Genomic DNA, 53,246 nt, shown 5'->3' on the forward strand with positions numbered 1-53,246 from the left:
ATCTTTTTTCATTTTTTACTTTTATTTTGAAACATCTACAATTTTATTAATATTTAATTTTGAACTTTCTTTAAAACATCACAAAAATTTTACTATTACAATCAAAGTTTAATGCAAACATCTCTTAAATTAAGTTTGACAGGCTATTGCACCATAAATTATTAATTACAATAAAGGTAACTAATTATTAGTAATTTATTTTGAACAATGATAAACTATTACGATCAAGAACCAAAGAATTCTAAAACTAGTCCAATTATTCCATTTCTCACCACCAAAGGGTTCCTCCAAAACTGTGCATAGTTCTACAACAACAATAGCCCTTTTCAAAAAGGTGAAAAGGAACAGTGTTGTACGCCTTTTTTCCTCCATGAGGAAGAGACAAGAGGAGCTTGTGCACTCGTAAACCAAGAAAGAGGAAAAACCCTCTCGCACTCTCTCGCAAATATCCCGGAATTGCTCTATTGTTACGCGTTTTTTATTTTTCAATTGAAGCGGAGACAAGAAAAGGGTGAAGAAAAAAAATGGTGGACTTTGCAAGGGTGCAGAAGGAGCTGCAAGAGTGCAACAGGGACTTTGAGGTGTCTGGGATAAGGGTCGTCCCTAATGGTGAAGCTAATCTTGCCCACTTGCTCGGTACAATCCCTGGTCCTCTTGGTACTCCTTATGAAGGCGGGACCTTCAAGATCGACATCACTTTACCTGGTAACCCTTTCTCTCTCTCTCTCTCTCTCTCTCTATATATATATATATATATATATATATATTAAGAGTTTGTTTTTGGTTTAGTGTAATTGTGGGTTTTGTTGGAGAGGAATGCTTGAAAGTGATTCTAGTTCTTGTTTAAACTTCGAGATTTGGAGTTCTTGTCTTTTCGGGTTTTAGGGCATTATTAGTGTGAACTGCATGTTTTCTTTTGTCTGATTGCTGATAAGATTATTGTTGGTTTTCTTCTTGGGTTCAGTAATTATATATGGAGTGTTTTCATTCCTGTAATGGTTATATTCTCGTAATAGGGCAGGTTAAGGTTTTTGTATTTTGGGGGTTAAAGCTAAAAGTTGTGTGGGTTCATGGAAATGCAAATTGGGGTTAGTTTGAGGAGATTAATATGATTTATTGGTTGTTTAACGTGTGTACGATGATTAATCTTTGATGTAAATCTTGTGTTATTGGTTGTGTGAGTTTCTTTTCATCATTAAATGTTATCTTTGTTCTTTTTTGCTTTGACATTACTCTGTCTAATGATTGAAATGTTCTACTGTCCTATTGCCTGTTGAGTTTTTAATGTTGTAATCAGGTTTTAGGAGTCATCCTCTGGGTTTCTTAATGGCAATTTAATTTATAGGCTTCTTGTATGACCAGTGATTCCCCATTTGTCTGTCAAGTTCCGATGGGTAATATGCTCAAGAGAATGCTAATAGTTGACGCAATTTAACCATTATTGACACTTTTATATGTGGAGTGATCTCGACACGTGAAGTTTAGTGCATGAGCAAATAGGAAGTGAAAACACTCATTTTGCCAAGTTACATTAAAATCAAATGTTTGAAACAAAAGAAAGAATATCAATGTTATAGGGACACCAACATTCGTGTAACTAAAAGTTCTCACCCTTATTCTGATTCCGCTCTACATCAAATCCAATGTCGTAGATCATTATGCTTTTCATTTTAGGCGATATCATATTTTTACCGTTCTAGGTTTTAGTTTTAGGTAAACTGATGTGCTAAACATCTTGGTCCTGGAGCATTGAAACTCTGTCTTCTTTTTGTTCCTGAATAAAACAAGCACCGAAGGCCCTCTGCTAACAACCCATCTACAAGCAAGAATTCTACAGTGTCTACTTCCCTCTGCTTGTTTTTGGTTCCTTACAGTTTCATTCCCCATCTTTTATCTCTTTGATTAGGCTGCTCAGCAAACCTTGAGCATTTATTAACTGGATGTGGTTGAGTGTTGTCATTGTGAGAAGCACAAATGTTTCCCTTTTCCTGCTAAAAGTCTTCAATTGCGGCACTATCTTTGCCATTTCCCTTTTGGCATTATAAGAATGGGAGACCAATTAATTAAACTTCTTGTGATTCTTAGCCAAATACTTTACTACAAGATTGAGTTTCCTGATTTTTTAAGTCGACTTGCTGAGCATGGAGAATGTTGGGTTGCCATTGTTATTGGTTTAGATAGTGAATGCTAGAATAGGACGGCGAATCGTGGCGGTGATTTGTAATTTCTAATTCAAATGTTAGGGTGAAGTTTTAGAATAGGCTTCTTAGCAACAAAATTTTTGTTCTTAATTTTTGCAGTCAAGGGATGGTTTCTTGTTGATCTGTAGCTAATTATTTTCAATTTGATTCTTTTTCCTTTTTGCAGATGGTTACCCTTTTGAGCCTCCCAAAATGCGGTTTGCAACTAAAGTATGGTATGGTGAAAAAGTCGCTATGTCCTTTTCCCTTTTTCTTGGTAGTGTGTAGGAGTAAGTAGTCTTCACTTATGTTTTGCTTGTTAAGGGAACAAATTCTCTGAATTTTGAGGGACCATTTGAAATTTCTGCATAATACAATATCTTTTCCTGGGGTTTTGATAAAGGATGTAACATATTTCGGTGGATTAGCATGGATGGAAGATGTTTATCATTCTTTTCATATTCCTTCTATTTTTACGTTTTGACAGTTGCAAATGTGTTTTTATTTTTGACTTCAAGATTGAACGGACAGAAAAAGGGGGTGCATTCCTGAGAAGCTAAATTCTTATCCTCCGTCAAATTAGACTTCTATTAGGCATTAGCAAACATGAACTGTAAACCTTCAAGTAGAACTGTGATCAGCAAATATGAAGTATAAGTTGGTCTACCACCTTGTGGCATAGAAATAAGAATGTAATAAATTAGTTTTCTAACATTCTCTTTTTCTTCATTGATCGATAATATTTGAAGGTTCTGATATTCTGCTTTGAGAATTTATTTACAATTTCACTTCTTCAACGTCTTCATTTCCATCAAAGGCATCCTAATATAAGCAGTCAAAGTGGTGCCATATGCCTGGATATCCTGAAAGACCAATGGAGCCCGGCTCTGACTTTGAAAACAGCGCTCCTCTCTGTTCAAGCATTACTATCTGCTCCCGAACCTGATGATCCCCAGGATGCTGTCGTAGCACAACAGGTCCTTTCACCAAGTGCCTATTCTTGCCATTTCCCTTGTAAACTTCTATTAATATTTCATTTTTGTTCTTGCTCGTCCAATGCACCTTTAAGATTTCAAGCAGGTCATATTCTATGTTGTTTAATTTTTCTTATCCAATCTTTCCCTCCATCTTTGAATGCTGATTAGTTTTTATGCATGCCCCCAGTATCTTAGGGACTACCAAACTTTTGTGGGCACCGCTCGTTACTGGACCGAAGCATTTGCCATGATATCATCTCTTGGCGTGGAGGAGAAGGTTAGCAAAATTCTCCTTTTTTATTTTTTTAAAGAACTGGCTTACGGTACTTAGCTTGTTTTCTTTTCCCCCCCTCACGCCCACCCACCCACACCCACACCCAATAACCGACAAAGTTGGGCAATAGGAAAAACTTGGACGTTCTGTCAAGCTTCATTTTTATACGTTATATGAGCATAATGATAGATGCAATGATTTAAATACATCTACAAATATGTATAAAAAATATACTCTAGTCAATATATATTTATATTTATAGCAACTTACTTTTTTGTACTATTTTGGGGTAATAAAGAGCAAAAGGGGATATGTTTGATTATTCGCCCTGTGGTTGTTTTCACGATCAACAGTGTCGATTTCTGTGATCCACTTGGACAGGTGCAAAAGCTTGTGGAGATGGGTTTTCCTGAAGCTCTAGTGAGGAGCACTCTGGAGAGCGTTGGCGGTGACGAAAACTTGGCTCTGGAGAAGCTTTGCTCTACTTAGCACTTACTACACTCACTGCTGCCGTTAACTGTTCTGCAATGGGGCAGCAGCAGCATATATGGTATACGAAATGACTATTTATGTCAAAAACACTTTATAAATAATATTTGTTAACCTTCTTTTTTCCATTTAACTCGTCCTTTCTTTTTTCTCCTCCTTTTCTGGTGAATCCTTTAATGTCATTGCATCAAGAAACCATGTTTTTGGAGGTCGAAAAATATAGTGCATGGTAGGTGTACAATTAGAAAGATTTTAAAACCTCGAATTTCGAAATTCTCAACTTTCTCTATTTGACCATAACAATTAATCGTAACAAAAAGTCATATTTCTTCTAGCGAATAAATAGTGATATTGAGAAAACATTTTGTATACTAAACAATGTAAAATATAAAATATATGACACAAATTTTAAATTGATAATCCAAACAGGTCGAACATGACATTTTCAAACATTGACGGAAAAGGGAAGAAGAGGATTAACATGATGAGGAAGAGCCTGTCCACCAAGCCAAGACGACTTCCTGAAAACCCTGGAGACCATGATTATTGATGATCATGTCAAGAAGGGTACAGGCAAGTCATTCTTGGCTGGTAAACAATTAGAATTAGGGCTCTCCTCCACATGTAAATTCCTCTCTTCCTCATGTATGTATACCACATTGCTGAATTTTTCGTGCAGTCTCTCATCTCTATTTATAGTCGAGATTTGGTGTAATCGCACGCTGCCTCTTTCATTCAAATTGACACTTTGCTCAAGTAGTCTTATCCAATAGTATTATTCTTGGTTTGTCTGTTGACAAATTAAAGTTGTGTATAAATGGTGCCTATTCGTATTTTTGCAAGAATACATTCCCTCAATATGCAACGTGGGGATGGAATGTCAACCTTGAACCCCGACGAGAATTATGTAGTGGGGTGCCAATTGGGCGTGGTTTATGATTCGCGTATGAAACCTATGAGAATTTTCTTGAAAATTATGTACTTTTTGGATAAATTATGAAGTGACATTTTAAGGAAGACTGCGAATTATAGTTTGACTTAAATTAATTACGAAATGGTTTCACATGTTTGCGTGATTTTATTTTTTGACCTAAGTGAATAACATTTGTCATCAATTTGGTGCTATTGAATTCCTAATTAAGAGGTTCTGCGGATAAGTTTATTTATTCGAAGTACTTCATACATTTTAGAAAATATTTCTCTAATTTATAAAATGTCAAATCTTTAGCTAACTTATTAATACGTCTGTATGAACTTTGCTAGCTAATTAATTGCACCCGAAGTAGAATGTATGGTAAAAATTCTTATCATGTTAAAAAAAATTAAACTATTATGATACGTTTAGATAAGTCCTTTCCAATTTTTGCTTCAACTGAATTATACAGAGGTTAGTGCTCCTCGTTTATGATTTTTAAATTGTGCAATGACTTAATTTTGAAAATTAATAAACGGGTAGGGGTCTATGCCAAATCCCCTTAGGCACAGACGACTTTTAAGGAAAAAAAATAAAAATTACATGATACAGTAACTAATTTTTTCAAATCTCTTTACTACTCACTTACGTACTCCGAATGAGATAACTTTGACCTAATAGTCCCCAACTTCCATATTCATCAAGTTAGTTGTTCTTTTGCAAAGGGAAAAGATGAAAAAGGACAAAAATAAGAGGCAAAAATCATCATGCAAAACACTTATTTAGGTTCAAATTTAAATACAATCCATTTATATGTAAAATTTAACTTTCTATTCTAATCACTAATTACTCGCATAGCCAGAATGAGATAGCTACGTTCAAAGTTTCTACTTCCGTGTTCATCAATTTAGTGATTGTTCGGGTGGGAAAAATTCAAAACCCAAAAAGAGCGAAAAGATCATAATATAAGATAATACGATAATAATTACGTATAAATTGTCATTGAACTTACAAAAAAATTGCACGTGTATGGTCAGAATTCGAAATAAATATATCAATTTTAATTTATAACAATACTATATAGTAACTAATTAATTAAAGTTGGTACTGTATACCCCCAATAATTTTAAGAAGATGACAACTTTAGAGGCACACAATTGTTGTCGCTATATTGAATTTGTGAAAATTATTTTTGTAACATATATACCATAAGAATATTTTCACTTAATACATAACATATATAATTTTTTCACTAGTGCTAGTTTTTTTTTTTCTTCTAAAATGCAGACACAAAATGGCTACTTGCATGAACATGGGACAGGACAACAATTATTTGCTGAAGTCACCTGGCAAATTTTATCCTTACAAAACTCCTCCTTTTCCTAGTGGGATAAAATCGAATCTTTGTTATCCTTATATGCATGGGAGGGTCAAAGGACTAATTAATATTAATTTGGTGATTGATGACATAATCACAGCATTAATTCAATATCATGTTGTTTCTTTTACTAATGACAACTTAACAGTGCATCAAGTGACACCTAATTACAAACTTTTATTAATAACTTAATCCGATCCGTCGCTTATAAAACAAAATTAAAATGAACTTGCCATGTTATTTTATTTTTATTATTCTGATAGCATAAATAAAGAGTAAACTAAAGTAACTGAAACATATATATTTGAAAATTACGCCAAATTCGATATTATTATATACAATATACCGATGTTTTTTTTATTAATTATAGAAATTATATTTAATTAATTATCCAAAGTACTGTGTCATATGGATTTTGTGGTAAGCTGGTAGCAAGTGGATGCAGAAAAAGCATATGATAAGTTAAAAAGACAATTTTTAAGAAAGAAACATTTGAATCATGCATTTGATCATATCTGATCCAAGCATAGCAATTTTATCATATATATTTGCAATTAATTAGACCTAAATATAGCTAACCTAGCCGCACGCGGATGGAAATGCTTTTTATAATGTAGAAAGCATGCATTAATCTACGAGAAAATTAAATCCATCGAGGATTAGAATTGATGGCATTAATTTACAAATTATGAATACATTAAAAGTCCGAGCTGAATAACCCATCGACATTGCAAGAAAAAATTATAATGAGCGACAAAATGTATTTATGTAGTGATAATATCAGAATTCAAACTAATTATATGCATTTAGCAACAAGTTTGTTTCATGATTTTTAAAACTATTGTAGTAATTAATATGAGTTGCGTCTAAGTCTTAATTAGAGATAAATATTTAGCAACAATTTTCAATTATAGCTAGTCTCAGCTCGGTTGTCACTGTAAATGTATTTTATTGAATAGTGATGAATTTATATGTAATTTTTATTGTTTCTTTTTAATAAAACAGTGTAGATCCACTTTAACAAAATACAAAATATTATTGCTTAATACATATTAACTATCATATTATTACTTGTTTTCATTTGTTGTTATTGTTATTGTTTTTTTTTTTTTTTTTCATAGTGCGATATGTGCTAACATGATATATTCGATCTTATCTCATCTATATTATTACATGTGTTATCTGGATCACTTATTTGGAGCTAATCACATATAGGTGACAATACATTTCTAAAGCATGCAAAAAAGTTATATATAAGTGGAGATAAATAGTAGCTAAAAGTCTATATCATAACAAAAGATTGAGCGATCATTCTTGCAATCTATTCATTGTATAAAATCACAACGTACGACTCTTAGAAATTAGGGAAATACCAAATCCTATGAGTGACGTCGTATTTTTAATTTAATTAGTTAGTTCATTTCGACATGTGTTTTTTTGCACCACGTACTTCTCGTCTACCATGCAAAATTTCATCTTTAAATCATTCTTTAATCTCTTCAACAAGAATATGTGTTATTTATTGATCCTGTTGTAAGTAATTATTTGCAGGGTAAATTATAACGACCTCCTCTAAGATTTGATATAATTGCAAATACCCTCTCATTGTTTGAAAAATTACAAATACCCCATTGTTTGATTAAAATTACGTAATTCTTGGATGGAGGTATAAAATTGCTAATTTTGCCCTTATTGTATTTTTTGAAGAAAATTAAAAACTTGTAAAAGAAATCTAACGGGATGGATGGAAATCTTTTTAAAAATTATAAAAAATTATCTACCTAGTCCATAAAAAAAATACAAAAATTTAAAAAAAATTATAATTTTTAATCCACAAGGGTATTTTGGTCATTTTGCCGTAAAAATGGATGAAAACACAATGGATCGGGCTAATTGTTAGACGGTCTTTAAAATCAAGGAGGGTATTGATATTTTTCAAACAATGAGGGAGTATTCATACTAATGCCATCCTACTAGGGAGGTTGTCGTAATTTACTCTTTCTTGTTGGATCTGTGTTTTCCACATCTCGCATATTCCCATGTACCGTGTAATAAGTAACAAGTTTTCATTTTTTGTTCTTTAATTTCTTCAAATTATTTCCTTATGTGACAAGTAATAACTTATATAAATGTAAATAGTACGTAATTAATTAAAGTTTATCATAACAAATGATTAAGCTGATTCTTGCAATCATTCATTGTATATATACATAAACACTCACTTTTCAAAAGTTAGTAAAAATTTAATAATTTTTTTTAAAAGTAATGTCCTTATTTCAATTTTTTTTGGACCCGTGTTTTCTACATACGTACTCTCTTTTGTATCATGCAAGAAGTAATATATTTTCATTTTTCTTTCTCTAATTTCTCCTAAACGAAGAAATGCATTTATCATAATTAATTTACTTTGAGCAATAATTCAATTCAAAGCCCACAAAAAAAGAAAAAAATAGTATATACACATGAAGAGCAGCATCCAATTATTTCATTTGTAAATTGCAGAAAATACATAAACTAATGGGATAAGTCTCCCTGAAGTGCGTACAAGCAAATTAACAAATGACTAACAAGAAAAATACACAAAGCATCATCATACATAATTAATTTATTACACATAAATGCCTAAATTCAGGAATTAAATCAATTAAGCAAGTGGATGCCATAGAGAAATCAATAATGCTTTTAAAAAGCTTCAATTTCCTTAGGCAAATTCTGATGGGAAGATGCTTCAACTGAGACACTAACACTCATGGGCTGCTGGGAAACCACTGGAATTTTCTCCGAACTCCGACAGGCACTGAGCTTGATAATGTCAATAATTTGCTGAGTTAGTTCAGGAATTTTCTGCTCATCCAAAATGATAATTTGCTTTTGTAGTATTTCAGGAAGCTTTTCTTCTTTCGTTTTCTCCGCGTTTCTGTACATTAGGTAGAGCACCATTTGAAGCACGCCGAAGCTGAACCCCAATACATTTGGAATCTGCACACAAAATAATAGACGTGGAAATTAGAAAGATGAAGAGGGTAGGGAAATTAAGACAATAAACTGAACACCGAAACATGCAAATTAATCACAAAACGCAGAGGTTTGTACTTCTTTTTCAAAATATTAAAGTGTATTTATTACAAAACTATCAGGTTTGTTTAATGATTACTTTTCAGATATTGTGTTATACTTAAAATTATCAGTTGCGCTCCATTATTCACTACTATTTCTCTCATAGTACAATTAACATGCAATAGTGGAGTTCTAGTTGGGAGCACCAATTGTTGCTTTTACTAAAAATATAAATAATAAGAGTAAGAATTATTATTATTATTATGATTGTTATTAAATATATACTCTCAATAAATATGTCGTATGTATGCATTTTCTTGGGGCGGGAGAAGTAAATTAAGTCGTAAATGAACTTACCGCAATGTTAAAGTCTTTGAGCAATAGGCCATAGAAAAACCACATAACTGCGCTAAGTGTAAGGAATAATGAAAGAAGAAACGGCATATGTTGGACGCTCTTAGTTCGTATAACTTGTCTCTGCAAAAAAAATTTAAATAAAAAAGAAATGTATAGTCAATGAAATTTTCCTCTTGGACAAAAGAAATTAACTTAAAAATTTATTGCAACCAAAGTACGAGCCAATATATATATATATATATATATATATATATAGAGAGAGAGAGAGAGAGAGAGAGAGAGAGAGAGAGAGAGGAGAGAGAAGGGCAAGAAAAAGTACGTAGTAGGATCTTTTTATTTTATTTGCATGGATACATATTTATATATATATTTATGCTTACCACAATGCATAAAGGCGCAATGAACACACACAACGAAAATATTAGACAAATCCATCCGACAACTTTGGCTCGTTGAGAAGCTTTCACTAGGAATTGAGTCACACTCGCGAATCCCACCCCACAAACAATAAGCAGAACAAGAAGCTTCATTGTTTGTACCTGCATGCGCAATAATAAAAAGTAAAATTTCTTGTAAATTATTTTTCACAAGAATAAAGAAATATTATATATATATATATATATATATATATATTATTTTGTTGTATTTATTTGCGTACATATTTACGTACCCTTGATTTCTTGGATGCATAGACAATGAAGAAGATAATGTATATGGTCTCGAATAAAATTTTTCATTAAATATATGTATATAATATATACATATTCATATATATATATATATATATATTGTACGAACTCATGAATTAACGTTATAAACTCAAAGAAAATGAAATGATATTTCTTACATCGGAGCAAGATACACCATGAACGAGACAATATTACCTGCAAAAGTAAGACAAAACATTGATACTAAAAAAAAAGTGCATTTATAATTACGTCAACTACGCATGATTAATAATGAAACAGATTTCGACATTTCATATTAAAGTAATCACATAACCTATATATCTTCAACGAGTCAATTCAAATCATCAATAACGTCACTAACAATGATTTTGTCGTGCCAAGTGTATAATAACTTTCAAAATCAATGATTTGAAGCATAAACATGGTGTATTATAGTCAATTTCCTTGTACTCCAATGACATATCAACGTCACTCATTCTCTAACAAAAACAAAAGTAGCTAGTATATGATTCGCATTAGGGTTCATAGAAGACAATTAAAACATGGGATTTCATAAGAGTAGAGTGTAAGAAAAAGAAAACAAACAAAGTAGCTAATTAATGTAATAAACATGAAGTTTAATTGTTTTTACCAAGAAGTCCAAATGCAAAAGCCCAGTGTGCAGAGAAACCTGCCATAGCTCTCTAGCAAAAGAATTGACACTTTGCAAACTTAGACCTCTAAAAGGAAATACTGCAATCTTATGGCCAAGAATGAAGGGTTGGGCACCCATTTATATAGAAAGCAAAGGAAAGACCACTTGTGCCTTAGCCAAAAATCTGATTAACAAAAAAGGTGGGATGATCAATCCAGCTCTCCTAAAGCAAAAGCACCTTTTGTTCTTGTGATATTATATTTTGCAATATGGGGGGCACATTTGTCATTTCACCATGCATGCAATAGTTTCTGCAAACAGTTATTTCAAGATTTTTTCCCCTTCTTTTCTCCATTCGGGTTTTTTACTCATTGTGTCGTCAGTTTGAATCTTCTATTGTAATTTAGTTTTTGTTTTATATAATTGCATAAACCATGGTGCTGATGAAGAATTGTTTTTCTTATTGAAGCAGAAAACTTACGGTTTGACGACATTGACTAACAGAATAATTTAGAAATACGAAAACAAAATCCCAAAAGTATATGTCGGACGTATTGCCCTAATCAACCATCAATGACAATTATTACCTCCTAGTATTTCGTACGTCAATCAGAATTTTTATTGTAAACCAGTGATGAAGTTAAAATAATTGACGAGAATGACTAATTACAAAATAATCTAATAATTAATACGAAAAAAAAAAAAACTGCATAGAATGTATTGTGCACTAATTAATCAACCATCAACAAGCGCAGTTTATGGACAAAAATGTAATATAGCTGTAGCTAGTAACATATCACGGAAAAGATTGTAAATACACGAAAAATTCTAGGTCGAATCCGACTTGCTAAAATTTAAATCAATCATATGACAAGTGCAATACACTTGTCATGTAATAGGCGTACAGTTCAGAAAAAAGTGAACAATCACATAACAAGTGTGATACACTTGCTTTGTAATTGATTTGATTCGACCAAACTTGATCCAGGTAAAATTTTTTCGTAAATACACAATCTCATTCTTGACTTTGGAAAAAGAGGAGATCATAATCTTTACCAACTTATTATATATATATATATATATATATATATATATGTTGAACTGGTTTGAAATAAATTATTTGCTTAATTCCGCACTATCAAATTATCCATTATTTACGACGTTTATCATGCATATAATGAACTTGTCAACAATATTAAGATATATTGAAAAAATGAAAATTAGAATATATAGAAGTGGTGATGAGAGTAATGTGCATGGGATGGAATAGATGGGGGTATGATTCTTGCCACTTGGCATCAATTATAGAGAGAGGTGGAGCAGAAGGGGTGATGAAAAATTGAGGATATGATTTAGTAGGCTTATCTTGTCTTGGTGGTTTATGTCATGTTTGGATCAGTTTTCTTTCTGCACAAAAGCCTGCTTGATTGATTTTCAATCATCCCTTTCTCTTTTCCAAATTTTTGTGGATCTTTTTTTTTCATTCCCTCATCAAAATTATTGCTTGCTTGTGAATTTTTTGTTATTTTTAAAACTAAAATATTATATATAGCAAAGAAAAATGATAATATTTAATTAAATTGCATGTGTCTCCTTTCAATATATCTCCTTTTCCCTCCGCGTTGTGGGATTTTGAAAAGTTGATCAATTATGCCGAACTCCATTCTAAATGCGCCCTTAAATTTGCGTGGTGGCTCTTAAAAGATGCCTACTCCTTATTTTTTATGAGTCTATTATATATTTGTGTATGTTCTTGAAAATATAAATGATAATGCAAAATTTATAAATTTATATTAAGTGACGATAACTGTTAGATCACTAGGAAAATACCAATTTCTTTAGTAAATTATCACTTTTTTCTTTGCAGAATTTTTTGGAATTTTTCGTTCTCCGTTTTATATATATGGAATAATATATAAATAAATAAATATGAGATGATGATAAAGAAAAGGGATACGTTGTGTCTCCTTTTCAATTTCTCTTTTCCCCCCTTTTGTGGGTTGAGTGATCGTGTCCAATTGTGCCTAACTCCATTCAAAATGCCATCTTAAATTTGTGTGGTGGCTGCGAAGATCTAGCTAGGATGCGTGTTGTATTAATCATCAGTCCATTTACATATATATATTTTGTTGCAAAATATTAAATAATAATGCAAAATTAAGCTTTTTCCTTATAAAATATGAGATAGCAAAAGACAAAAATTATAATTTTAATTCTGTAATTTAGGGAGGTATGATAACTTTGATCTTATCCGAATTGATTTACATGACTAAAATTACAATATCAAATGCAAGTTAATTACATGCAATCTTCCTGTTAAAATTGGCTGGAAATGGACTAAACACTACAACAAATTGATTATTCCATAAATCATAAATCATTTCAAATTAAAAATCGCAATAAATCGATAGTATGTACTATGATCAGAGAAAATCGATACGAAAACTTAAGTTCGAACTACGATTAATCTACATTCGCTATGGTTTTACCTATGACCAAAATTGCCATGGTGAAAAGCCATATTTCTTATAGTAAAAATTGCCAAAATTTTAATGTTACAAGACTAAATTTCAAAAATTAATTGGCGCAAAACAAAAAATGTCAACCCCTGAAGTTGCAGGATTAAAATTGCATTTTCCTCTAACAGTAGGCGTACAATTGAATGAGGCATAAAATACAATGGTAAATAGAGAATTCTCTAGGCTTAAATTGGGTCGGAATACTAATTTGAATTTAAATTTCTTCGACCGAAAATTTTGAAATAAATAAAAAAGAAGAAGAAGAAGAATGAAAGCACTTTCCGTTCATTTATTTGATAATACATGACCGTAATATCCGGAACTAAAAGTGAAACACAAACAAAAGACATAGTACTACGCATCAACTTAATCAAATTAGTTAATTGTCAAATAATTTGGGTTGAAGAGGATCTTGTTCAGCAAGTTGTAACAAAAAGTAGTATTAATTAGTTGTAATACATCGCCGTATTCGCTAATCATTTTTATTATATAATAATAAATTTATTTTTTTTAACAATAATAATTTTTACAAACTCATAACAAATAACACGAAACATAAACCAAGAAAACGAAATTAATATGTAAAATATCCTTTTTATTTTCAATGATGGAAATTTTGATTTTAGAGATGGAAATATCCGTCTATTAATTTTTATTTGATTTTCAATAGCAACATGCATCAGATGTTTGCTAATAGTAAATATAGGACAGGTGGGATAATTTTCTCCACATATCATAAGTAAAAGTTTTGGAGAAAAAAAAAAAGGTCGTGATATTTTTGAGCTAATGTCCGATTTTTTGTACAGAACTCATCGCTCGATCCACCAATAATTTATGGTGCCTAACTTGTTTAAGTTGTGTCTCATAAGTAAATTGACACAATATCTAATGTTCTTGCATACTACCAAATTAAAAGTATCAATGTCACAATTATTACCAAACTAATGTATGGCAAAAAGTACGTAGTAGTAATTATTTAAAAAGAAACAAAAGAAAGTTGTGATCATGATTAGTTAATAATTAAATAATTAACCAATCATGTGTAATAAATGTACATAAAAATCAAAACATGTATCATAGTATGTATCTATTTATGTTTAGTAAACTTGGCTATCTACAATGATTGTATGTATTTTCTGAAATAATTTCCTTGAAAAAAATTGAAAATTCCAAGTTACCTTTTTTAATATCAAAGGATGAACTGATGGAAAAAAGTCCAAAAATAATATTGATTACTACGATACAGCTCTAGGGCTTGATTCTTTATCCAATAATCTTTTTTCAATATTTTTCCAAAATATTTTTTTCATGATGCGCCGTAAGCAGCATAAAAAAGAACTAATTTAATTTAATAATATAAATGCTTCTTTTTTAAAATGTTAAGGTGCTCTTTAATTCTTTTTTATTCTTTTTTTTTTAAAATATATATATATATATATATACACACATATTAATTATTATTGTGATGATATGTTGGAATTATAACAGTTGAAGAATAATTGTGAAATGATTGACAAGTGCAATCATATTTGTCATCCATTTAGTATGCATGAGCACATCATCAATCATGTCGTCTCAAAATGATCCCCAATCACAATATTGCAAAAGTGCTGTTAATTAATCATGTGTGATATAATCAGAATACTTGTTTCAATTGAATTTGAGAAAACATGACGTAATTTCTCACTAATTGCAAGTGGAATTTCACTGTATACCGACTCTCCACGGCCAAGAATTTTTTTTTTTTTAAAATTAATAAAAATAATCATTCAGTATATAGTAAGTGAAAAGACCAATAATGAGAGAATTAATATTCAAGATTTGGAAAAATATATATAAAAAAGAAGAGGCTGAGAACATATTATAAGAAATGGACATCAGAAATTATTTTATTTAATTCTTTATGATAGTGATCTATCTATTTTTCTCGCTTTTTTCCAGATAATTATAGTTGCTTTTTCGTCCACTTACGCCGAAACTCCTACAACCTACTTCCCTATTTCGTTTAGAATTCTAATCCTTTCTCAAAGATATTTAATTCTTTGGTTAGAGTTTGAACGAGAAATATTAAAATAAATAAAAAAATATTATATAAAATTTTAAATTTGTTTATGTATATTTTTGTATTCATAAAGTGATAAATGTATTATATATATATGTGGTGATCAACATCATTACATTTTTTCCTTTATAAGTACAAAATTATTGCATGAAAATATTAAATAAGGGGTAAAATTAAAAATTTGTACAATTTTTTTTGCTAATGTCGGTTTTTGTCCAAATCCTAAAAGAAAACAATTACCTGTAAACAGTGAATTTTCAAAGGGGATGTAAATATAATTTTAAAACTCCTTCTGTGCAAAGTATAATTTCATATTTTTAAAGGGGGTCTAAATTTAATTAACCCTTAAATTCTATTAAACTGCAAAATGACTAACGCTACAGTAAAAGATATGAGTAATAAAAAACTATTAAATGGTGTTAATGAGGTTTAGTTTAATTGGCGAAACTGAGGCTTTATAACTTTAGAAGGTCATGAGTTCGAGCTTTGCTAGGTGCGTGGGATATTATCTGCTATATAGTAGGAGTTGTTGTCTAATATATAATTATTATAATACTCTTAAATTTTTTAGATTTTGATGTCGGCAGAAATAATTGTATTTGTAATCGATTTATTTTAATTAATAATAATTCATCGCTCTTACCTCAAAAAAAAAAAAAAAAACTGCTAAGTGGTAAATTTAAAATTATCACTTACAAAGTACATTAACTGATAGTAACTTTGATTTTCTTGCAATATAATTGAAATTAATGATAAGATTATGTACAAAGTTATCACTATAGACAAGGAGTGATATATTTGTATGTTGACAATATATGTACCTATAATGACAAGAACTGTCACTATACATACTATCTAATGGTTTTTAATTAGTGAAAACTTTCTGTATAATTTTTTCTGTCTATAATTCTTGCTAGTGATAAAAAAAAAATAAAAAAATCTTGCTAATGACAACTTTGACAAAATATTTGTCATTAATAAAATTATAAAATTTATTATCATGAGAAAATAAAAACTTATGTCTTAATGCATATAATTAACGACATGAATATTAAAATTCTCAAATTTTCCACCATCAATTGTCTCGTTTTTTTTTCAGTTTTACTCGCCAAAAAAAAAAAAGAAAAAGAAAAAGAAAAAAGGGAAATGCTCCCATAACTCAATTTAAAAAAAAAAAAAGTTGATTATATTAAACATAGTACAAAAATTACAATAATTAAGAAAACAACTACATTGGGGAAATGAAAGGTGATGAGAAGCATCAAATCCCCATTTCAAGAAAAAGTGAACCTTTTTTAATACTAAAATACAGTGGGATTAAGGCCCCATTTCAACAAACTGAGACCTTAATTACTTATTAATTAAAAAAGGATCGATTTTAAATACAAAAATTAAAGTAAAATTAACTATTTAAAAGATGATATAATTAGTTGGGATTATCCACCACTCTTGCATTGGGCTCACCAGCATTTTCCTCTGCAATGGTAATAATCTCAATGTTCTGATCTTCTTGAGTGGGGACTGGGTGGATCTCAGGGGTAATTAATGTTTTGGACTTGGGAGTATCTGGTAATTTCACACCTTCATCAGCCTTGCAGTTCTTGTATGCCACATATAGTATTATTTGAAGTAGTCCAAATATGAATCCCACTATGTTGGGAACCTATACAATTATTTAATCAAAAAAAAAATGTGAGCAAGTGTGTGTGTATACATATATATAGAAGATAGGGGAATAATTAAATATTAATTTTTTTTGTTTTGATAAACTATGAAAAAAAGAGAATATCAGTGATAAAAAATTAAATAATAATATTAATGTAGTCATTAATTATATACATTTAGTAATATTATTTTTTTTATAATTTAAAAATGACGATTATTGTGTAGAATAAAATTGTTATTAACAATACTTAATAACAAAAAATTACGTGTTTTCAAAGACTTCTACTTTGAAGAAGTGCTAATTATAGGAAAAGTTAAAAGTTGCAGTTGAATTAAAAACTTAGCATCTTTATGAAAAATACGTAGATAGGTTTTTTGGAAAAATTACTTTATAAAAGAACTTATAAATTGATAAAATACTCCTTTTAATTCTAAGTTTTCTAAGGATATTATTCTACTCAATATTTGCACTTGTCATTTAGCCAATGTAATTCTTTTAACAAATACTAAATATATTTTAGTAGTATATTTTATATTTAATCATCTACAAATAACTGTCATTTATAATATCAGAACATATCAAAACGTACTAATGTAGCTAGCTAGTAACTCAAGATTTAATAAAATAACTTTTCCATTAAACAATTATTGAATTTGCATGACTCCCAAAAAAAAAAAAAAACCTTGATTTCCCTTTAATTAATCACATCAACTTAGTTCCTGTTTTTTTCTCTATAGTATTGGAACAATATATATCAAATAACTAATATATTTAGACGTACAAATCTCAAAAATAATAGAAGAAGGGCAATTTGTCGGCTCGACCGATGTTGTAATGATCATGAAATATTAAACCAAGTCAAGAAGGCTAAAATTAATAATATTAACCTTTAATTTTCAATGTTGTATTATGTTAATCAATTAGTAGTTTAGTGTTAGCTAAATATATATTTTCTTCTTTTATGCAATAAAATGGAAGTGATCATATTCTTAATTAATTAACAAAACATGTATTATTGTTGAAGTTGAAGAGAGAAATCAATTACCGCAATGTAAAAGTCCTTGAGCATCAAACCATAGAAAAACCACATCACAGCATTCAGTAAGAGAGCACATGACAATGAGATTGGCATATACTCCACGCTTTTTGTCCGAATTACTCGTCTCTGCATCCCACAAACATATACATCAAAATTCCCAAATATTTTATGTGCCAAACATAGTATTAATCTCAACTCATGCACTCAACTTAGAGTTTACATTGATAAAAAGTGAGGTTTTGTTATGATTAAAGCTAAAAAATCGGTACCAACATTAATTAACCAAAACCAGGTGAGACCAAAGCATTAAGTAAAAGATCAATCTACTCACTATGGTTTTTAAGTTGTATTAATGTAGGGAGTAATTTATATTTTATAGTGGCATGCTACTTAAATACTGCATATTTAATGATACAGATGTATATAAATATAGTCGTAATTAATTACCATGATGCTTAGAGGCGCGATGTACACACTTGCTGACAATGTTACAGATATCCATCCAAGAACCTGAACTCGTTCCGGTCCTTTTACTAAGAAATGGGTGAAAATAACGATAAGTCCGAACCCAACAAAGTTGAGAAGCGAAAGCAGCTTCAGAGCGCCCATCTGAATTCAAAGTTCAACAAAAATCAATTCAGAAATATATATATATATATATATATATATATAACCCCAAAATAATAAAAGAAATATTAACTGATAACGGACTTTATTTTATTTTTGGAAATTAATTAATTACGTACCCTAGGTTTTTTGGGTGCATAAGCAATGTAAATGGCAATGTAAATGGACTCTATGAAACACCCGGCGGAGTTGATTGTGATGAGAAGGGTTTCGTTTGATTTAAGTGTTGCGTAGTATATCCACAACATCGAGCTAAGTAATGCAACCACGTATGGAACTGATTGAAATCCTTCCGTTGATTTCTTCTTGAAAATTCTGTAAAATGTTGGCCTGAGATATAAATGAATTAAAAAGTAAATTTTAGCATTAGCCGCACATATAAATCACTTAATGTCATAGTAAAATGGATGCATGGCAAGCATATATATATATATGTAGAAAAAGAACTTACATTGGAGCAAGATATACCGCAAAAGAAACAAGATTACCTGCAGAATTATTTCAAAAATTAATCATAATAATGTCATAAATGCTCTAAAAAACAAAAATATATTAGTGATGTCAAAACATTTACGATTAATTAGTTATAAAAACATCTTACTTAAATAAAAAGCAAATATAAAGATCGATGTCTTCATTATTGGGGTTGCATACATAGCCTCCCATTAATATGGAAGTTTTATGTAGCTGTGGAATTAAGTGCTCCAAAGAAAAAAATAACAATAATAATGAGGGCATTATTTGTAACATTAATCACCTAAAATTCCGAACGTAAATACCAAAGGATTCTGAATGTTAAAAAGTGCCATATTGTCTTCTCTCTCTCTCTTCCTTTCTCTCTCTAGGGTTTGAAAATTGCAAATGAGAAACCAGGGTTCTGAAGAAGATCCCTAGTTTTCTTGAACCCTAGATTTTGAACTATGAATACTGGGAAGTTGGGGAAATGGCTATATATAGAAGATTTTGGTCCAAGTTATAGTGCATGAGTTGTCAGTAATGGTTCTACTTTCCCTATTTAAATAAATAAATTTAAGTTAGCAGCTGCCTACCAAAATTTAGTGGTAATTATAATAATTAATCTTGCATTGCAAATTCTTTAAAGTTGGTAACTAAAATAAAGACAAGAATTAAAATCCAATTGTGTCATGCCACTTACTAATATTAGCACACTAGCAAACATATATAAGTTAGCATATTAATTTCTACATCTATTAATTAAATACAAGTGTAAATTACAGTGACACGCCGTAACGTTATGTCTAATTATACAAATACTATATGCTATTTATTTGAGATTATAATTGTAATTTATATCGACAACTCATCACGGAACATTATACAAATACTATATGCTATTTATTTGAGATTATAATTGTAATTTATATCGACAACTCATCACGGAACATACAAACATCTCTTCAAGGGTTGTACTTGTTATTTAATTAATGAATGAGGGGAACGATCGAGGTGTGGGTGTAATTAGATCTAACATATATAAAGAGTCTATAATTTACCCAAAATGCTATCCTTGATACAGATCTCTGCCTATTTATTGAAATACGTATAAATACCAATTCGAGTTCATTTTAAAATGAGAAAATGAAAAAAGAAAAATACCAAAATGGATCATTTATTTATATGGTTGAAAAATAAAGCAAATTACTTGATACTTGATTCAAGATATGAATATATAAAAGCCCGTTTCTACTCAACTCATTAAACTTAATTAACAAATCAAATTTTGAACAAAGTTAGCTTGACTCGATAATCAATTAATATAAAAATAATCAAATTAATAAATCTAAAAGTATCAAACTATATGAGCTATTTAAATTCAATTACAATTTGGTTTGAGCACAATTAATTCGATCGATAATGAACAAAATCAAATTCAAAGAACTCAATAATAATTCAAACTATGTTTGAACAATGATTTTATTAGTTGGATTCTATTTATTTACAGTGCTATATATTTATTTACCAAAAAATTAAGATTGAGTTCAATTCATACCTAAGTTTGTCGGCTAATTAAATCATATCTTATATTAATAATTCCCATTCAAGCAATTATATTGATGAATGGAGATAGCACCTGGCTGCTTTGAATGTTTTTGGGGTTTTAATTAATAAAGATGCATCCTAAAAAGCAACTGTTAATTCATATATAATTGTAGCTAAAATCCCTTTTCACATCTTCCTGGCCCATGTGTCATCACAATCTACTGCCAAATCATGAACCTCATTCTTCAGTCTTTCACTTTTCTTCGATTATACGTACCCTTAATTACGTTATTAATATCACTATAATCAAATTTTTACAGCTAAATTATGCCTCAATGCCAAATTTTATAATGGTTTAAATATATTTTTTATCCTGTAATTTTGATTTTTTTTGTGTCGAATTTTGGAAAAGTCACTGAATAAATTATATGCGGATCACGTGGTTAATTTAAATTGGAACTTTTGTTATGATTGGCTAACTTTTACTAGCATGAAAGAAAAATTAAAAAAATAATAATAACATGGGCACATGATTTATTTCGATAATTTTTGCAAAATTTAGCACCGAAATGGTCAAAATGGCGAAATATAACAAAGTTAAAGGACTTTTTTGCAACTTCTAGAAAGATAAAGACAAAAAATTCCAAAATCACGAGGGACACATGATTTATTCCGTCAATTTTTTTAAAATCCAGCACCAGAAGGGCCAAAATATCAAAAAGTTATAAGACTATATTACAACTCTAGAAAGATAAAGGATAAGAATACAAATATATCAAAATTACATGACCAAAAATATATTTGAGTCTTGATATTGCTATGTGGTTTTTATTTGTAATCAGAATCCATTGGAAAGTTGCTCAACTTGATCACTGTTACCCCTTTAACAGACTAAAAATTTAAGCTCAATTTCACTCATCAAACATTGTAATTAAGCCGACTACTTTCAACCCATAATAAATCTACATAAAATGACAAGTTTTACATCCTCAATTGATACAACATGTGATATCTGTGTCTTATTCTTGCGCAACATATTACTCGTTCTATATTCATATAAGTCTTATAATATCATAAAAATGAGTCTTGCTAGTTAAGGAGATAAAACCTCATGACTTATAAATCACTAAAATTTATAGTTTGTAATTAATATCTAAGCAAAATCATCAATAAAATTCAATTCAAGATATTTAAATAAAAAGGAAAATATAACCATTAAACTGCATGATATATATTAGCCTTACTAACCCTATTAATCATTGTACGGAAAAGTCCTGGAGAAGTGGTTCACATATATATAATAAAAAAATAAGATTAATTTATATTGGTAGCATTGTTGATGAGGTGAGATCAGCAAATTAATGGTATTGCACTCTACCTATCTAATGTCCCACCTTTTTGACCCGTACCTGTTCTTCTCAAACTCAAATATTGATACATATCTGCCTCTTTTACAGACAACTGGCACCACTATCTATATATATATAAATCCTTACAATATTCTAAGTTACAATTACCTCCTTCTATGCTTTTGGACCAGATCCAATCAAGTTCTACTTCTTCATGTTTACAAATTTCTCCACTATACTCGTGCACTCAAAATTAAAAATTACGTTCAACATAATTAATCGGGCTGGATAATGGCTATTAACGTCTGTTTTCGCATGCGAGGTTAAAATATTTATTATTTTGATTATAGATAAAAATTAAGAAAAATATTGATGAATTATAATCAAAATTTAAAGTTTTTACATTAATTTTATTTGATTGTAGTATATAATAATAATTTTTTACAGTCATTTATAATGTAGGGGATAATTTAATTTTTCTTAATGAAGATTAATTTGGGCATGGTTGGTCCTAATTCCTTTAGTAACTATTTTGGTTGCTAGTTTTGGGTAATTATTGAAAATTTCAAGGATGATAGAATTGTTAGAATGAAGTTAATATTTATGTATATATATGAAGTTTGTACTTTATTTTGTCAACTTCAAAAAATCATTTAAAAAATTAATAAAAATAAAAACTCATTAGCAAAAACATACTTTAATTGAAAGATCATGTCGGGTTTTTATAATTTGTTATCCGTCTAATTATCTCACCGAAAATAATTGATTTCAATTAAAAAAGATGATTTTTCAAATTATTGACCAAACTCTGTCGGAAATGAATAAAGTTGTGATTGCTTTACGTCTCATCTCAATTCAAGATAAAATGAGTTTGGGTGAGTTGAAACTATTGTAATTCGAATGTGTATTACCATGTAATTCAAATAAAATAAAATAATAATAATAGTAATAACATTTATATATTTGAAGAAGAAATATTTTATGAGATGAAATGAAATGGTCCTCGGACTTGATTTATTACTAATTTTGTAACTTGCTCACATTTTCAACTGATCAAATATCTGATTAACTTAGAAATATCATATTTTATTTTACTTTTACATGAAAATTAAGGTCTAAACAATCTCACTCCTAAAATCTCTTGATCAGTGATATGAGAACAACATTTAATACCCTGAAATAGCAGAAAAATCATGTTATATATCATCGTAAATGAAAATAGACCCTAAGGCATTTAGGTCGTACCGACCCGATTTGAACCGGACTCATTACGTTACATGATACAATCGTACAATCAAAATTGTATCAATGGTTCACATATAAATTCGATCATACCTATAGATACATATACTCTCTATACTTCAGGTATAACTAAGGCCTTCCCGATGTTGTTCTCACATGCTCTGTCCTACAAATTTACGTAAAAATAATTTGAGAATTATAAAACCTGATTGAAGACTATTAAAACCCTAAAAACTTCATTAAATTAATTTGAACTTCAAGCAATTATGAGACCTCAACGTTACCAGTGGAGCAGTGCGTTGTGGGCTGGTTATTTCACTTTCATAGTCTACTTTGGAGTGAATAATGTATGATATAGATGATGCAAACTGAAGCACGAATTAAAGATAAATAATATTTAATGTCGATGCAGCCTTTGGCGTTAAATATTAAAAGGGTTTCTGTCCGCATTTTTACAGTGAGAATCAATAGTAACTCAGCCATCTGTCGTCCCAAAAAGCTATGTTTAGATCATGTTCCTAAGAAGTTGGTAGAAAGTTTGAATTTTAGAGTAATTAATTACGACGATAAGATTTCTTTTCATAAGTGTATCTCTAATCATTAAATTACAATAATATATGGAGTAATTAAGCAAATAATTAAATTAAAGAGTTGCTGCTTTCGATCTGCCAATTCAATGACTTACGATAAAGTAAGATATTATAACAAATTAAATGTCGGGCAAAATTACATTTTGTGTCCTGTAACTTTAGGTTTTAGCATTTTTTATTTTGTAACTGACTTCATTTACACATTTAGTCTTTTTTTTGACAAATTTAGTCCTAAACATATCATATTTGGTCCCTATTTGACAAATTTAGCTATGTATTAACAATTTTAATCCCAACGACCCATAGTTATAAGACCAAAAATGATATCTATTACAATACGAAAAGGACCAAAATTATTAATACGGGATTACATTTGTCGAAAAAAAATACCAAATATGAGATGTTTAAGACTAGACTCGTCAAAAAAGAACTAAATATATAAATAAAATAAGTTACAGAATAAAAAATACCAACATTCTAAAATCACAGGACCAAAAATTTAATTTTACTTAAATTTCGTAATGGTGCATACATGGTGGATGTTATTTTCAAGATTAGTTTTTATTTTATTATAAACTAATTGTATTGAGTTTTAGATATTTTATAGTGGTCGTTTTGAATAAATCACTTGTTTTTATTTGTTTACGTGTTAGTGATGCACACCGCGACAAGCACAAACATGATCTGCATGGCACTGTGTCGATTCGAAATCAATTCACACTGAAAAAGAGATAAATATATTAATAATAAATGTTGAGTGAGTGAATAACAAAAGCAGATTATAAGTTGTAAAAAAATTTGTTTTATCACATTAATAATTTTTGCAAATTTAAATATTTAATTGTGATATGCAAGCAGATTATAACCTAATATGTACATAAAAAAAAAGATCGATATAGGTAGTGAAATACCAATTTTATGGACTTCTTATATAGTTTGATCCAATTATGAATTGGTCTCTTGATATGTTTTGTATTTCAAATTGAACTAATTTTCTATCTCATCTAATGAGAAAAAATAAAGAGTGTTTTTTTTTCAACATCCATTTTTTGAATTCCTGACAACTCTTTATTGGTTGTACACTTGATAGTTTTCGTATTCTGAAATATCAAATATTTTCTATACTTTCTAACTGAGAAAAGACATCAATCAATATATTTCTTCAGTGAGTGCCTTAATTTCACCCACTTCAAATTCTCGACTTTATATATATATTTTTATCAAACGATAAGGAGATAACTCAATCACTATTCATATTATCAACTAATTACGAGATGAGCTCAATCGAATTCTTATTTATAAATGTGGACAAATAACCAACATGACAAAAAAGTATTAAGTTGTCAATACCTATAGTTTCTGCAATAAAAAAATGGTATTGGTGGAATTATATATAGGTTCATGGGTTTTAGAACTGGACTTCAAACGGTTCAATTGGGAATCGGTCATGTATCCGACCTGATTCATACTTTCAAAATAGGTGTAATCAAAATGATGAAAATCGGTCAAAATCATTTTTTTTAAAAAATATTATCTAGTGAAGGTTTAATTTTTTTGGGATTAAATCTTTCTATATTTATAACCAAAAGGGTTTAAGTTTGATTTATATTTTTTTCAATGTGGGATAATTAGCTGTGCTTAAGCCTTTTCATTCTATATTTATAGTCTAAAGTGTCAAATTTTGCTTTATACTTTATTATTAAGCTCACTTAATTATAGTATGCTATTTATTTTTAAAACAATTAATTAATTATTTTTAGGATTTTTTATTTATTGATTTTACAAATTCCTTTTGGCAGATATTTTTTTTCTCATGTATTTTTTATTTCTCCAACATTAATATGTATTATCTTTGTTTATCGATATTTTTCTATAAATCAAAATATTTATATCAATTTATTATCTTAATATGTATTTTTAGGAACTTTGTACTCTACAAAAATTATCGATATAATTTATATAAATATTATATTTTAATTTATTTTTAAAAAATATACACATATATAAGATATGCCACACTTGCTAGTATCCTAGTAATTTGTGGCAATTACTATGTACATGCAAATTCTACAATAATAACTATATAAAATACTTATTAAACTTGTTATTCAATAAAGTATATATATAAAATAATAAGTTAATATTAAATTTATAAGAATATAAATTTATGCCCTAATTCAGCTAAATTTGTGATAGTCACCATTATTTCTTGTTCTTTTTCTTACAGCCAAATTGTAATTTAGAAAAAGGGAGGAAAAGAAAACAGTATTTACTAATAGATTCAACCCAATTTTGTAATTTTTACGCGAATTTATTATCGCAAATTGTATTTCATATTAATTTTGTCAGGTTAATTCAATTCTTCAAAACCAAATAATATAGCCCAAAAAAATATTTCATAATCAATTCCACTGAATTTTTCTATAGAGTATTTGTAGCAAATTCAAAGAATTAGACTAATTTCCTTCAAAACAAAAAATATCTTGTTTGACGTGGGTAGAGAAAGAATCATGGTAATATTCCCTTAAAGAAGCACTCTATTTACAACTCTCAACTTTCCTCTAGAACTCCTCCATGTCAAAATCTACCATCAAATGACTGTCCTCCCATCAACAAGAAAATGCACTAGCAGAAAGCAAATTGTTTTAAGCATTCTACTTGAAGACCAGATTGGTCCTTGAATTCACATTAATATTTAATGGTGAAATAATAAAATCGGATAGTTCTCAGTAAATATGGTAAGTGATTCAGCAAACCACAGATGAGTTCTGATCTTGTCACTGATGGACATGTATTCGCTATTTAGAAAATTAGAAGCAACTAAGATGATTAAGCTAATTGGAGACATGAGACAGAAAAGGATAAACACGTTATTCATGAAACCAAAAACTTGCGGGATGCAATGTCATAACATATAGCATAGTCCCTCCATACAAGAAAATTAATCAAGAAAGATAAGGAAAAGAACTGCAATGATGATTTCATTTATAGGTAGATTGGAGTAACCCTCTTCACCAAAAATTCAAGAAATGAAATGAAGAAAACCCTCTTCACAAAAAATTCAAAAAAATGAAATGAAAGGAAGAGAACAGTGATTTTGAGTATTTTTACCAGCGATTTTTTTCTTTCTCGCATTTTTCTGTGTTGTACCCAACCTCTACCGCTACTTTTCCTGCGAGTGTTACCCTGCAAATGGGCATCATCAGGCTTAGCCATGTTTGCCTCCTTGACGAATAAAGGCTTTTCTTGATTTTCTTTCCTCTGTTTTTCTGGGTCAGAAGAGGACCGAGGAAAGGGGGTGAAAACATGTCAGTGCGCTAATTTTAAGGATTTTTCAAGATTGAAAAGGCTTAAAGGTAATTTTCGTTCCCTAACTTCAGGTCATTCTCGTTTTAGTCCCCTAAGTTACTAGAATTTTCAATTTGGTCCCGTAAAACTAAAAAATTCTCAATTTTGGTCCAAATTTCGCCAGAAAAATGAGGGACTCGCTGGAAAAAGTCACATGCCAAGCATGTGAATTTTAAATTGGGGGCTGGATTGTGATTGGCTGGAAAAAATGATGTGGTGCAGACGTGGCGCCCAGTTGGAAATTAAAAAAAAAAAAACATGACTGACGTGGAAATCAAAGTCGCTGAAATTCGCCCCAAAATCACCTGCCAGTCGCCACCACTTTCTCTCTTCAATTCCACCACTATTACTTGGAATTTCTGGCCACCACATATATCATTTGATTCCCCATGGCAAGGAGAATAAAACCCCTCAACCAATTTTGAGATTCGACCACGACAGCGAGTGGGCTTTGAAATTGACCGCCGCGGACAATTCCCATCAATTTGCTGGCGACAGGATGACCCACGATCGCAGATTGGTACCATTGAATTCGTCTCCTCATTGCGGTTCTAATGGGACTAGTCTCATCCATTTTCATCAACTAGGTGCAAAGATCCATCGTTTTGAAGATCTCGATCGTCGTCCGCTGTGACTGCACCTTCGACCGGCATTTTCTCCTTCTCCTGAACGAACCACCGGCTCGGACAACCACCGTTGAACTCCTCTCATTCTGGTGAATCTTTTGAGACCAGTCCCATCGATTTTGGTCACCTCTATGCAAAGATCCGAGAAAAGCCGTCCTCCGCCTTCGCCGACGGCCGCGCGCTCGATTCTCCGCCGTATAACGGCAGATTTCAGGCGGAGAACCACCACTGAGCTCGCCCTACAATGGCAGACCTTCCTCTCCGATCAGAAGTGGCCACCGGAGCCTCGACGGAATCGGCCTCCTAGGAAGCTAACACGGTCGACTGAGTTGATTCACCCAGTCATGCAACTGGAACAGCAACAACGCAAACAGCTGACATGGATTAAATATCCACGTCAGTCATTTTTTTTTTAATTTCTAACTGGGCGCCACGTCTGCGCCACATCATTTTTTTCAGCCAATCACAATCCAGCCCCCAATTTAAAAAGTCACATGCTTGGCATGTGACTTTTTCCGGCGAGCTCCTCATTTTTCCAGTGAAATTTGGACCAAAATTGAGAATTTTTCAGTTTTACGGGACCAAATTGAAATCCTAGTAACTTAGGGGACTAAAACGAGAATGGTCTGAAGTTAGGAAACGAAAATTATCTTTAAGCTAATTGAAAATAACACTAACCCAGATAACTATATTTATACTAATTTAATCAAAACCCCAAAGAATCAACAAAAAGAACAAAACAAATAACCAAAACCCCAAATAATCACCTGGGTTTTAACTGGATGTGTCGCTAAACAATTCTGGTACTATTTCCACAGTCTCAACATGCTAAAATCTGTAGAATTCGTATGGTTTTCAGTTTGAAGAATGATATATGTGTGTTGGCAGTAGCAATTTGAGAGAGTACGAAAGTGGGAGCTTTAGGAGAGAGGAGGAACTAGGGTTTTTGTTGCTTGTTGGGTTTATGAAATGACGGAATGTAAGAAATGCACAGCACACCATTTCTCTCTCTTCCTCTCCCTTTTTATTTTTTACTATCCCATCTCTATTCGAATAATCCTTCTACTCTATACTAATTAATTGTCTTTTTTAATGTTATCAATTTTATATTTTATATCATTAAATTTATTATTTTATATGGAGTGTGTTATAATTCAACATATTTATTTAATTATCAATGTGTTAGTGATGACAGTATTCGACTATATACTCATATAAAATACAATAATGAAAAATTAATTGTTTTTTGTTCTTTTTTCTTTAAAATAAAATGAGTGAAAAGTCAATTAATTGATTAGTTAAAGAAATGAAATAGCATATTCATAGCCAAAGTTTTTAATATAATTTATAGCAATAAATAAATGCTTAACGAGCTGAGCCCAATTTATTTCTTGTTCCTATTATAATAAAAAAGTATTACGCTTAATTCCTTATATTTCCAACTAATATATGAACCCCACAAAGAAAATATGTAAGAAGTAGTAAACTTTCTACTATCCCTATCGTTTGTATAATTCGAATCTACGGCCAATCAAATGAATGTTATCAGAGAATTTAGAGAAAGTAATACCGATATCAATAGAACCGCGAAGGTATCTAAGGAGTCATTTCAGGGCCTCCCAATGTGGAGGGCTAGGGTTAGACATATACCTGTTGAGACAATTGATGGCATAAGCAATATCGGGTCAGGAACAAACCATAAGAAACATTATAGAGCCGATAACATTCGAATAAGGTACTTTGCTCATTTTCTCCTTTTCAAAATTATTTTTAGGGCATTGATCCCTGCATAGTTGGAAATGAGCAGCAAGAGGGATAGAAACAACTTTGCTATTTTCCATTGAAATTTTTTTCAAGATAGACAAAATATAAGTCATTTGATTTAGAAGAATTTTTTATTCTTTTCTATCTTCAGTAATATCCATTTCGAGGATTCTTTTCGCATCACCAAGATTTTTCATTTCAAAAGTTTTACACAAATCCTTTTGTAAATCATCAATCAATTTATGATTAGAACTAGATATAAGCATGTAATCCACATATAACACTAAGAAAATAGGACAATCGTCAATATACTTGAAATAAAGACAATGATCATAATCACTTCTTTTGAAGTTAAGGAAAAGCATAAAAAGATCAAACTTTTTATTCCACTGTCTAGGGGACTGTTTTAAACCGTAAAAGGATTTTTTCAAAAGGCACACATAATCCGATTTTGTATTATTAATGAAGCCAAAAGGTAGATGCATATAAATATTTTCATCTAAGTCCCCATGAAGAAATGCAGTTTTCACATCCATTTGTTTTAACTCCCAGTTATAATGAGCAGTAAGAGCAAGTATAATGCGAACAGTGGTGTATCTAACAACGGGAGAGAAAATTTCATTGTAATGATTGCCCTCTTTTTGTGTGAATCCTTTAGCTACTAACCTAGCTTTATATTTTATGGGATTCTCTTGTTTGATTTTAAAGATCCACTTACAGTCTACTATAGAGCATTTAGAGGGTTTTGGTACTAGGATCTATGTTTTATTATCCCTAAGGGATCTCATTTCTTCCTCCATGGCACTAAGCCAATTTTTCGATTTTATGGCTTCTTTTATGCTCGTAGGTTCAGGAATTTCAGTGTTTAGAGCAACTTGGTAATCTCTAAGTTTTGAAAACATCCTAGGTTGTCTCCTACTCCTATCTCTAGCTAATAGGTAGTCATCAAGGTTTGTCTCTATGTTTGTGTTTTTAGGATGTTCTAAGTGTTGTTCTTCTAGGTGTTCAGAATTTTGTGCTTCTATCTACCCTCTTCTTAGTTATCCTCTATGTTATCCTCCACTTTATTAAATGTTGTGTCGTTTTGGGGCAAGGCATCTCAGTTTCATTAAATATGACATCTCTACTTATTAAATCCTTAAAACTTGACTGGCTTCATACCCATAGCCTATACCCTTTGACACCCTCAGGATAACCAATAAACACACATTTTATAGATCGGGGTTCTAATTTATCAGAATTTTAATGCACAAAAAGAACATCCAAAAATACGTAAAGAGGAAATATTAGGCTGCTTGCCATACCACATAGTATCAGGAGATTTTCCAAGCAAAGGCACAGAGGGAGATAAATTAATCAAATGAGCAACAGTTAAAAGTACCTCATCCCAAAAAGATTTTTGTAAGCCAGGAATGGATCAGGTATCCCAAACCTAGACCTAATCGCACATATGTCCTCCTCCAGACAAGACTGGAAGATCCTAAACGACTCCATACTAGAGGCGACTACCATATCCTCTGTCTTTCTTCTTTTCGATTCCTCTCTAGACATTCATTTTTTTACTACTCACTTCCTCCTCGCCTTTGCCCTTGGAGACCAGAGTGAGAAATATCAAGACGTTCCTCGTATTCATCTAATAGAATAGTTAACTCAATCAAAAACTCCTGTACGGTTTGCTCGCATACATCCCCCTCAGACATGATTAAACTAAGAAAAGTGAGAAAAAAGACTTACCTAGGATGAATGAGGATAATAAGATGTTAGTAGAAGAAGCGCTTATAACCTGCTAGAAAAATGGCGGATTAGAAAGAGACGAGGAAAAAAGGGGAAAAAGAGAAGAACTATGAAATTACCTTGACGCAAGGGAAGAGTGAAGCTGCTAGATGGAAAGATGTCCTATATATCTTGTCATAAACAGTCCCTCTAACTAAGGACTTGATGGCAGCTGGCCTCCTCCCATCAATTACACAGCCCCCAAAACTTTCAAAGGGCATGACTCTTTCCTTATTTCTTGTGATCATTACTATTTATGACTCCTTTTTTCTATACCAAAATTTAAAATTCAAAAGAACAACCCTATGAAAAATGGAGGGAGTTTAATCTCTATTTTATAAAAATGGCATTTAAGTCAACACACATTTTGTCTGCCAAAACTAATTATTATCAGCTTTATTCACACTTAATTAATAGATCAGTGATCAAAACACATTTGATGTGTGTATATTATCTAAATTTTTATTATAATTTAATTAACTAAATATTTTTTAAATGAATATAAATAGATTAAATTTGAATTTATACAAAAAAATTAATTCATTAAATAAAATGGTTGAATTAAAAATTAAATAATATAAAAAATCGAGAGGATAAGAGCCAACAGTTAGCAAAGCACCAGCTGAAAATCATGTGCTGAAAAATAATAAAGGAAACTAGGTAGGCCAAGGGGGTTCCATGGTGTAGTGGTTAGCACTCTGGACTTTGAATCCAGCGACCTGGGTTCGACTCCCGGTGGGACCTTTATTTTCTCATGTTTTAAACGAATTAGCCCAACCCAAAATCATGTGGGATTGGGCCACCCACAAATATTTTCCCATTATTCCGTATTCATTAATTGTTCTTTTATGTATGTGGATTGAGTGCGAAAAGGCAGCCACTATGAATAGTAGTGAGTCTCGGTTCAGGTGATCCACACCGTTTAGTATTCTGTACATGATTGATGCCTATTTTATTTTATAAAATGAAAGATGTGTGATAGACTGACAGTCATTTACACGTTCAGCATACAAAATCGAAAACCACATTTATTTTGGTATAATTGAATAATGAGTGATGTAAAAAATATATGATGGAAAAAGTCCAAAGTTAATGTAGTCAGTTTATGTACATTCACATACGCATAGAAATGAGGTTGAGACTCTGATTCCAAAGCAAGCAAATTAGGAGTGAAGGGTGGAGCAGCTCGGTTTCTGAGACTCATTCATATGGACACCACTACGTGTTTACGTTGGGAGTTGCTCATATTAGATTCATTTTTTTATTTTAAATTTTATGGAATTATATATATATATACACATAAAATATTTTTAAATAAACAAAATAAAAAATACGATTTTCCATGTCTAGAAATCAACATTGCAGTGGTAACCCCATGCTCGCTCCATCTAGTCTAGAGTGTCACAAGTCACCTAGAAAATTTCACGTTTTACTTAATAATCACGCTTTAAAATATCTGCATTCATCTCCTCTAATTTAACTATTTTGAACCTCGATTTTTTCAAGTTTAAAAAATTATACTTAATAACGACCACATTCGTTATCATCTAATAAACAAACTCATTTATTAATCCTAATATTTAAATTTATCGGCATCGATCAAATAAAAAAATTTAATAAAAAACTCAAGTGTTTTGACAATTATATAAACCTCCTTTGTTAACTTTTTTAAAATTATATATATATATATATATATATATCCTCATATTTGTTATATCATACATATAGTACCAATAATTTTGTGTTACCGTCTCATTGTTATTTTATTAATATGACACATTTAACTTATTGTTCGCCCATTTTCCTTTTTTCTTTTAAAAAAAAACACTAAAAAATTGATTATATCTACAGAAATTAATTAGTTTGAAGTTTTCTCTATTTTAACTAAATTACCTTAAAATTTAATATTGGTAATTTGAGATAGAATTTTAAGATTATAATCTGTAATATTAATATTTAGACACCTATTAATATTTAGACGTAATTTTGTAAGCAATAAATACTTAGGAAACTTAGGTGTAAGTCATTGCTTCTTGAATTTGGTCAAGTTTCATTGTTACTAAAACATGTTCATTCACACATAATTAAATATGCAGCTCTACTCTACATATGCCAACCATCTTTTATTAGCCTCCACCCAATTATTTTGCTCCCTTTTCTCTTTTTTAAACTCTATACAGCTAAGATTTGATGTTGAAACTTGTTAGATTGGAAAGTCTCTGATTGAATGTTTTCTTCAAAAAAATACCCTTTTTTTTGTTTTTAATAAATCAATATATTAATTATTTATAATAAAAAATAATAATTTATTAAAATAGACTGACAATTACTATTACAGTAGAAGACAAAAACGCAAAAACCTCTTTTGTGTTCTAATGAAGTTGCAAAAACAAACTAAAAGAACGTGCATTGAAGAAATAGGTTCAGGAAAAGCCATTTTATCATTTTTTTTCTTTTTTTACAAAGATTGTATTCACAAGTAGATTTAAATTGCTCATAGCTTCCACTCACTTTTGGCATGCGAAAATATCCAATTAACCCTTCTTTATTATATAAATATGCCAAGTCTGAAGCTCTAGGAAGGTTTTGAGACAGATTTTAGGTTCAATTATAGTAAAAATCAAGCAGTATCGAGTGTTTTGAGTCAAAATAAAATTAAGTGAAACAAGTCTCGAATTTAGTGGAATCCATCCCATATCAGTCCCATTATCATCCCTAAAATTTATAGCTCTTTTTGCATTTTGTAGGAGATAAATTGCATTAATTCTCTCTATATTATAGTCCAAGTATAATCACAACTTAAATATCAATCCATATGTCATAATTAGCATATAAATATAAACACACATAAATATTGTTGATATATGAAATTTTCTTTATTAGTATGTATACCACATCTATGAATTAAAGTTTATTAACTTTATAATTAGCATAATTGGGAAGACTTAGTCACAGCCAGCCACCCACTTCACAAACGCGTTATCCCCACAAGCTGGGGAGGTAATGAGCATTAAATCATTTTTTAATATTTGAACTATATAAATATATAAACATTTTAGCCCTCCAACTTTATCTTAAATTACACTTTATTTAATCCCCAGCTCTAAAATAGATGAGTTTACGCCCCATAAATGAAGATAAATATATTTACTACTACAATATTTTTATTATTATTTATTAAAATTAAATTCGTCTTATAATTATAAAAAATATGTATATAAATTTTAAAAATAATTATATTGTTGAAATTTAATACAATTAAAACATAAATTTAATTTAAAACATTATCTAATAGTTATATTTCTATTTAACAAATAAATTCACGTTAAAATTCATATAATGGCTCATTTCTTCCTCTCCATATGTTTTTTGCCCCATATTTTTCTAAATATAATTTCGATTCCCCCGCCGCCCTTATCCTCCGGGGAAATTGACTGCCGGAAACTGATGCAACAACCCCGCCACACAGGGAAACCACCACTTGCTGTATACAACGACTTTTCTTATAGTGTTATAAACTAAACATAATATTTTGTTCTGCCCGATTCTTTTCTTCTCTGCTGACTTTGCGCACTGCGATTGAGTATTTCACACCGTCATTTCAATTTTCTTTTGTCTAGTGAGAGAAAAAGAGCATAATTTTTTGTTAGAGAAGAAAATTATTAGAGGAGAGAGAGATGGACGCAGTGGCGCCGCCGGAGTCCCATGGTGGCGCCGTCGAGAGTGCGGCGGAGATGGTCCGGACTTACAAGGCTTGGGAAGGGAGTAATGTAACTTCCGTAACTTTTTGGTTTTTATCTGATTCTTTGAGAAAATTTTGATGGGTTCCTGTTATTTGGGAAATATAGTTATTCTTTGAAGATTAAGATCTTTACTATCAGGTTCTTGAATTGAGCTTTAACTTATCTTGATCGTCTTTTGGAGTTCGTTGTTATAGCTTTATCGGAGAGTTATAATCTGGAACATGTTATCTTGACTTTGCAATTAGTTTCAGATATGATCAAGTTTGAGCGTTTTAGAGGAAATATAAACCGGCATCGATGCAATTTTTATTTTCTACTGCCCAGATTTTTTTTTGAAGCAGCTTTCGCTCAATAATACTTATTGGGTATCTGGGGCAAAGAATAAAGCAATTTTTGGGGTGGTAGTATGGAAATTTAGCTTGTTTTATCTCTGAAGTATACATCTTGTCAATAATTTGATTACTTGTTGGCGTGTAACCTGAATGTGTACATGACATGGAGTAATGCAATAAACACTTGAGGTCATATATCAGTTAAATCCTTGGAAAGAAAGTATGTGGTTTTACAATGAAGTTTCTTGAAGGATCTGTTCCACGATCAGAAACTGCGTGAAAATTGTGGAGAAAGAATTGCTGCTGGTTCGCATGTATTCTGATATGTGGTTATCCATTTAATTTTATTGCAGATATTTTGTCTTGGGGGAAGGTTCATTTTTGGGCCAGACGCAAGATCAGTCTTGCTGACGATAGCCCTTATAGTTGCTCCTGCCACTATTTTCTGCATGTTTGTTGCGAGAAAACTGATGGATGATTTCTCTGGCGATTGGGGGATTGCAATTATGGTTGTATTTATTGTTTTCACACTATATGTAAGTTCCATTTCCTACTCTAAATTTTACGTTCGTTTCAAATGGTTCAGTATCCCACCAATGCAGTTGTTGAATTAGGTTGAGATTTTGGTTTTCTTTTTTTTTTTTATTTACTTTGACCAGCTGAGCTGTGATTTCTAAGCTATTGGTTGGATAAGGGCATTTGGTTGGTCTTATGATCATCATCTATCATTCTTGCAATAGTCCATGAGTTCTATGATCTAAACAAGAACTACCAATCCCTACATTGTAATCATCTATGCTGATGTATGGTAAACCTGGGCAAAAGTAATGAAGTTTGCCGAAAGTAATCTTTTGAACTACCGAGCAGAATGATTTCTGAAAAAAGTTGCTAGTTGTACCAAAGCAAAACCCTGAATGCAATCTTGATGTGTGTTCATATAGAATAATTGAAGTTGGGTTTGCTTTTCTGCATTCTGTGTGTTGAAGAAACAAGAGACAAGCATAATCAACATTTCGTAGTTGTATTTGCATTTCCAGGATTTAATGCTTCTTCTATTGACTTCTGGAAGAGATCCTGGTATTATTCCTCGCAATGCTCATCCTCCAGAACCAGAACACGATAATAGTATGGAATTCGGACCTGGGCAAACGCCCCGCTTGCCCCGGACCAAAGATGTTGTAATTAATGGAATAACTGTGAAAGTGAAATACTGCGACACTTGTATGCTGTATAGACCTCCACGTTGTTCACATTGTTCAATTTGCGACAACTGTGTGGAACGATTCGACCATCATTGCCCCTGGATTGGCCAATGTATTGGATTGGTAAGTACTTCCTGACAAATGCAGCACTTGTTTCAGTATTGAATATAATCCAGCATGAAAACTTCTTACTCAAAGTCTCGTTTAGTTTAAATGTTTTTGGAGAGTAATATTATAACACATACTTCTATCTGTGTCGACATCCATCTACATATGTGTACAAAGATTTGTTTCATATGAACCTTTTTTCTTGATTTTGGCTGCAGAGGAACTATCGGTTCTTTTTCATGTTCGTCTTTTCAACGACACTTCTTTGCTTGTATGTTCATGGGTTTTGCTGGGTCTATATTAAGAGGATAATGGATAGTGAGAAGAGCTCAATATGGAAAGCAATGACCAAAACACCTGCATCCATCGTGCTTCTTGCTTATACTTTCTTAGCACTCTGGTTTGTGGGCGGGCTATCAGTCTTCCACCTATACCTCATCAGTACAAACCAGGTAACAAGCTGATTATTGGTTTATGGGTATCTGTTCCCGAGTTTATACTATTCCTGTTCAAATACCTGATGGCTGGTTACTTTGAAATTTGAAAAGGAAGCAAGATGAGCTTTCTGTCTGTCTGATCATAATGTAGATTTTATGTGGGTTAAATGCAATTTACCCCCTTGATATGTGAAATAAGCAAATACCCCTTGAAAAAAGATAATTAGCAAATTAACCCCCAATGTTTTAAAAAATAAAGCAAAATTGCCCCCCTGTCAATGGTTTAGATAGGGGGTATTTTCCAAAATATTGGGGTAATTTATTATTTTATTTTTCACTAGAGGTATTTTGCTCATTTCCATATCATAGAGAATGTAAATTGCATTTTTCCCGATTTTATATTGTAGGAACACAATATTCTTAAAAATTAACCCAATAATTGCCTGTTCTCAGATTCATTTCCATTATCATTTTGGGAAACCTTTCTGGAAAGAGTTTGCCCAAAATATGTGAAATTGCCTCTCCGAAAAGTGTGGAAATGAAAATGTGTTTGAATGAGTCAGTAACAAAATTTGACCATTAAGCGATAGGTAGATTCAATATTCATTTGAAGAAAGCATGTTACATGTATAAATAGAGTATGTTTTATGAAATAGTGCGTAAAATGTAGGTGCATGGTTTTGAAGTTGTTTTCTCAAAATGTTAGCAAGAAAACAGTTAACGAAATTATGCCAAACAGACACATTTTCATTTTTACCGAAAGAAAATTATTTCTGCAAATGAATCCAAATCATAACAAATATTTGGAAAAGATAATAGAATCCCTTATTATACCCTTACATTGTGCAAATGCATTGTACTCGGACAATAACTTTTCTTCAATTTTAGTCGATGCATTCCCAATTATCATTATTTTCCTATCTCAAGCAAATTCTGTGGTTAATGAATAATCCTCTGTTCCCGAATTTGATCTGTATCACGTTGATGTGTATCTTGAGAAGTTCCCAACATGGACTTTTTCTTCATTGCAGTCAACATATGAGAATTTTAGATATCAATACAGCATGCGTTCCAATCCTTATAACAAAGGAATAGTTGGAAACTTCATGGAGGTATTCTGGAGGAGTATCCCCGCTTCCAAGAACAATTTCCGGGCAAAGGTGCAGAAAAAATCTGTGATACCATCTCACTCAATGTCTGCTAGTTTTATCAGCACAAATGTGGGAACTGCAAAAGGGGAGCAAGAGAAGGCGATGTGGGACATGCCCATCAACAGAGCCCTTGCAATAGGGTCCAGTCGGATAATTCTGCCCGATGGTGATAATAATATCACCGAAAATCAGCAATAGTAATTGAGTTGTGTAAATTAAAAGTCGAGGTGAAAAAGAGGAAGAAACTGAAAACAGCATAGCTTATATGCTAGCTAATGTGTGTATATGTAATTGTTCTGGTAGAATTCGATTTTGCCATTTCGTTTTCAAAGTTCCACCTTTCTCTCGTCCTCCTCCAACAGATCATGCCCTGTGCAAGATAGACTCTTAATGAATCTGCTTTCTGATAATTTCAATAAAACTTAATGAATTGGGCATATCAGCAATTGAAATTCGCAAACAAGGGTATATCCATATACAGACATCTGATACAATGAATGTAACTAGTGTTAAAAAAAAATTAATAACCACAGAAGATGATAGTAATAAATAATTTATATCATACACTTTTGTCTTAATGCAAAGAACTTGTGTAATTTGATTGTTGATAGGAGTAGACTCTTGGCATCAGATATCAGAAACCTTCTACTTCAGACCCAAGAGAAAGATCGGCCTAGTTCATTGCTGCTGCAGACGTTTCATGATCAGAAGAGACATATCCATGTAACGTTGAGCGCAGTTTGTGAGGCAAGTCGATTCGCTAGAACTGAACTTGCTTCCAGGAGTACCCGTTATGCATTTATCCCAGCAAGCAGATGTAAGCTTTCCGATCATTTCATTCACCATAGCTTTTTGTTTTTCTTGCTGTGAAGATAAAGTGATGTAAATTAAATGCTAACAGAAAGCCTTTAGCAAGACAAAGAATTCTGAGAATCAGCAATAAGTCCATGCCCATCAAACACACTTGCTCGAATTCCATGATAAATTGATACAGCAAAAGAGGTGATAAAAATTATGTTAGGCAGATAACTATAATTAAACATAGTTAGCAATGGCACGCCAATCCCCAGCCTTTTTAGGCTAGGGCTTAAAAAGAAATGGGCGAAAGCTTCGCTTAGTGTAAATAAAGGCTGGGCTTTTTAGCCAGTCTTTATTTCAGTTAATTTATTTAAAAGAATAAAAACAATAAAAAATATCTTGCAAAAACGAGTGAAATTAGAAATTAGGGAAGATTTGGATTTTGATTGATGGATATTATATATTTGTGTTTATAATGATTATGTAGGATTGTTTAATCATCTTGACTGTTTTGAACTCTTTTGTTTTTCCTAAGACTTATTATTATGCAAATTTCTTTTATGGTATGATGATTAAAATTATTTCTAGTGTTTATATTTACTTATTTGTGCATTATTGATGTGAATATATACTGATGTATGAAATATATAATTTATTTCTATACATGTGCGCCGTAGTATAAAAATGTGCGCGCCGCGCCGTGCGCATGGCTCCAGCGGACCCTTGCGCCATGTTGCGCCATGCGCTATTAACAACTATGCTATAATAACATCAAACATCCTTTCCTAGTGCATTGCCTAGACTAATATCTAGGGACAATAAATGGTCCAAAAGCAAATAATAAAAAAGAAATAGGGCACAGGATCAATATAAAGGGAAAGGAATAGGGAAGTGCATGGCATAAATCTTACATTAAAAATTGTTCAACAACCGAGGCAATTTATTAGGGTTCCATTTCATATGGACATTAGAGGTTCAATAATATTCCACTCTAGCATGTTTATAACCTTCCAAAAAAGAGGTTAGGCAGTTAAGGGAAAAATATATATTATGCCCATTTAGCCACAATCAGCTATCAAAGGGCAAGTTATTTGCACTTGCCAATAGTTGTATACTGCCAGATGAAACAACACAGTAGAAGTTTCCAAAAGTTGAGAATTAAATCAAGGACAATCTATGAAATTCAAATTTTCAATTGGTGGAAGTTCTATGAAGATCCAGGAATTGGTTTATGTGCCAATGGCATTTAACTTGTACACATTTTGCAATCACACTCAAAAGTTTTAAGTCCTAAATATCCTTTTCATTCGAAAAATGTATTTTTGAGATGGCTCCTATCCATAACATATACGATGAAGTACACTTAAGGGGAAGTGGAATTGAAGATTCTTAGTCATGAATTGCCTTCTCTTAGTCCAGATCAATCCAATGACCTGATCTCCTTAACTTTTTCCTTTATTATCATTGGGATAACAACTTGTATATTTGATCTGCGCGAGTGTCGAAGATAAACATATACGACAACAAGTTATAAGTGAAAAAAACAAGAGGCCGAAACCACAAAATAAAGACTCGACACTACTGAATCTCGACAGTGTTACAGGAGCTACTGTATCAGGAACAGCTAATGCAAATTGAAAAACAAAGCTAGTGCCTCCTTATATGTTTAAGTTGATGGTTTCCAAGCACAGTAGCGAGAAAGTTGTTTAGTTGGATCAGCTTGAAAGGGCAATCTGCAGAAGACCCAAACTTTATGCAATCCAACATGCATGGGACAAGCAGACAGAGATCAAGGCTGACGAGACTTCAAACTTCAAAGTTTAAATTAGAACATAGTCTCTATTCAAGCATGATGGGGGGCTAAGCATCTTCGCTAGCAAGCCCAAACAAGAAGTCAATATCTTCAGCTCAATTTTCTTAATGTGTAGAGAGATGTAGCTTCCTTGGGTACTCTACCAACTAAAGTTCCCAAATTAACCTGCCTAATAGCCTCTAATAAACCTGCTTTGGAGGTTGCTATCCAATAAGCCACTCCACATTATAGTTTGAGCTACAATTGCATATCAAGAACTTATGCTTCTTCAACACTCCGAACATTTAGTGCCACAGTCTAAGGAAAATCATCGCAGCTTAAATCAGATTACAACTTGAGCTCAAAAATTGGAATCACAAAGATGTAAACATCTGGTTGCAATTTGCAAGCAGGAAATATCGGCTAATCCAAAAAGTTCTCCAAGCTTATTACTTCAACCTCCCCAAAATTGCTGAGGTGACAACTGAGGGAATTTCTTTTTTCACTAACTTCTAATTATATCTCCCCAAAATTATTTCTTGATATAATATCAGTTTTCTTTTCATACAACTTCAAAATATTCAAATAACATAACAAGGAAAAGAAGAAAAAAAAAAGTTCCCGAAATTTCTTTCAACAATGAAAATCCAAAAGATTGGAATGGAGGATTGAGGACCGGCAACAAATCAAAATTGAAGGTACACATAGGTATATGCAATATTATAAACCGACCCAGAATCATTCACAAATAGTTGCAATTACTTACATCGAGAAAGTGCTGCAAGTCAGGGGAGTTGAGCGACGAAGAATCCATTGCAGATGAGAGAATTTCTTGTACTTCACCTTCACAATCACAAGCATAGAAAAACCCTAGGAAAACCCGCTTAAAACAAGGGGAGTAGGAAATGGAATATTGGATCAAATATCTGGGCTTGGCCCAGATAAATATGGCCCACCCACTCAATTTTAAGTCCCTAAGGAGTATAATAAATTTCTCATTTTAAATTCAATTTTGATTATGAACTAACAATTATAACTTCTGTTTTAAATTAATGTTATTATTTTATTTAAATTCCCACAATATATTTTGAACAAAAAGAAAAATAATTTAATTTCTTAAAATCTTAGTACAAAAATCCTCCTTAACTTGTTATTATTCTTGTCTCTTGAATTGGCTTGACAATCAGGTTGGATCCCACTAAAAAAAATAAATTATTTTCTATATCGACTATGATTTAAAAATAATAAAAATTTAATTATTTATCATAATTAGATAACATCAATTTCGATGACAGTTAATTAATATTTTATATATTTTTAGCTATGATTAAATTATTTTTTACTTTTAACTGTGACAATTAACCATGACAATAAAATTATATTTCTTTCAATACATAGAGATGTGGGTTGGGTTGAGATGGGTCGGAACGTATTCTGCATCCTACTAAGAGCGATGTATCAAGTGGGACTGAATGGGCTTCGAGTTGTATTAATAATAACTTAATAAGTGAGGTGAATTAAATCTCGAGTTCAACCAAATCTTTCTTGAAACCTATTCTATCTCCATTTAAATTTTGAGGAATTAACATTATTTTTTGTACTAATACAAAATTAATTAAAATACATTAAGTTATTTTTGTATTAATGCACATAGTTCATATTATTGACAATTAGTGACGTTCAAACATAATTAGTTGCGAACATTTTTTTATATTCTTAATTATTATTTTTTATATATAAATTTTCATTTAATTTATTATTTATTTTTTCATAATATAGATTTAATTAATTATGTATAATAAAACATCAATATCATAAAAAAATAAAAAATAAAACAAGCACATTCGACCAGGTTTCAACCGAATCGATATATGGATCGGGTCTATGTTTAAAACTGGATCTAATTAGGGTTCACTTAAAGGCCCAAGATTGCCTTAAGACCGATAATGAATAATAGTGGGTCGATCTCATATCGAGCTTTCTTGGACTACTTTGTGTCTGTGTTGAACTGTTTATGCCATTGTGCAACTACTGATAGAAAAAAAGAGTATGTGTCTAAACTTAAACAGGAATGGAATAATTAGAGGGAAATGAAATGAAATAAAATTTGAAGTATGTTGCATGTAGGTTTGCCTTTGTTTTTAATAATTTAATGAGCTGACTTTATGACTTTTGAACACCAATGAAAAAATAAGGAAGAAAAAGCAACTTCTTATAGGTGAAGGAAAGAACCCAATCCCATTTTCAAGTCAATTTCCCTCTCCTCCTTCCCATCTTTTTCAGGGATTTATTACTTTTCCATAAAGTACAAAACTTTTTTCACTTCTTTTTTGCTTTCACCCCCCAACTCCAACCAATATTCAAAACACATACCAATAAGTATGTGAATCTCACCTAATCAAAGGGCTGGATCACTCTACTTTATATGTCAGAAATCCATAATTATAAAAGCGATTGATGCTAAATCTAACTACATTTCATTTAATTATGAAATTAAATAATATTTCAAATATGGAAGTTCAAACGAATCGAATAGAAAATATACGTGAGTTTGATTTTCTTGGTGAAATTAATACTTCAAGTATAGAAAGTTATTAACTAAATAAATATAAGAAGAATCGACAACCTTAATCAACAGGTTCATGTTTGGCTATATATAAATGAGTTTATAAGTTCATACGTTGTGAAATATGTTTGATTTTACTTTAAACGTAAATTTTTAAAGTGTTTGATTAAAAGAAGATTGCGGAGTTTATAAGATATTAGAAACAATAATTATATCGTTAGAATGATAAAAAAATTGCAAAAACTTGTTAAATTTTAAAAATAAGTTAGAAAATCTTAACGTCTTATTTGTTTATTTTTCTTTTTTTATTTGCTGATTTTATTTATTTTTTAAAAAAATTTACCACACTTCACAATATCTTATCATATGTTTTTTAAAAGAAAACTTTCAAGTATGGCCCAACAACTAATTAAATTTATTTAAAAGATCTTATAAGCTCATAAATCTTATATATAAGATGTTTTTAGAACTCGTAAGATGTCAAATCTTATTTCAAAATTCAGTTCTCAAAGAGTTTAGATAAAATTATACGATTGGGCTTATAAGATGTTAGTAATAATAAATTTGTGTAACTAACTCGCACAGAGTTATATAAGTTTCTAACATCTTATTTTTTTAGTTTATAAGCATATTTTCCAAAAAAAAATTACAAACACTCTATAACATCTTATAAAATATTTTAAAATTTATAAGCTCAGACAAACACCTCGAATCAGGTATAAACATATACATACCAATAACTTAACTAGGGGTGCATAGTCTACCTCTTTAAGAAAAAGACTTCAATAAAGAACAACAGTGACAGCATGATCTTTTATGAAGAAAAAAAAAGGGAAAAAGAATAAAATAAGTTGTGAGTGATTCCATCTCTATAAAGAGTGAAGCTTTCCATGCAGGTTGACAGCTCCAGTACTGATCAGTGGCCTGTCGAGGCTCTACCTCTCTCATCATTCTCTTAATTCCCAGTAACATTCTCAGTTTCTTTGGTATTATATATTGCAGCTAATAACGTCTGATCAAGAATGGAAAAGTACTGCTTGAATGTTGCTGGGGATGGAGGGAGCAAATTACCACCTGGATTTCGATTCCAGCCCACCGACCAAGAGATCGTCTTTCAGTACTTGGCACGTAAAACTTTTTCCCATCCATTGCCTCCTCTACTTATTCCAGAGATCGACGTTTCCACCTTCGATCCTTGGGAACTTCCAGGTTTTTTTTTTTTTTTTTCCTCATATTTTTTCTTAATTTTTCGCCGTTCTTGATCCCTTGTGTACCGTATTAACTATATCGCCGATAGAATGATTTTATTAGTTATCACGGGATATTTATCCGTGATAATATCCGATAACGTTGAAAAGTTCTATTTGATAATGAAATTTACATTTTTTTTTCTTGTAATGTGATTTATTTCATATATTACATATGAACATCTTCTTATTGCTGTAGCTTATAATGAACTATTTTTTTTATTATAAATCCAAGTTTAATTTGACAATAATGGTTTATTTTATTGAGAAACTTCTTAACATATACTAATGAGAATTAATTATTTATTTTGTTTTTAATTTTTTATTTTATAATTTTTACTCTTTTCAATTAACACCTTGTAATACATTTTGAAATTAAATTATCCATATTTTGCACGCTAACTAAACTTTCTAAATATAGGTAATTCCGACCAAGACAAGTACTTTTTTAGCAATAAGGAGGGCAACACAAGACGGAACGGTGATAGAATCAGCAGAGGGACTTGTTCTGGTCACTGGAAGGCCACCGGTTCGACCAAACGGATAATTTGCCCGAAAAGGATGCCGATAGTCGGGATCAGAAAATCCCTGGTCTTTTACAAGGGAAAGAATCCTCTTGCTTGTAGGACTGATTGGATCATGCATGAGTACTTCATCGCTCTTTCTGGACATATGGATTGTGATATGCAACAGAAAAAGAACTCTCAGGTAAATATTCATGTCTTTTTTATAATTAGCGAACTGATGAATATATTATGATCCGAGTAGTTTATAAATGAATAGCAACGAAATCCAAAGTCAGGATTGATCTCTTTTTTTATCCGAATCCATCGTGTTGAATATTTAATATCTCTAACATCGTCAACTAAAATTTCTGACACCAACGTGTTTACACATTTGCTCCAGTACTCTATTAACAAGATTTTGGAACTACCAAAAATTGCAGGGTTCATTGGTTCGAATAGGGAATTGGAGTTTGTGCCGTGTATTTTTGAAGAAAAGAATTAGCAGCACAGCAGAAGAAGTGGAAGAGAATTACGATGGTTATAATCCTAGGAAGTATGATCATTTCATTACAGGGGCAGATGATGATGTAACTAGCGACACAGATTCTTGTTCTGCCTCATCATCATCATCCTCCTCTCCTCCACACTAGGTCTCTTCCACTTCCTACAACATTTAAATGTAATTATGGACCATTGATCAACTACTAATGTAGTTTTTTGAGTTATATGTTTGAATCAAATTAAAGAGTGATCATTTTAGTGTAAGGTTTAAATGGTCCGCAACTCAGATGATTTCAAGAAATTTATAGGTTTAATGCAATTTACTTTTACGTCATATCGTAAATGAGCAAATACTCCTTATAAAAAAAAAAAAGAAGAAAGCAATTTACTCTCATGTGTTTTCTAAAATGAAGTAATTTATCTCCGTACGCAGACCATATTTTAAAAATACATGGGAATAAATTACTGTATTTTAAAAAATACAGAAGGTATTTTGCTATTTTCTTTTTCGTAATAGAATAATTTGCTCAGTTACGATATCACAATAGGGTTGTTTGCATATTCCCAAAAAATTTTATATATACATGACATGGCGTTCATCGAATAAAGTCGAATATAATCGAATCAAAATTTTAGTATGTCGAGACGTACTAAATTTCGAAATGAATTAATCTTGATATGTATACTGATTTTTGTGTTCAAAAATATTTAAAAAAATTACACTTCTTCTTTATTTTTTAGTTTTTTGACAAATAAAATAACAAAAAATAATAAAGGTATTCAATACGGTTTGATCGATAAACCAAAACTAAAAACTGAAATCAAATCAAATACTATTTTTCTAAAAAAATAAAAATCAAACTTCGTATTTGATTTTGATTTATTTCAACCGATTCATGGGCATTACCCTTAAATGAGAATTTGTAATATATAGAAGATTTCTCCTATATATTCATTAATTATTGCACGAAATAATTCACTTTACAAGTTTACATATATATACATTCCATGTACGTATAGAAGTATTTTGTTTAATATATACAGAACCAACATGAATTTTATACACGTATATCTATAATATATATAAAATGTAATACAAGATGCGATAGAATTTTATACTAAAATATCTGGGGGTGATATTATTATTATTATTATTAATAAAATAAAAGTGGGAGAACCTAATTCTTGTAAGGGAAAGGGGGTGGAATTTTGTGAAGGAAATAGAGGTTAAGTACAAACAGGAAGCATAGCATATAATTGTTGCTTTTATGGGAAGAAATGTCTTTTGAGACATGAAGCAGATCAGGAGATAGAATCTGTGCTCCTTCACTCTCTTACACTACTTTTCTTGTCAGAGAATGAAATTAATTCCTCAGCAACAGCCACACAAAGTGAAGATCTTCAGTTTTTATTTTTAAATACTGATAGGGGCAGAGAAAGAGGATTCCAATCTATACTATTAATTTCTTTTTACGTTAAATTGGTTCCTTATTTATTGCATTTTATATTTAAATATTAATTTCTCACTAAATACTAAATAAAAATATTAAATGGACCGTCGCCGGTTGGCACAAATTTTTTGGTCTTCACATTATTATAATAGAAGATTATAATCATAGTCCCAAAATATAAAATTATTTATAATATTAATCTCGTACTTTTTGAAATAATCAATATTTATAGTCCCACAAATGGCGCAAAGTTAGATCAATTGTAAAAAACTTGTAATGGTTGGGACTAACTTTATAATATTTTTAAAAAATGTAGAACTCACTTTGTAATATTTTCCTAAAGTGTGGGACTAACGTTACGACAGTGAGACTATTTTATAATGGCAAAATCGTACTTTTGGTTCCACAAAAATAAACCATTATTCATCAGACACTTTTGGTTTTCATTTTACCCCCTATATCTTTCAAAAAAGGTTAAAATCTTCCACATATTTTAAAAATAGGCTAAAAATCTCATGTTTTGCAAAAGAACTCATTTTGAGCTCATATTAACTAAAATACCATGTTTTTATTTTATAAATTCAACCTCCTTTATTTCTTGTAATTTAATATTATTTTTTATTGTACTTTTCTTCCTCCTGAAAATAAATAATTATTTTCTTAAATATATTTATTTAAATATAAAAATACTGGAAAAGTATATTGAATTTTTAAAAATAAAATTAACAATACATAAAAGATTAATATAATAAAGTTCATCGGAAGTTAGATATCTATAAGAATATAAAGTTTAATCAATTATAAAAATTATCTATTATTATTTCATTTACATATATTTAAATATATTATTTTACCTATTATATATAATATTTAATTAAATTACTATTATAAATATTTAAAATAAAATTTTAATATTTACTTTTATTTATTTTTAAGTTTCTGATTTTGTAAATTTTTTAAAACTTCAAATTTATAAATTATTAAAATATAAATTTACTATAATTAACCCCCTACTCTCCACCCCACAACCAGACCTCCTTCTTGGTCGCAACGCCTAAGTCTGGATGATCGCGGCGGAGGGAGGTGGGGTATGGGAGGGGTTCCAGGAGAGGATCGGTATAAATTAATTTTAGTACTAAAAAAAAAAAAGTAATAATAATTTTATTTTTTATAATATATAATTTTGAAAGTTCTTAAAAAATTAAATGAAATTTGAGCATTTATTTTTCAAGTCAACAACTGTTAACTAGCGGATCATAATCTTTTACTGTTACATTTAACGGCACAGGATAAATAGTGTCGAAATTTTATGTCAATCCAATAAAACGAGGGAGCAAAAGTGAGAACGACTTTATCTAGTAGGACCAAAGTGCAAGTTTGCTTTTTTATAATATTTTTTTAAAGTGTGAAACTAATATTGGCTATTTTAGAAAGGGGTTTAATGTAAATTACACTCATGTGATATTAAAAATAAACAAATTATTCCATGTAAAAAGAAAAATATCAAATACCCCCATATGTTAGTGAAAATAGAGCAACTTACTCCCCTCAGGCAATTTGTGTAGTCCACGTGATTTTTCTGATTTTTTTTTATTTTTTAAAATTTTAATTATAATATATATTTGCAACATTATTTATGAACCGTTGGATCTTATTTATCGAAAGTCCAAATTTAACTAATAGATTAATGGATTAGATCTTACGTAATTCAAATCAAGGATCTAGATTTGAAGTTGTAATTTATCTAATATTTATTTATGCAAATATTAATTTAGAATACATTATATATAATGTATTTATATACATAATTAATGTTATATATGTAAATATATGTACATAGACAGAGAGAAGAGAGAGAAGAACGGTTTGAGGGCGACGCGACGGGCAAAAGGAGCCGGGGAAGGGAGGAGAGGCGACGGGGGGCACTGTTTATTTTTTTCTTTTTTTTCCTTTTGGAGGGGGAAGGGGGATTGGTTTTTGAAGGGAAGAGGAGGGGCGGCGGTGGGGGTTGGGATGGCGTGATAGTGAGGGGGTGGCCATTGAGGCGGTGGAGTGGAGGGAGGAAGGGGATGACCGGTGGTTGGGGAGTGGGGTGTGTGTGTGTGTTTTAAATAAAAATGTACATATTATTAATTAGTTTGGGGAAAATTACAATTTTGATCTTGTAAATATACATATGGGGTGGTAATTTTAATCTTGTAAGAATATATTTGGCAATTTTGTTCTTGTAATTTTAAAATTTTCGTACACTAAGGACAAAAATGATCAAAATTTACTAAAATAATCAGAAAAAATGCATGTAACATGCGTAACTAAGTTAATTGGATACACTTTTTAAACTCATTTTCATCCTCAACATGAAAAAACTTTCAAATAACAAGACAAATTGCAAAAATGAATTCGTACAAAACTAAACCACACCATACTTACTATTAGTTTGTCACGTGGTCTAATATCTGATTTCCCTCAGAAAAATATGAGTAGAACTAATTATATCATCCATTGTTACAGAAATTAACCTCCGCTCAGGACCATCCGTTGTTGAGAAAAGACCTCCTGAATAATAGCCCACTCCTCCAGAAAATTACCACTGGAAAAGCATTTGACCATCAAAAAATACCTTGTAAAAAATTAGCTTCCAGCAAACAATGACCTTGTCTAGGGGAACACAAACATAAGTCATGACAAAATCCTACATTCTTGTTCATTAAATCAAAACTTGTACTGCTCATTGATCGGACCCTTTCCAACACTTGTTGTAAATACATATAACATCAAACTAGGGTTTCTTCCTAGTCTCGATTTTCTTGTCATCCAACGTGGGTAGACATCGATCCGCCTTGCTTGCATGTATCGTTGAGCCTGCAATACCATGGGTTGCGGTGGCTCACGGTTAGATGGGGATGGCATGGTGATGCCGCCGCCGGACGAGCTCAAGATGCGAAGGCACACACGGCCCCACAAGGTTACAATATCAACCCCTTCCAAGAAAGAGTTGCTTTGGCATGAGGATGGATCGTCTACGTACAAAAGTGCCCCAAAAATCGTAACTTTCTCCCCCAGGGGCGAGGGCGAGGGCGAGGGTGAGGACAAACACAAGGATGACAAGAAACACAAAGATGTAAGGAACGTCGACATTAGAGAAAAGGGTAGAAATGGTCATAAAGTGAGCAAGAGTGAAATTAGTAGCGTCGATGATGGTGAGGAAGACGATTACGATGATGAGAGAATGATCGGGCATGCCCCGAGCTCCCCTAGCTTTCGAGTGTATTTCAAGGATGATGAAGAAGACAAACACAATGACATTGGTGACTACATCTAGCTCATCTTGATCATCATGTTAATTAGATTAATCAATTCATTAATTGTTTCACATAACATATATATATATAGATATGTTGCTAATGAAATGCTGGTGTAAATATTTATGCAGGTAGGCATGATGCCTTCAACAGTGCGATTTCGGTTGGTGGTGCCGTCTCATCAGAGGTAAATTTATAACTGCATATCCTCAAATATATGTAACAACTAGCTAAATTCCTAATATTTTTAATTTTATTTGACACGGGATGATTTTCCTAAAAAAAAATATATCATAAAGAGATAAATTATAATTTATGTTTTATCTTTAAAAGTTGGATATACTATTTATATGTGAAATTACAGGTTAATTTCATTTATCCCTATAAAAATAATTACAAAATTTTCCTGAATAAAAAAAAAATGACAGCGTCCCTGAACTTTTAGAAAGAAATTTAATGCCTCCCACATCACGAGGTTTTGTTGCCCCCTTCCCCTTTCTTTTTTTACCAGAAACTTATTGCATATTGATATTTTGGCCCAATTGTATAGATATCTCCAGAACTCTTTTAAGAGGTGTATTTATAATTTTATAAAAATACGAGGTGTTTGTGTAATTAATACACATATAACAATAGCAATATACATTTTAGTTCTTAGCCAGCTGCAATGACATGAGGACTAGGAAACCAATCACAGGAAAATTAAGTCAAAACATTTGATTTGTCTTTTGTTGTGCAGGAGTCTGCTGAAAACAAATCCCAGAGAGGAACAAAAGAGAAGAGTTTCTAGCAAGGTCGACTTTGTTCAGAATTATGAAATTTGATTGTTTAATGTGAAATAATTATAAGATAGCAACTTAAATGATTATTTCTTGTAATATTTCTGATTTGATAGCGATTTCGCTAATTATCGAAGTTGAGATTCCTCTTTGTATTATTCTCCTAGCCACGTATTTTTGTGAGATTTTACTTTTGACCCCATGTCTCATCAAAATTTGCACTGTTAGTCCAAATATGTAGCATTTAGTACATGCATGTTTATATTTTGATCTTATCAATGACCTGCAATTAAGGATCAAGTTATGAATATTGGAAAATCCCGACACCACACTCCATACTTGAGCTAAACCAAGCTGTTAATGGAATATTTTAATCAAGTCAAGTTTGGTCGAATCAAATCAATCGTAAAATAAATATAATATACTTGTTATGTGATTGATCACTTTTCATGAATTGTACATAAAGTATAATACAATTTATTGATAAATTTGTAAATATTAAGCTTATTTTCTCAAACACTCCAACTTAATTTTTTCTTTTTTTTTTTACTTTCCACTTTTGTTCTAGAACACTTTTAATTTATATTATTGTTTAACACTTTTTTTTTTCAACTTACTCTCACCAAAAACGATAAAAGCTATTACAAACAGTACTCCTGCAATGCTTAAAAATAATAATATATTAAATTAAATGATAAATATGTAATTAGTATGATTGAGAACAATATCAAACTTAAACTTTCATGATTGGACATATGAGCATTTATGTTTTTATTTGGGTTAAATACATTTAGACCTCATTTAAAAATATGAAATTATTTTTTAAAAATAAATTTTGAAATATTATTTACACTCTTTGGAAAATTCATTATTTATACATGACCATTTTTATTAAAATTTGGTTGAAAATTGTCGGTGCTAGCAAAATAATTACATAAAATTTTAATTTTACCCTTTATTTAATGTTCCCGTATAATAATTTTATACTGATAAAGAAAATAATGTAATGATGTTAATTTAGTACAAAAATTTACATGAAAATGTTGAATGAGGGACAAAATTAAAAATTGGTATAATTTCTTTTGCTAACATCAATATTTTTCATTCAAACCCTAACGAAAGGGGGTTGGGCGTAAACGAAATTTTTTTTAAAAGTGTAATTTCAAATCTTATTTGGAGGAAGTGTAATTTTACATTCTCAATGGAGGTCTACGTGTAATTCACCCTTTTTATTTTATACTTTACTTTTCTCTTTGGGATAATTACACTATCCTTCCATGAAATTTGATATAATTGCACGAGACCCCAATGATTTAGGAAATTATATTTATACCTCTGATTTTTGCTTTTGTCTAATAAATATATTCCTCTATTAGTCACAATTCATCGAATTTATTAATATTAGAAAATAAATTAAATAAAAATTTATATTTACCACAACTTGATTTATTACTAACTTATAGCAGGTACTGACAAATAATTTATATATACATACAATTATATATATATAATATATATAAAATACAATATATATGAACAAAGCGGCGATGTGGCCTAGCACAAAAGGCCGTCGCCCCCTTCTGTAAGGGCGGCGTTGGCCCCCACTTTGATGGGCCATCGCCATCACCCAAATCTAGGTCGATAGGCGATGGGCAGTGAAAGCAAAAGAGAGACGTCGAGGGGATGCATTGAGGAGACGATGAGGGTGATAATTTTTCTAAATTTTTTAGAAATAAGTAAAAACAATCACTATGTTTGTTTTCATTTTCAACTTATT

The 53,246-nt window shown here is 31.0% G+C and overlaps 6 protein-coding genes, 1 long non-coding RNA gene and 1 other non-coding gene across 9 annotated transcripts; 5 read left to right on the top strand and 3 right to left on the bottom strand.

Moving 5' to 3' along the window:
• On the top strand, window positions 264-4,053 carry LOC105165950 (ubiquitin-conjugating enzyme E2 27-like). Its single transcript, XM_011085112.2, has 5 exons — window positions 264-705; window positions 2,368-2,416; window positions 2,998-3,157; window positions 3,345-3,434; window positions 3,813-4,053. The coding sequence occupies exons 1-5, from the start codon at window positions 525-527 to the stop codon at window positions 3,918-3,920; spliced, it is 588 nt and encodes a 195-aa protein (XP_011083414.1). The 5' UTR covers window positions 264-524; the 3' UTR covers window positions 3,921-4,053.
• LOC105166923 (bidirectional sugar transporter SWEET14-like) lies at window positions 8,669-19,685 on the bottom strand. Its single transcript, XM_020692322.1, has 8 exons — window positions 19,619-19,685; window positions 19,313-19,349; window positions 18,981-19,191; window positions 18,745-18,843; window position 15,873; window positions 10,006-10,067; window positions 9,626-9,745; window positions 8,669-9,190 (listed from the first exon to the last, which is right to left on the bottom strand). The coding sequence occupies exons 1-8, from the start codon at window positions 19,668-19,670 to the stop codon at window positions 8,894-8,896; spliced, it is 879 nt and encodes a 292-aa protein (XP_020547981.1). The 5' UTR covers window positions 19,671-19,685; the 3' UTR covers window positions 8,669-8,893.
• On the bottom strand, window positions 23,402-29,040 carry LOC110011684. The gene is made up of 3 exons (XR_002286705.1): window positions 28,785-29,040; window positions 27,155-27,312; window positions 23,402-23,619 (listed from the first exon to the last, which is right to left on the bottom strand). It is a non-coding gene; the product is annotated as an uncharacterized LOC110011684 (long non-coding RNA).
• Window positions 32,227-32,298, top strand: TRNAQ-UUG. Its single transcript has one exon. It is a non-coding gene; the product is annotated as a tRNA-Gln (tRNA).
• On the top strand, window positions 35,012-38,873 carry LOC105165959 (probable protein S-acyltransferase 7). Of its 2 annotated transcripts, none has more exons than XM_020692325.1 (5): window positions 35,012-35,324; window positions 35,983-36,165; window positions 36,649-36,954; window positions 37,158-37,391; window positions 38,408-38,873. In XM_020692325.1, the coding sequence occupies exons 1-5, from the start codon at window positions 35,232-35,234 to the stop codon at window positions 38,723-38,725; spliced, it is 1,134 nt and encodes a 377-aa protein (XP_020547984.1). In that variant the 5' UTR covers window positions 35,012-35,231; the 3' UTR covers window positions 38,726-38,873. The 2 variants fall into 2 exon arrangements, with proteins under 2 accessions (XP_020547984.1, XP_011083425.1); XM_011085123.2 differs by having other exon boundaries at window positions 36,667-36,954.
• Window positions 38,965-42,008, bottom strand: LOC105165967 (mitochondrial import inner membrane translocase subunit TIM8-like). Its single transcript, XM_011085135.2, has 2 exons — window positions 41,884-42,008; window positions 38,965-39,391 (listed from the first exon to the last, which is right to left on the bottom strand). The coding sequence occupies exons 1-2, from the start codon at window positions 41,929-41,931 to the stop codon at window positions 39,206-39,208; spliced, it is 234 nt and encodes a 77-aa protein (XP_011083437.1). The 5' UTR covers window positions 41,932-42,008; the 3' UTR covers window positions 38,965-39,205.
• LOC105165979 (NAC domain-containing protein 83) lies at window positions 44,571-46,201 on the top strand. Its single transcript, XM_011085145.2, has 3 exons — window positions 44,571-44,892; window positions 45,352-45,638; window positions 45,877-46,201. Exons 1-3 carry the CDS (start codon window positions 44,706-44,708, stop codon window positions 46,084-46,086), a joined length of 684 nt encoding a protein of 227 aa, XP_011083447.1. The 5' UTR covers window positions 44,571-44,705; the 3' UTR covers window positions 46,087-46,201.
• LOC105165987 lies at window positions 50,312-51,666 on the top strand. Its single transcript, XM_011085157.2, has 3 exons — window positions 50,312-50,696; window positions 50,822-50,877; window positions 51,430-51,666. The coding sequence occupies exons 1-3, from the start codon at window positions 50,327-50,329 to the stop codon at window positions 51,478-51,480; spliced, it is 477 nt and encodes a 158-aa protein (XP_011083459.1). The 5' UTR covers window positions 50,312-50,326; the 3' UTR covers window positions 51,481-51,666.

The sequence above is a fragment of the Sesamum indicum genome, linkage group LG1 (assembly GCF_000512975.1).
Source record: "Sesamum indicum cultivar Zhongzhi No. 13 linkage group LG1, S_indicum_v1.0, whole genome shotgun sequence".
NCBI lineage: Eukaryota > Viridiplantae > Streptophyta > Magnoliopsida > Lamiales > Pedaliaceae > Sesamum > Sesamum indicum.

What these genes read in the sequence shown, in the direction of transcription:
- LOC105165967 (XM_011085135.2), bottom strand. Translation starts at nt 41,931, where the DNA reads ATGGATTCTTCGTCGCTCAACTCCCCTGACTTGCAGCACTTTCTCGAT. An exon ending in ACTTGCAGCACTTTCTCGAT is followed by an intron (nt 39,392 to 41,883) that starts GTAAGTAATTGC and finishes TTATCTTCACAG; the next exon opens with CAAGAAAAACAAAAAGCTAT.
- LOC105165987 (XM_011085157.2), top strand. Translation starts at nt 50,327, where the DNA reads ATGCGAAGGCACACACGGCCCCACAAGGTTACAATATCAACCCCTTCC. An exon ending in AGACAAACACAATGACATTG is followed by an intron (nt 50,697 to 50,821) that starts GTGACTACATCT and finishes ATATTTATGCAG; the next exon opens with GTAGGCATGATGCCTTCAAC. An exon ending in GTGGTGCCGTCTCATCAGAG is followed by an intron (nt 50,878 to 51,429) that starts GTAAATTTATAA and finishes TTTGTTGTGCAG; the next exon opens with GAGTCTGCTGAAAACAAATC.
- LOC105166923 (XM_020692322.1), bottom strand. Translation starts at nt 19,670, where the DNA reads ATGGCACTTTTTAACATTCAGAATCCTTTGGTATTTACGTTCGGAATT. An exon ending in GCGGTATATCTTGCTCCAAT is followed by an intron (nt 19,192 to 19,312) that starts GTAAGTTCTTTT and finishes TTTATATCTCAG; the next exon opens with GCCAACATTTTACAGAATTT. An exon ending in TTGCGCCTTTATGCATTGTG is followed by an intron (nt 9,746 to 10,005) that starts GTAAGCATAAAT and finishes TTTTTTTTGCAG; the next exon opens with AGACAAGTTATACGAACTAA.
- LOC105165950 (XM_011085112.2), top strand. Translation starts at nt 525, where the DNA reads ATGGTGGACTTTGCAAGGGTGCAGAAGGAGCTGCAAGAGTGCAACAGG. An exon ending in CGGTTTGCAACTAAAGTATG is followed by an intron (nt 2,417 to 2,997) that starts GTATGGTGAAAA and finishes TTTCCATCAAAG; the next exon opens with GCATCCTAATATAAGCAGTC. An exon ending in ATGCTGTCGTAGCACAACAG is followed by an intron (nt 3,158 to 3,344) that starts GTCCTTTCACCA and finishes GCATGCCCCCAG; the next exon opens with TATCTTAGGGACTACCAAAC.
- LOC105165979 (XM_011085145.2), top strand. Translation starts at nt 44,706, where the DNA reads ATGGAAAAGTACTGCTTGAATGTTGCTGGGGATGGAGGGAGCAAATTA. An exon ending in CGATCCTTGGGAACTTCCAG is followed by an intron (nt 44,893 to 45,351) that starts GTTTTTTTTTTT and finishes TTCTAAATATAG; the next exon opens with GTAATTCCGACCAAGACAAG. An exon ending in AACAGAAAAAGAACTCTCAG is followed by an intron (nt 45,639 to 45,876) that starts GTAAATATTCAT and finishes CAAAAATTGCAG; the next exon opens with GGTTCATTGGTTCGAATAGG.
- LOC105165959 (XM_020692325.1), top strand. Translation starts at nt 35,232, where the DNA reads ATGGACGCAGTGGCGCCGCCGGAGTCCCATGGTGGCGCCGTCGAGAGT. An exon ending in TTGGCCAATGTATTGGATTG is followed by an intron (nt 36,955 to 37,157) that starts GTAAGTACTTCC and finishes TTTTGGCTGCAG; the next exon opens with AGGAACTATCGGTTCTTTTT. An exon ending in ACCTCATCAGTACAAACCAG is followed by an intron (nt 37,392 to 38,407) that starts GTAACAAGCTGA and finishes TCTTCATTGCAG; the next exon opens with TCAACATATGAGAATTTTAG.